This window comes from Callorhinus ursinus, unplaced genomic scaffold (assembly GCF_003265705.2).
Source record: "Callorhinus ursinus isolate GAN/ISIS: 27379988/994484 unplaced genomic scaffold, GSC_fseal_2.0 scaffold8, whole genome shotgun sequence".
Classification (NCBI taxonomy): domain Eukaryota; kingdom Metazoa; phylum Chordata; class Mammalia; order Carnivora; family Otariidae; genus Callorhinus; species Callorhinus ursinus.
This window is the reverse complement of record NW_027397070.1, coordinates 39062357-39134445: the sequence shown is the minus strand read 5'-3', so window position 1 is coordinate 39134445 and position 72089 is coordinate 39062357. Positions and strand designations below refer to the sequence as shown.

The 72089-nt window shown below is 45.6% G+C and overlaps 1 long non-coding RNA gene across 4 annotated transcripts; it reads right to left on the bottom strand.

The window, feature by feature from the left end:
- Positions 1-17995: 17995 nt before the first annotated feature.
- LOC112822743 (uncharacterized) lies at positions 17996-41970 on the bottom strand. Of its 4 annotated transcripts, none has more exons than XR_012378877.1 (5): positions 41757-41970; positions 40061-40187; positions 38517-38658; positions 33551-33663; positions 17996-19813 (listed from the first exon to the last, which is right to left on the bottom strand). It is a non-coding gene; the product is annotated as an uncharacterized lncRNA (long non-coding RNA). The 4 variants fall into 4 exon arrangements; XR_012378875.1 differs by lacking the exon at positions 41757-41970 and adding an exon at positions 41551-41756; XR_012378876.1 differs by lacking the exons at positions 17996-19813; positions 41757-41970 and adding exons at positions 26211-26315; positions 41551-41756.
- Between the last annotated feature and the right edge of the window lie 30119 nt (positions 41971-72089).

Here is a 72089-nt window from a genome sequence, read left to right as displayed (position 1 = left end):
CTCGGGGTGTCTTTGGGTCTAAAATGAGTCTCTTGCAGACAGCATATTGATGGGTCTTGTTTTTTAATCTAATCTGATAGCCTGTGTCTTTTGATTGGGGCATTGAGCCCATTTACATTCAGGGTAACTATTGAAAGGTATGAATTTAGTGCCATTGTATTACCTGTAAGGTGACTGTTAACTGTCTGTTGTCTGTGTTCGTTTCTGCTCTTTGCTGCTTTTGGGTTCTCTCTTTGCTTAGAGGACCCCTCTCAATATTTCTTGGAGGGCTGGTTTCGTGTTTGCAAATTCCTTTAGTTTTTGTTTGTTCTGGAAGATTTTTATTTCTCCTTCTATTTTCAGTGATAGCCTAGCTGGATATAGTATTCTTGGCTGCATATTTTTCTCGTTTAGTGCTCTGAAGATATCCTGCCAGTCCTTTCTGGCCTGCCAGGTCTCTGTGGATAGGTCTGTTGCCAATCTAATGTTTCTACCATTGTAGGTTACATATCTCTTCTCCCGAGCTGCTTTCAGCATTTTCTCTTTGTCTCTGAGACTCGTAAGTTTTACTATTAGATGTCGGGGTGTTGACCTATTATTATTGATTTTGAGAGGGGTTCTCTGTGCCTCCTGGATTTTAATGCCTGTTTCCTTCCTCACATTAGGGAAGTTCTCTGCTATAATTTGCTCCAATATACCTTCTGCCCCTCTCTCTCTCTCTTCTTCTTCTGGGATCCCAATTATTCTAATGTTGTTTCGTCTTATCGTATCACTTATCTCTCGAATTCTGCCCTCGTGATCCTGTAGTTGTTTCTCTCTCTTTTTCTCAGCCTCTTTATTTTCCATCATTTCGTCTTCTATATCGCTGATTCTCTCTTCTGCCTTATTTATCCTAGCATTTAGTGCCCCCATTTTTGATTGCACCTCATCAATAGCCTTTTTGATTTCGATTTGGTTAGATTTTAGTTCTTTTATTTCTCCAGAAAGGGTTTCTCTAATAACTTCCACGCTTTTTTCAAGCCCAGCTAGTATCTTTAAAGTCATGATTCTGAACTCTAGGTCCGACATCGTACTAATGTCCGTATTGAGTAGGTCCCTGGCTGACAGTACTACCTCTTGTTCTTTTTGCTGAGGTGATTTCTTTCGTCTTGTCATTTTGTCCAGAGGAGAATAGATGAATGAGAGAACAAAATGCTAACAGGTTTACAACGTCCCCAGCAAATATACTGTATACAAATCAGAAAAGACCTGAGACCAGGGGAAAAGAAAGGGAAAGAAAGAAAAAAGAATGAGAAAAAGAAAAAAAAAGAAAAAAACAAAAACAAACCAATACAAAAAAAGCAGAATATGATCAAATATGATCAGGCTAGTGCATAGATCAGTGCCACACACTAGTTTTTGGGCGTATTTTGGTCTGTTAGAAAAAAGTGCCTCCTAAAATTTTAAAGGAAGAAAGACATATATGTACAAAATAAGGGTTGATACAATGAAGGGATGGAAGATGACTGTAAAGATGAAAATCATAAAAGATTTTATAAAAGGACTTGGTAAGATAAGTTGTTTGAAAAAAGAAAGAAGATTTAAGAAAAAAAAGAAAAAAAAAAGGAAAAAGGGAGAGAATGTGATCAGGCAGGAGACTAGAACAAAGCCATACACTAGTGATTTAGGGTATATTTTGATCTGTTAGAAGAAACTGTACCTCAAAATTTTAAAGAGAGAACAACTTATATATATATGCCAAAAATAAGGGTAACTACTATGAAGGGATACAATATGACTCTAAAAATGAAAAATAGAAAAAAAAAATTTTTTTTTTTAAAAAAGGGATTGATAAGATGTTGGTTGAAAAAGGGAAAAAGAAAAATAAAAAAAAACAGTCAACAAAAATTAACTTTGATGAAATAATGAATCATGGTAAAAAAAAAAAAAAAAAAGCCATGAATCTATGTGCAGTATTCCCCTAGCGCTGGAGTTCTCCCATTCTCCTTGATCGATCAACTTGGTCTTGGCTTGCTGGCTGTTTGTGCTGATCTTCTGGGGGAGGGGCCTGTTGCTGTGGTTTCCAAATGTCTTTGCCGGAGGCGGAATTGCCCCGCCCTTGTCGGTCCGGGCTAAGAAAGCTGCTCCGGTTTGCTCTCAGGAGCTTTTGTTCCCTGCAAGCTCTCGGCACAGCTCTGGAGGACCAGGGCAGAAATGGTGGCCTCCCAATCTCCACCTGGAGGAGCTGAGAACTCGGGGCCCCACTCCTCAGTGTGCCCCCAGAGAAAAGCAGTCACTTCCGTGTCCCTGGTCTCTGGCCGCACTCCGTGCTCACCCGGCCTGTGACCGAGCGTTGCTATCTCTGGCACCCGACCCCGCACGGAGTCTCCAAACCCAGCAGATCCCTGCAGTGCGTTCCCGCACCGCTCCTCCCCGGGAAGGAAGGGGAGTCTCCCCGGATCTGCTGCTTGTTGGGTCCCTGCTGGGGGAGCCGTGCCCCGACTGGGCCGCAGATCACAGTTTATGGCAACCCCGAGCTGAGAGCCCGCACCTTGGCTCCGTCTCTGCAGCCGGCTTCCCCGCTCTGATACCTGGGAGCTCTGGCGCACTCAGGCACCCCCGGTCTCTCTGTGACCCCAAGGGTCCTGAGACCACACTGTCCTGCGAGGGTTCCACCCCCCGCTTAGCCACTGCAGCGACGTCCCTCCGCCGAGCCAACTTCTAAAAGGTCCGATTTTGTGCTCCGCGGCTCTAGCACTTGCCAGAAGCGGCCGACGGAGGCCCCTCCCCCGCCGTCTATCCTTCCGAATATCGCCTCGGATTCACTTCTCCGCATGTCCTACCTTCCAGTAAGTGGTCGCTTCTCTGTTCAGAGAGTTGTTGCTACTCTCCTGTTCGATCTCTTGTTGAGTTCGTAGGTGTTCAGAATGGTTTGATCCCTATTCAGCTGAATTCCTGAGACCAGACGAAATCTAGGTCTCCTACTCCTCCGCCATCTTGCTCCCAAGAAGTCTCCCCCCAAATTCTTTTAGAGATGATGGACATTAAACCAAAAGACAAAAAATAAATATATAATAACACTTATGATAAATGTGATAAAGGAGGAGAATAGGATACTAAGAGAATACTAAAGGGGAATGGCTTATATTGGAGGGCAAGGGAAGGTAATTCTTAGGAAATCATACGTAAATTGAGACCTGAAAGATAACTAAGAATTAATCATGGAAAGAGTGGAGGAAGAGACATCTAGGCTCAGGTAACAGAGTGTGCAAAGTTTCTGAGGCAGGATATGGGGGCTTTGGGCCTTCTTTGGGCACATATCATACCAGATGTGATTCCTGGAGGTGGGGAGAAATGGTACTCAGAAAAAATGGACTGGCCATTAACTTAGGAGGTGTTCCCTATTACTATAAAACAGTGGAGACCTAAGAGTTTTATTAGAATCTCTATTAATTATATAACTAACAACCTTACCTGGGACTTTTTGGAAGCTATTGACATAAGCAATACTGTGCAAGCAGAGAGAGACATTCTAGGGGCTACTGTTGGGGTCTCTGCTGTGGTAGAAGAAGATGGCAGGATCCTATAGATTCTAGGACCCAGCTCTGGACTTGTCATTGGCCCAGTGGGGCAGAGGGGAGTGGTTGCCAATCTGCCCCTCAGGTAAGTTAACAACAGTTTGGAGTTTTAGTCTCTTGCCTCTTTTGTCTTTATGAAGGTGGAGCAATTTCTTCCACATGCAAACTATTCCTTATGCTGGGGTGTGAGAGGAATGCTACTGGGTTAGGGGCAGGAAAATGAAGTGATCTAGTTCCTTTGCCTCCGTTCCTCCCTCACTCAGTTTAACTCTGCAGTTTTACAACAAGGTTCAAGAGTGAAGGAGATTGCTGGAAGAGCTATCCTGGGCGGCGGGGGAGGGGGGGTGCGGAGGGGGGCGTTGGCAAACAGTAGCCCAAGGGGAAAATCCAGCCTGTCACCTATTTTTTGAAATAAAGTTTTATTGGAACACAGTCATGCCCACCGGTTTACCTATTGTCAGTTGCTGTTTTTCACTTGACCAAATGGCCCACCAAGCCTAAAATATTTACTATCTGGCTCTTTAAAGAAGTTTGCTGACCTCTGGATATACCACAGATTGTCCGTAAATTATTCTGTTAATGATCATTTCACCCTAAAAAGCTAGGAACAAGAACCAAGCAAAAGCAATGCCAGTGAAATTATTTTCTAAGTTTGAGAAAATTGTTCTGTACTTTAAAAGAAAATGAGAGAGAGAGGGAGAGAGAGAGAGAAAGGAAGAAAGGAAGGATGAAAGGCAAAAGAAAAGAACTGCTTCCGTCTGATCTAATTCTCTTATTTTACTAATGAGAATGTGGAAGCTTGGAGGTAACACGTCCTGCCCAGTGTAATATAGCTAGTGACCCAACTGCCCGCATCATGAGTAGAGTACACCCCGTGCTCAGTAGGGACGACATCAAAGTGCTACAGTTTTTCACTCTAACCTCCATTTTGGGTGCTTATAAACATTACATATTTTCCTTACTTGGGAAGTACAGGCATTAATAGCATACAAACCTGCCCTTTGGATAGTCAGAGAGTTGCCTGGATCCCTGAGACATAGGCCCCTTTCACTCTTTTACGAATACAAAAAAGGAGGAGGGAGTCCATTCAAGAGACCATGAGCCTGGGGTCAGGGGTGGCAGTGTGTGGGCTAGGCAAGTGTGGGCCATGACAACATTTGATTTGCGGCTTCCTTGACTCTTCACACGTGTCTGCAAACATTCATCAGGCTTCCCAAACAGAGCTGATGGGTCTGAATAAATAATTTCAAGTACACCGAATGCCAGCCACCTGAGAGCAGTCGAGGGAGGACTACTGGGGCTTTGCATTCAGCATATGCTACTCAGCTCCTCTCATCTGCCTCTGTCAGCACATGTCAGCAGCTGGGGGTGCTTAATCCACATTCTTCAGTCTCTCCCATTTCCTCTCCACGCTGGCAAGGGTTTGACGACCTCCAAACTAGGTCTGGCCAGATGGCATGAGGCTAGACTTCTTGGCAGAGTATCTCTTCTCTATAGGACAAGTTGCAAGATGAAGTCTGGGGCTGGGTGAATTCCCTCCTGGTTGGAAGGCTAGTGACCTCAGCTGGGGGCAGCCTCACCCCAGGTGAGAACCCTAACTCCCTGCCATCATCTCTGTTCTGCTTCTCTGCTCTGGCTGCCCTCCGCCCTCCCTCCAGTGGGGCAACTACAGCTCTGGGTATGTGTCCGAGCCCCTAAACTTCCATAGCCCTTTTGAATTCCCAGCTGTTCACTTGACCCTCTCAGTTTATGGTCCTTTCTGTCAGGTAATTTTTTTTTCAGGTGATTTGGAAGGAAGCCCCCAGTGCTGGGGTAGAGGGCATTTGGGGCTGAGCAGCCATCCTAGCCCGCTCTAAGTCACCGGCCCAAAAGGGCCCGGCATATGCTCTCATTCCTTTCAGGGCTGCCCCTCTACGGCCCCCTCCCCACAACTTCTGAGACTGGAGCAGCCCACGTGGATGCTTGCAAGAGGGAGGTCGAGGGAGATGTGATCAACAAACAGGAGAATTCAACGTGACCGTGGAGGCACCAGAAGGTGCAAGAGGCAAGAAACAGGCCCCCCCCAGAGCCTCTATGGGGTACTGCCACGCCGACATCCTGTTCTGGTTTCCACCAGTGAAACTGAGGGTGGATTTCTGGCTCCTACAACTGTGAGAAAATGCATTTCTGTTGTTTTAAGCCACCAGGTGTGTGGTGATTTGTGATAGTGGTCACAGGAAACGAATACATCCACTACTTCTCAGACTAAGAGCCTATACTATTCAACGGGATCTAGCTCCTGTCAACTCCCTGACTGCCCTCCTACCCCTCTCCCCATCCTTCCTGGCTCTGGGCACATCTGTCCTTGTCCTTCAACAAACCATGACGCCACTCCCCAAGGTCTTTGCTCTGGTTGCTCCTTCGAGCTGATGCTCGGGGACCTTCCCCACTTCTTTCAAATTTGCTCAAATGAAGTCTCTCCAGACTACGCTGTTTAATACCTCAGCCTGTTCTGCCCGTCGCCGCCCACTCCTGATCCTCTTCATCCTGATCTGCTTTTTTCTATTTCGAAACACTCATCTCCTTTTTACCTGCCATGGAATTTGCTTATTTATTATTTACTTATTATTCTCTTCCCCTGCCAGGATACAAGATTCTCAAGGGCAGAGCTGATTACCTGTTCTATTCTCCACTGTATCCCAAGCTCCTAGAATAGGGCCTGACACGTGCAGGCATTCAATTACTATGTGTGGAAAGCATGAATAGATGTCCTCAGAGTTCCTGTGGCAATGACATGAATTAGAGATGCCCTCCTTTCTCCCCATCTCCTACCTCCCTCCCACCTTGGCCCTCACTATATTGGCAAAGCCAATAAACACAATAAGACACAGAATATTCAGTTCAAGATGCTGGAGAAGAGCTGGGTAAGTTAGTGAAGGCAAAAGTTTCAACCTCCTCCACCTCCTGGGAGCCTTTTACACACATTGATATGCAATACTCATGACCTAACAAAATTTTGATGGTTAGCCTAGAGACTTGTTTATATAGCAAGGAAAATCATTTCAGGCCACAAATCTCAGGTGTCCAAAACATCATTTTAAAATTTCTTTGCCTTGAGTCCCATTCCACATAGTAGCAGAAAACACAGTCTCACCAACTCGGGATAAATTTGGTCACTTCAGGGTTACTTCCTTAACCCACTTTCCCTGGCATGGGCTCTATGCCTAGGGGATTAACAGAATTTTGAAGCATTGGGAGTTGGCCACGGAGGTACCTACACAAACTGTCATTTCCCAAAATGCCCATACTTCGGGGGCCTCAGCAATTACGATTCATACTAGCCCCACCAAGGCCATCTTCTTGTCCCGGTTAAGAGGCCAGATCTAAGAGTCACACCTGTGTCGCTCAGCCACAAGAGAGAAGAGTGGACTGCCTCAGCTTGGCTGTTCAAGCAACCAGGTGATCTACAGATATTTCTGGAGCACACCCATAACCCAGGTCCTGGGGACAGCAGTGCACAGGTCTGAGAGTCCCTGCCCTCAGAGATTATATTGTAGAGGGAAGAGCCAGGTCATAGGCACCAAAAACAAAATAAAAAAGAAGGGGTGATGTGGGATGCTGTGAGGGGAGCCAGAGGTGGGAAGGTCTGTCGAACACATGACATTTGAGCTGAAACAGAATGATGCGAAGGAAGCAACCATGCAAAAATCTGGAGGAAGGGATTTTCAGGAGGAAGAAACAAAGGTGCAAAGTCTCCAAAATAAGGATGAGCTTGTCCTGTTTGATGGAGTAAAAGAGGATAGTGTAGCTCGAATGTAGAGAAGGAAGAGAGATTGGAGAAAATTGCAGGAGAGATGTGGCCACGATCACATCAGCTGTGAAAAACTTTGGAAATAAGCAAAATTGGTTTCTGGGTGTCCTAGCCTTAGCACCCTTGTGGTTCATCTTTCACTGTCCATGAACTATGTTGCAGCTCTATCAGGATGTGGAATCCTGAGAGCCATGCAACTGATTCTTGCCCATAGAAATGCAAACTGTGTCCAACAGAGAGGCAGGTGATTGGTGCCCTGTAGATACTGACTAGTTTGGGATCTGTATTTATTTGCAGCATTCTTGGTCGTCTGCGTATGTGTGTGGTTTTGAATCCTCCTTTGAACTAGTTGTAACGTCTTATTAGTTCCCTCATTAATAGTGACACATTCATTTCATATTCGTGTAAGAGTCGAGATTTCACCTTCGATAAAGAAGTACCTTTTGGAAACCTTAACCTCCTTTCTATTCTTCCTCCTCTGACCGCTTTCTCTTGTTCTCTTGTTCTGAACAATCACATGTCTTGGAGTAAGTCAGAAGCAGATGACACTCTCTTCTGTGTACAGAGGAAACAACTGAGGCTTGGAGAAGTGAATACTTACCCTTGATTTGCTCACTTCGGTTCTAGTTTGCTCACATAGGAGGGAGAGGAGTGCCACCCCTATGGGTTCTTTAGGAAATGCATTGAAGTAGTTTTGGGAATGGGAAGGGGTCTATTCCCAGAGATATAAATGTCCTGCAATGCACAAAATCGTCCCCCCAAAAGAAGATATCCTCCCCCAAATACCATGAGCACCCCGAGGGAACAACGTTGCACTTGGGTGACATTGATCTGCAGAATGTTGCTTTTGCATATGGGGACCTTAATGACTGCCCCCAAGAATCCTGTTGGGACCCAGACAAACATTCTATTCATTTACCAAATCACTAAATAGAAACGAGTTTTATGGTCATATTTCCCCTCTGGCATGCAGAAATGTTTATGGCCTTCAATAAAGACTGCTCTCTGTTGAGAACTGAACTGAGTATATATTGTTTTAAACTTCAGCATCCTCCAATAAGATTTATATTCTTGTTTTGCTTAAGATTCACATTTTAATGTGGCAATAAAAACTAGTGAGATTGTCTCATTGTAAAAGATCCTATTTAGTTAATTATCAGGCCCCATGCCACAAATCACTGTATTGGGTTTCTTGTACCCAGAGAAGGCTGTTATTTCTCCCTCTCCTCACATGAGTCACGTGAGCATGAGTTGTACTGATGAGCAGCGCTGAGACTAGAGGTGGCAGGGAGAGAAGAGTGGAAAGAGATAACTTCCCTGTACTGTGAACCGCCCCCTCCAAAAGCCCACCATGCATGCATTAATTCAGGAGGCAGTGTAGTGAATGGTCAGATCTTGAATCCCAGCTCTGCCACCCCCCAGCTCTGTAACCTCAGGCACATTATTTAATGTCTCTAAATCTCTAGTCCCATATAGGTTACAATGATGCTGTATCAGCCTCCTGCCTTTGTTTTGAAAATTAAATTAGGGGCGCCTGGGTGGCTCAGTCGTTAAGCATCTGCCTTTGGCTCAGGTCATGATCCCAGGGTCCTGGGATCGAGCCCTGCATCGTGCTCCCTGCTCAGCAGGAAGCCTGCTTCTCCCTCTCCCATTCTCCGTCTCCTACTCTCCCTGCTTGTGTTCCCTCTCTCGCTGTGTCTCTCTCTGTCAAATATATAAAATCTTAAAAAAAAAGAAAATTAAATTAAATTAGGTAGTGGATTTAAGGAGGCTGGCAAGAAAAGCAGGCAATAAGTGTTGGATCTTTCTTTAGTAGAGGCTGACTACTCAGAGAAGCATCCAGTGTAATGTGCCTGACGCTTGCCCGGGGTCATCAGAACTGCAGACAAGTATCCAGATGACTGGGAGTAGACAAGCAGACATCAGGAGTTTAGAGATTCAGTGAGGGCTTGAGCAGCAAGGAGCAAGGTCTCAGGCAAGAGTCAGGGCCAAATGAGGTCAGAAGCAACACATACCAAGAGGGTGATAGACACACAAGTAAAGAACAAGAATGGGGCTTATTGTTAAACCGGGTAACTTCTGGGGGATTTCTGGGCCAAGAGCAGAAAGCCCAGAGACTTCAGGTAGTTGACAAACGGGCTGCTTCCCTTGAGAAGGAAAGTGGGGAGGGCAGGGTCAAGGACTGCCAGGTGAAAACAAAACAGGTAAGTCCCCCTGCAGGTCCTTTGGCAGAAAGCATGGTCTTCCCTTGAATAGACTTTGGTTTCCCACCTCCCCACACACAGGGCAACGAGCCGGTGCTGAGGGCAGCCCTGAAAATCCAGGACGGAAACTGATGAATCAGTGATTCAAGCAGCAGCTCAGGGGCAGCCTCAGTGCCCCGAGGATGATCTGCAGAGCCTCGGGGATTTCAGATGGATTTTATCTCTGGTGTTACCTCTGAACAATTGGTTATGGCTGCCTGGAACATTGTCTTGAGAAATGTTCTAAAGGCCACATTTGGGAAGAATGCTGTGATTGATTAGTTATGTCTGCCAAGGGCTTAGAAATGATGAGCGAGGTATACTTGCTACCTTTTAGCTGGAAGCAATGCAGTCAGTTCCTCCTAGCTGATATGCAGCTGGAGCATGCCTGTAGGGTATTGGTGGAGGAACTTATTCATTCATGTATTCATTTATTCAGCATTCCCGGAATAGCCTCCTTGGGCAGCGTACTGCACTGGAGAGAGACAGGGCGTGCAGTAGGAAGAAGTTCCAGGGACTCTCAGAGCTATTTTACAGACCCAATCATGCTTTGGCACTTCATTTAGATTCAAATCAGCAAACAATCCCCAGGAAATAAAAATTATTATCATCCCAATTTTTCAGGCTAGAAAACTGAAGTTCGTCTCAGTTTTGGTAATACTTGGTTTAATAATCCCGGCTGTAATAACTGACGTGACCTCAAATGCAGTCTTCTGCATCTTTCACTGAAGGCCTAGAAAAGGATGAGATAATGTGAGTACAAAGCCATTTGCCTTCTTTGTCATTTAACAGTAGCCTTCCTGACACACCGGCCAGCCCTCCACTGGGCTCTGAGTGTTAACCTAAACTCAAGGAATGCGTCTTCGGTGAACTGGCCCATATTTTATCTCCCTACAAAATAGCTATTTAAATATCCCTTGAGTATGCACTTTCTGAATCATTAAGGTCTCAGGGTGCATCAATTACACTAATTTGGGAAAGTGATCACATTCATGCAGGGCTGTTATTTTTAAAGAAAAGACATTCCAGTGTATTGATGGGGAATTGGTGTCCGGAGTATATAGATTTCCAGTTATCCCCTGTCATGGCAGGAGTCCATCGGTTTCCTTTAAGAAATGAAGAACTCATTATGCCTGGTATTAAGAAAGATCAATTTCAGTAAAGGAAGACATCTAACACAAGAGAATTGAACTGAGCTGGGAATAAATGACGTAATGTTTGAAGCGATAAGGGATAAGTCATGCTGGGACTCCAACTTCTTGTATAAATGATGATTAAATGGAATTTGTGTCCCTGCCTTTTGCTAAAGGTGATATTTCTTTACTGTAAAGCATAATGTATCTATTTTGGCATTGTCAGTGAGGTATGCAGTTAATAATTGGGCTTCTTAAAGATTTCAGGATTCTTTGGTCTTAACGTGAAGGGAGGGCCTTATCTTTACTGCCAACTCATTTCTGCTCTTCAAGCCAAAGCGACAGTCTTTTATAAGAATTTGGCTTTGGGTGTTAATCTTTCAAGAAAATGGTATTCCAAACTTCAATACAGTGAACAGAGTCACACAGACACCATGAGGATAATATGGGAGATTTGGGAAATAGAGTAAAGATAAACTCTCTGCCGAGATGTGAGATGCAACAAAAGAAAAGGAAATGATGAGGTGAACAGGAACAATGCTGGTGCAGGATTTCTATCGGCGGCTCTAAAAAAAAAAAAAAATTACAACAACAACTAAACTAGACTTTTTCTTTCTCTTTTGGGGTCCATAAAAGCTATTTAATTATTTAGGTCGATTCATATAGATGTTTAAAGCTGAGAGAGACCTCAGATATTGCAAGAGATGAGAAAGCCCAGGGAGGAGTGTGACTTACAGAGGATCACAGTGTCCCTATCTCCTGGCTTGTAGGCATTTCTTGGTAGCTAAATTTTTGTTTTTAAGAGGAAATTTTCATTTTAAAAAAACAATGTTCCAATTCTTTCGATTTCGTTTTTGATGGTGGTACTGACTTTTGAACATGCACCAAAAACGAGCACCATTATTGGATGCCAGAAACGTTACCTTGGAACTCAAGTGAATGCTGAGATGCTGATTCCATGTTGCTTGTGGGCTGGCACTTGTGGCATCTCTAGCTCAGATACAGCGTCATGGAGGAGCCAAGATCTCACCAGGAGAAAAGAACCAAGAACCTCATTAAAACAAAACAAAACAAAACAAAAAAACCCATTTCATCATTTTTTCTAGGCTAACCACTAGGTGTGTACGTTTAACCCAGAATGAGGAAGTGGAATAGGAGTCAGGATTCTCAACCTCATAGAGAGATGCATCCCGGGGTTTTCCTGGACAGGAAAGGGGCTGCCATCCTGATACCTAGAATTCGAGATCTAAGTGAGGCTTCCCGAAGCTTTCCTTGGTGTGAGCTGCTGCTAGCACGATAGTTAGCAGGAAAGGTGGAGAGTGCTTATTAACGTGGAACACACAAAGATGGTAGCCCAGAGGCCTGGGCTCCAGTCACAGAACTGCTATTCACCAGCTCCATGTTCTCTGGCAAGATCTGTTTCCTGCCATTAGGCTAATTGACCTCAAGGTCTATAAGGACCAGTCATCTATCAGCCCAGTCTAGACCCCTCACTCCCTTTGTCCACCAACCACCATGGGCGCAACCTGAACCAAGCCACCTTCTCCCTCTCCCTTCATGCTGTCTGAAATTTGGGATTTTCAGTCTTAGCCATTTCCCTGTTTCTCTCACACATGTCACCAGTCTCAACCAAACACGCTCTTCCATTCTTCAAGACTTCCAGTTCTCTGACTCCGCTGGGCCTCCCAGTTCCTCGGGGCTTTCTGGCTATTCCTCCTTTCCTACGATTGTTTTTCATTGGTAGTCACTTCAGTAACACTCTTCCCAATACCCTCCTCTGCCTACTGAGTGTCATCCTTCCACTGATAATCAGCACCCTGATGACACCCACTCTGGAAATCCAGCCACCCACTTCCTCAAGTTCTGCTGCTTAATGGTGCCTGTGAAAACCTATCATGGGGTCATCCTCATGAATTATGGATACCAACCTCTTGGCACCTGAAACTTTTTGGTCTGGTTCCATAATGACTAATTTAATCCTTTACCGTTCCCCTCAATTGCTCTACCCTGTCCCTATTCCTAGTTTCCATCCCCTCATTTGCAACAGGTGGCTTGACTTTCTGTTCCCTGAGAAGGACAACAGAAGGGCAGTTCTTAAACTAACCTAAAGTTCAGTGGAATCTGAATGACCTGAACCGGGAGGCTAGAGGGCAGTTCAGACAAGTGTAGCCTGAGCCAGAGGGAAGACAGGTGGAGCCAGAGGGAAGACAGGCCAAAGCCATAGCAGAGAATGGAAAACCAAATGGATAGTCAAGGTAGGTTCCAGTGCAGGAGGTCCTGAAGCTGAGGCCGCAAGATTCATTCAGACTCCCTTCGCAAGGACTGTATCTGTGCCTCATTGGATTTCTAGTTCATTTCAAATCTCAACTAAAGACATTAGAGTCTTCTCGGCCTGAAAGTCTTAAACTGTCCAAATCACAAATAAATTTGCTCTGAAAGGCATTTTTAGATATAGAGTAAAAGATGCTGTGTAATAAAGTTGTATTCTTCATATTGAGTTAGGCTGAGGGAACTCGTCCCTGAAATTTTGCAACTCAGATAGAGCCCTGGCTCAATTATTTTCCCATTTGTTTTCATCATCTCACTTCCCAGCAGGTAGAGAATTTTAGCCTAGGGAAAGATTTTCGGTCAGGCATCCCACTCAAGGCATGGAGCTGTAAAGATACTGACAGATCAGGAGTATGCTGGGTTGAGTGGTCCTTCTACAGTTAGTTTCACTCCCTCACCCTTGCTTTGTTTTTACTCTGCTTGTTTGGGGTGATTTACAGAATCCCTAAGGGTGGTGGAAGAAACTAATGACCGAGAGCAAAGGGTATCTGCTCATTTGGCTTCTCTTGGTCATAAGATTTTGATGTCTTTTGGCTCTTCCCTGATGCAGAAAGATAATCAATAGCAAATTATTTCTTAGGTGCAGTTCTTGGGAATCAATTTCTCCTTGTGGAAAAAGCTCAGTGCACAGATGGGCCCCAGGGACCCTCTGGCCAATGTGAAGGGCTTTGTCCTGCATAAACTTTCCTGGACAAAATACAGTGGTTGAGCCTTTCCCTCGGCAGCAGCAGGGGCATATGTAGTGAGAGAGGGGCTGTGAAGTGGCTAAGAGAAAGCTTCTGTATAGGAGAACTGCAAGATTCTATCCAAGTCTTAGCTGAATCAGCAACCCTAAAATGCCAGTTGGACCACTGGACCTCCTTCCTTAAGAGCTAAAGTGGGGATTTGATAATGGGTTAGTGGGCAGATGGACCTACCAACAAAGAGTCAGTGGGAAAGCTGTGGGCCAGGGCTTCTTGTCACGTATATTTATCTAGTCATTGACATGTTTAAGTTTCCAAAACAAAGGCAAGTCAGAACACCCTTTAAGGGAGTGTATATTCCTTAATAAGCCAAAATGTTTGTTCTTTAAAGAGGCCTGGACAATTTATCCTGGAATAAAAGTTAACAAATTCTGTTATGTAAGTAAAAATGTTTGCCCATTAGGTTAATTGATTTATAATAGAAACCTTCACCTACTTCCAAAATAGGCTTAAGGGAAAACAACCAAGAGATTTATAGTGGCACTTTCACCTCCTACCCTCTTTTTTTGAGTTAGGGTTGAGTTCCTTGTTCAAAGTGACCCTGAGTGACCCTTCCTCCCTGGCTTTAGCTCTCACCGGGTTCTGGTCACAAACCTAGAGGTAGTAATGTCTTCCCATTCTTCATAGTTCCTGGGTGCTTCAGCATGCCTTGCTGTTTCTCTTAACCCTGCCCACACCTTAGTAAGAAGGCTTTTTGTTAGAGTGTCCTCATTGAATTCTGTTTCTTGCTGGGGCTCTCCAATATGTTGGAAAACCTATATGGTTGTAACACCATACTTAAAATAATCTCTGTTCTTGGACCAAGTATCATCAGTTTATAAAAGGAACTAGCCCTGGTGTGGTGCTTTGCGCTTGTTCAGTGTGATGTTTGTTCACGCTTCCATTCATGAAGCATGCCTGGGGAAGTAGTATAGGCATCATCAATCCCATCTTACAGGAAAGGAAATGGCGTTTAGGAATTTGTTCAAGCTCCATGACTAATTGGGGTTACAGTGGTCAAGATCTCAGCTCTCCAGCAGGCTCTTCTAGCCCAGATGGTTCTGACCCACCAGCAGCCAAAGGAAAATGGAGCCTTTGCTTTATTATTTACCCTTCATCAGTTTCTAAAGACTTGAGAGAAATGTTTCTGCTGAAAGGCCACCCTTAGCACAACTTCCCACTTCAAAACAACAGATCTCTTCAAGACCATGTGTGATCTTCTTCCCCTTTATTTCCACATAAGAGTCCTTGCTGCTTTTATAAATCATCAGCCTTTTACATTAGGCTCTGTTTCAAAGATCTTTCAGAGATCCTGACTGAGAATGGCTGAGCTGGGGTTAGCAAAGGAAAAGAAGCTCTCATTTAATCATTTCAAGTATGTTTCTCTCTTTCTCTGTCTTACTCTCTGCCTGTTTCCCTGTTTCTGTGTGTTCCTCTCTCTTTCCTCCTCTCTTCATGACTTTCTTTCATAAGAGGCCTCATGGGACAGGCTGACAGTCCTTTGTTATGCTGAGGCACCCAGACACTAACAGTGGGAAGTCTTTGCCACCCCTAGGCCTATGACCAGAGCCCATTAGAACTGTAATCATGGAGGCATGGTTGCTCAGCTCCTGCCAGAGCTGTGACACTGAAGCAGGGAGGAACAGGGAAGAAAGATCCCAGTCTTTCTTTCTCCTCTCACCTTCTGGTCTCCCACTGGTGCTTCCCAATGGCCAGGACCAACTGTGGGCCAGCTGGAAGGGAGCCTGGGCAAGGCCACCTGTAGAGGTAGCTTTTGGGGAAACAGCAAAATAGAGACAGGCAGACAGTGGCTGGAAGCAACAGAAGGGGGCAGCAGGTGGGGAACAAATAGAAGATCGCCAGCATAGAGATGATTCTACCTACCAACAACAGACAAGACTTGCTAGTGGGATGAGTGAAAGATATTCTAGTTCATTACTTCAGCCCCTCTTCCCCCTTCCAAAATAGTGTCAAATCATTTCTTGATGAGTGTGGAGAGTCCAGTGAGTGATTGTGTCACTCTCTGGACATTTCTGTTTTCTCCAACTCTCTCTGTTCCTGTGCCTTGTGCTCTGTTAGGTGGAGCCACTGAAGTCATGTTGGGAGTTGTGTCTTTTTCTTCCTCCTGCATTCTTCTCCTTTGCTGAGTGCTAAAGAGGAAGCCCAGTTTTCGTGGACAGACGCCCAAACGAGCCACGGCAGAGGTCTACCCAAATGGCCACAACAGATGCGGCAGGCTTGCTTCCGTCTGTCTGTCAACCACCTGATACGGGAGACACTCTTACCACGAAGCTAATGACGTTTAATTGCCGGCACCCCCGTACCACGCACACAGGCCCTTGCAAGGGCCCAGAAATTTCATATTCATAATGTTGTATTCTTTTTCTTAAAGAGGGCCCTCACGATTATACAAACCTCAGGGCCAAAAAACCCGGGCCTGTCCATTCCTCTGTATCTTTGTCCCCGAAGATACCTTTTCGACCCATGACGAGGCTGGCAGTGTTTGCAGAAGCCCAAGCAGAGCTAATTAATATACGCTAGATCTACTGGCAGAGACCCCTCAGACATATGGTCTGGTCAATGGGCCCAAACAAAGGAGCGATTGCAAGGTGTCACCACATTCTAATAAAGCCGTGGCAGCAAAATACGGTCGGTGACACGAATGACAAAAGCAGGCTGCTGAGGACCGGCCAGTCACAAATGAAGCTCTGATGCTCTGCAGGTTAATAAACCTTGTGCTTAACATCAGGGGGACAGCCACCTCATCGGCTGGCTTGCCCACTTGCACACCTGCTTTCTGGGGAGGTGTGGTGAGGAGAGCACAAGCAGGCTTGCTCTGCAAGCCGTTCCAGGACAGAACCTGGTCCAGGCTGCGGGGAAGCCAGCAGGGACTCTGCCCCGGGTGTGTGTGTGGATGCCAGCCCGGGGATACTGTGCCCTGGGTTAGGTCACAGAGATGGAGTTTTGGTTGACACTGCCAAGCCCGGGGTTCAGTCCTGGCCAGTCAGGCCACAAAGCACCTGTGATCCCTCATGCCGTTGGCTTCAAGAGTGACTGGGTTGAAGATGCAGATGCCTTAATAATGCTGACCCTTCCCTCCTCAGAAAAACCAGCCAGAGACACACTCCAGGTTGAGAACCTACCAGGCAGCAGCACTGGTGATGGGGGAAGAAAAAAAAAAGCAACAAACATTTTCTTTATATTGATTTATCATTTCAGTTCTTACTAGGGCCTAATATTTAGGGACAGAAGGGGAAGAAAGAGCCAGAGGAAGGAGGAAGGAAGGATGAAAGAATGTGACACTCACAAGAGGGATTAAGAACAAAGGCTCTGGAGGGTTTGATCCCAGCCACGTTATCAGCGCTAGGACCTTGCGCAAGAAACTTAACCTCTTGGGGGCCTTAGTTTTCCAATTTTGTAGAATAATAAAGATAGTGCCTACCCCTTACTCCCTGTGAGGATTAAATGAGTTAACACATGTAAAACCCTTCAAGTGTTCCTGGCACACAGGACAGAGCTCAGTAAATACTAATACAGTTCCTCCTGTACTCGGATAACATCTCAGGCTTGGAGCACCATCTCTGTTGGAGAAAGCTCTGTCTTTGCGTAGAGAGGATGAGGGCTCTGAGCTCCCCGGCCACAGGGTGCTGGCCTCTCCTCTTTCCCCTCAGCATCTTCCATCCGTAAAGTCAGACTACCAATAAACTCTGTCTCACCAAGTTGGTTCTAAGAAGCAAATGAGGGAGGAATTTTGCCTGAGCAAAATTTCTTCTCTGTGCAGGACAGCAGAATGTTTGTATTATCTGGAAATCATAAAATTACTCAGACACTCGAAGGTCGCCTGCCTTCCTGGCTCACGCATGAACCGCTGCCAGGACCCTTCCCCTACCCTGTTGCCGTCGAGGATGGTCAAGTTCCCCGAGAACAGCCAATCCTAGCTCCGCAGGCCGCTGGTGCAACAGCCAATCCTAGCTCCGCAGGCCGCTGGTGCGCTGAAGGACTCCATCCTGGAGTGAATTCACTGCAGAACCAGCACTCCTCCCCCGTGATGGTGTGCGAGGGCCAGTCCGGAGCTCTGGCATTGTGAGCAGCTTCAAGTGGCACGTGGAGTCCACGAGCTATCTAGGCAGCTGGGCCGTGAGGAGGGCAGGGAGCAGCGTCTGTGTGCTCAGCCTCAAGGACAAGGACAGAGCCACCCTGGCACATGCTCTGCCTGCCCCTTTCCAGATGGCAGCTCTGCTTAATGAACTGCGCTCAGAGCCACAAGGAAAGGGGCTTTCTGACGGGCAGAGTTATTAGTGCTCCGTTGTAATTATGCCTCCTGGTGTTTTCTCCACTGTGTCCCTCTCACTTGACCTGTTAGTGTCACCCAGCTACTGCCGGTGACAAGCACACTGAACTGCTGTAGGTGGGGGTGAGCATCAGGCCGACTGGAAAACAAAGGTCATGAGCCTTCTCTTTCTTGCATCAACTGAGTAGGCCTTTCTGGCCTTGCCTTGTGGGGAGCCCAGGAAGTGTGTCGTCTCGGAGACTCGCTGACGTTGGCGCAGGATCTGATTTCTAACATCTGGTGCAGACAGCCCAGTCAGGAAAGGAAAAGCACAACTTGTCAGGGACTCCTTCATGTCATGTCAGCAAGGTGGTAAGGGAAGGGAGAGAAGAAATGCACCCAGCCCTTCCAGGTAGCTCTGGCCACGTGAGGCCTGGACCTAGACAGGAAGTGTGAGGGGAACGGAAGGGAGGGGACCATCTTCCGTGGCAACCCTCCTGCCTGTCTCAGGACCAGCGCGGTGAGAACTGCGGAGGGCTCTCTCAAAAGTAAGAGGTTATCGAGGGAGGTTCTCCTGGTGGCGAACTCTCTTGACATTGGTCTGAAAAAGGTTTTCTTTTCCTGTATTCTCCAAAGACACGTATATAGGGTGTACCACTTTTGATTCTCAGCTTTTTGGAGCTGGGATCCCTCTACTTCTGGGCTTCTGTGCTGCTGTTGAGGAGGCTCATGGCTGTCAGTTGCTGTTCCTATGATCTAAGTTTCCTCTCTGCCTGATTTTAAGACCTGTTCTTTGCCTTTGGTATGAAGGCAATTTTACTACAGTGTGTCAGAGCGTGGACTTTTTTCTTTATTAGCCTGCTTGGGATTTACTATGATTCCAACTCTGGAAAGTCCTCAGCCTTTACTCTTCGAATATTGGCTCTTCCCACTTTCTATACCATCTGTCTCGGAATCCCTGCTTGGATCTGTGGTTGGCCTTCTCTCTCCTCCATGCCCCCATCTCTCAGGCCTTTATCTGTGGGGGAATTGCAGGAGACAGGGGCCGAAGTATGATCCTCCAGAAAAAATTTACATTTGCTTCTGCCATCTGCCAGGGACGCTTTCAACATTGGGCTGCTCTGAACTAATTTCCCGGTAATTAATTTCAGTCCTTTTTGGTATATGAAGATGGTGTGAATTCAAGCTCCAAACCTGCATGGAAATGGGGAAATTGGGATATTTATTTGGGAGAGATTGTTCTTCTTCCAAGGGCCAAAGTAACTTCAGACAAGTTTCCTTGTTTGTGTCCTTGTGAGCAGAAGTCACCCTCCTGCACCTCCCCTTTTATCCTTCTGCTGAGGGTGTAGTGTGTGGGGGATCCCTACCATTCCAAATCCCTGCCTCTCCCAGCATGGCGACAAAACCGAAGACACTGGAATAGGTGATGGAGGCCAAGAAACACTTGAGGGCAGTTGCTATCTTCTGTGGCCACTTTATTTTCACATCCTGAGTCTTTCTCCACTGCCCCAAGGGTTCTGAATTTTTTAAACATGTTATTCAGTATTTTAAATGGTTGTTGTTTGCTTGCCTATTTTGGAATGGAAAGGTTATCAGGATTTCTAGTCCATTATATTTCCAGAAATGGAAGTCCACATCGCCATGTATAATCCCCTCTGTGAAGAATTTGCCAGCCTCTCACTCTCTTGATCTTCCTTTTCTTCTTTGTAGGCTGGGGTGGGTGTAGCTGACGCTCTTCACTGTTGGCGGGGACCCACCCTCACCACAACAGGAGGCATGAACGGCAATCTCCTATCACGTGGAAAGAAAAGTATGGTGTTAGAAGCTCTGTATGTTTATCTCATACATTGCTTAGTTTCTATTTTTGGTATATATTTTATCATGTGCACATTATATTAGTATAGTAGTGCATGCTTGCAATCTATTAATAAATAAATATACATCTTTTAACTGACGGGGTGTATAGTCATGAGAGTTTCGATACTCCACTAACTTCTGAAGCCATTGAGAGCCATTCTCTATGTTCTTAGGATTTTCATGGCTGGAGAGAAAACATTCATTCAGAACTTTGCACGCACTGAACTCTACTTCTTCAGTCCAAAAACAGAAGGTCTGGCATGGGTTATGACAACAAACCATGTGTCAGTTTGGGGAGGGAATGTGCCTGCTAGGCCCAAGGCTGGGACACTGTGGTTGACCCTTGGATAGCCCCATTCTCTGAGACTCATTTCTGCTCCTCTGCTATATCCTATAATTTCCCTTCTTAACATTCCTCTCTACTATATATGCTTTTCCACAGCTTTTGCCTTATGCTATGGACGCCACAAAGATTTAATTTCTCTGTTTAAAGAAAAAAATAGAATTGACATGAGATATATAGATATATAGATATATATATATATATATATATATATATATATATATATATATATATAGGCACCTTCAAAAGCAATTGACAGCTCATGGCCCCACTCAGAGCTCACACTGGTTCTTCTCCTGGTACCTTGCCTGGGGCTCTTTGCTCTGAGCCTCCAACTGCTCTTTCAGCTCTCCTTGATGCATTTCCTTGGCCTGCCTGTCTTTATTCTCTGTCTGGGGTGTGTTTTCAGGCTTCTGAAGACAATTTCACCCTGCAAGGGGACACAAGCAATCAGAGTTCAAGGAAACCACCTAGCCAAATGACCACTGCCAAGGATGTCTACCAACAGGAGTTAGAGAGTCAAAACTTACTTCCCCATTTTGAAACTCAGCTTCAAGTCTTAAAGTACTTTCCTGATGGTGATTCCAGGACCCCCCATTCACAATATGACCCCAATTGTCATAGAGCAGGAAAATGCTCGGTCTGGAGCTATTTACTGCTTACAGTCTTAGAAGAGAGTAAACAGAAGGCTTAGACGACAGATATTATAAAATGTATGCATGTGTGTACGTGTATGAATTGGTATAATCCACAGATTTCATGAAGTCCTAAGAAAAGTTTTTAGATGCAGAATTGTGATAGTCTGGTTTATTAGTATGGAGAACCCATGGCACAAATGAACAAGAAATTTTGTGCTTCAAGGCTTCTGTGCACCGTCTCCATCGTCATAGACACATGGATTATGGGCATGTCATAGTTGGGTCATCCCCCAAGTCACAGCTGAATCTGGCATCATCTTGTTCTCAGAATCTTTGAGAAGTCTGGGTCCGTTAGTGTGGATGAAAACAGGTGCACATGGTGCTGCACTCCTGTGTGGTCAAGTGAAACAAGCTGGGTCTCCAAATAGGTCTGTGTTTTCTGAGCTGACAGCCCTCCCCTGTTGATATTTTCTCCTTAAGGAGCATATTTTTAAAAGCCTATTTCACAGAATCAATTTTAGTGGGCCCTTTAAAATGGGCAGTGAGCTGAAGGTAGTTCAGTTTGTTTTAACAATAACTTCGGCTTATTGAAGTGAGCATTAGTGTCTCATGCCCCCATATGGCAGCCATTAGAGACAGGGAAAGCTTGAGAGGCATCTTGCTCTGAGATAGCTAGTAAAATAATTGAAGGTATTTTTATAGGACCTAAAGATAGCACCAATAGAATAAGGACGAAACCCATTTGTAGATGGTAGGCGAGAAGAGGAAATCCTTGAGGAGTCAAAAGGTCTTCCAGCTCTGGTCTACAAGGTGTGGATGCTTTCAGGGGAGAGACTCATGGTTCATGTGTGTATTAATTTAATCGTTTATTTCCTCAGTCAAATCAGTCAACCAGCATGGATTGAGCACTTACTGTGTTCCCAGATGAGGTGGGTTCTGAGGATACAGGAATGAACAAGACACATTCCCTGCTTCAAGGACTTGCATATGGATGATAGACCAGGAAGGAGGTCACTGAGTGCAAGGGGAGGGGGTAGGTGGTAGAAAAGGCAGGGGGTGATATGCCAGTGCATGTGGGGGATGCAGGGATGCTTGACATTGGTCATGAGCCTTCTCTTTCTTGCATCAACTGAGTAGGCCTTTCTGGCCTTGCCTTGTGGGGAGCCCAGGAAGTGTGTTGTCTCGGAGACTCGCTGACGTTGGCGCAGGATCTGATTTCTAACATCTGGTGCAGACAGCCCAGTCAGGAAAGGAAAAGCACAACTTGTCAGATCCATTCTACAAAACTGCAAGAGGGAGAAAACAGGCTGTCCTTGAGCAACTGCTGGTAGCCCTCGGTGGCTTCCACTAGTTTGAGGAAGGGAATGTCAAGAGGTTACGCTGGAGAGGTAAGTAGGGATCCAGATCACAAAGAGCCTTCTGTGGTTCCCGGCAATGGGAAATCATTAAAAGCTTCAAAGCAGGGGAATGAGAGGACCAAATTTTCGTTTTGGAAGGATGGTGTCAGTAGCAATATGGGAATAGCTTCGGGCCGGGAAAGATGAGGACAAGAGGCAAGTTGGGAGCCTGCAAAAGTCATCAAGCCAGAGGATGAAAATGGCCTGCACTAAGGTGGCCGACATGGAAGAGAGAGCAGCGAACAGACTGAAGATATGTTAGGAAGGTAGAATTAACAGAACTTGAGAATGAGTTGAATGTGGGAAAAGGAAGGAGGAGAAAAGCTAAGGCTAATGCTTATGTTACTGGTGGGAGTGATGGTACTGGTTGCTGACGTGGTGAACACGGGGGAAAGAGTCTAGGGGGACAACGGTGCATTACATTTTAGAGATCTCGCATTTATCTCTGGGATATCCAACGGACCCTTAGACATATGTTTCTGGAGCGCAGTACAGGGAACTGGCAGGACTTATACATTTGGGAGTCACCAGCCTACTGTTGGTATCAGAGACAGTGAGAATGGGATGAGCTTATTCTAAGGAGAGGGTAAAGAGGAGAGGTCTGAGGAAAGAGCCTGCGGGAACCCAGCAGACTGGAATAAGGATGAGAAGCCCAGGAGGCAGCTGGAGGGGCAGCAGAGAAGTAGAAGACCTAGGAAAGCGTGAAGCCAGAGGGAGGGTGGGGGGCTGGGAGGAGGAGGGAAAGGAGGGGGAGGCGGGGGAGGAAAGAGGACGCACAGGAAGGGGTAGGAGGACAAGGACGGACAGCGGGGGGGGGGGGGGGGGGGGGGGAGGGGGGAGGAGGGCAGGGGTCCACGATTCAACAACTAGCAGACTGCTGGTGGCCTGGGTGCAAGCAGTTTCGGTGATATGACAGGAGAGAAACTGCAGAGGGAATGGGAAGTGGGACCTGGGAGCAGGGCTGACCTTCTCCTTCAAGACTGTAACTGTGGAGTGGTGTGTGCATGTGACTTGAAACAGGGCTCAGCCTTGTGACGTGCTTTGGCCACCGGGTTATTAGTAGACGTGACAAGTGGTGAGGTGGTGAGTGGAAGAGATTGATAAGACACAAGGAGCAAATGACAGGAGAGACTTGAGATGATTCTGATGCTGATGAGAAAGAGCCAATAAGGAAGAAGAGGTTCATGAAGTAGGAGTCGGGGGTGATGATTAGAGAGGGGCCCCTGATGAGGGGCCTTCCCTGGGTCCGGAGTGCAGAGGCAAGGGGTGGGGGGCAGGCTTTAGACAAGAGGATAGACCCAGTGCCAGTCAACCAGCAACTGTAGAAACCCAGGGGTATTCACCAGTAAGTGTCTATGTTTCCACTTGTGGAATCAACTTGGGGCCAGCTAAGCGGCTCCACTCACTGATCTTGGTGGGACTCCCCTGTCTGATTCTCGGCATTGTCAGCTCATCGGGATGAGTCTGTGGTAACTGGGGCGACTGGAGTGCCTGGGCTCTGCTCTACCTGACCCTCAACTCCATCCTGGGACCCTGGGCTAGCACAGCTTGTCTTTGCCCCGGTGATTGCAGAGGCGCAAGGGGGCAAGCGCCAATCCCCCCGCCCCCACTCCCCCCCCCATGGGCAGCCCGCTTGTCACGTCTACTAATATCCCTGTGGATATTAGTCACGTCACATGGCTGAGCCCCGTTTCAAGTCACACGCACACACCCCACCACACACTGCAAAGTGAAATGGCAGAGAGCACGGGTTCAGGGCCGGATGAAGAATTTCTTAACACAAATAAAGAGAAATACAGTTTTGACATTTTGTCAAACACAAGAAGAAAAAGAACTTTGCAAGTATCCAAGGGAAAAAGACAAATTAAAGGCTTAGCCATTCCCTCTTCCGTTCAGGCCAAGGTGCTGCTGTATTTATGTCTGGAAAGGTTAACACTCAGCTGTGGTTAATGAGTAAAGCCGTCTGGAGGAGAATCCTTTGTGATAGGGTCAGCACAACCTTATAAAACTTAATGACAGGAAAGTCGGCTTTATTGCTTTTGTAGAGAGGGGAAAAGCCCTCTACCACCTCAATGGAGTAGGTAGAATCGGCTTTTGGGTAAAAGAAAAAATATTCTCTCCAAATCTTACAAGAAAAGACTACTGAACTGTGAGAGAGGGTAAGAGTGTATGTGGGGAGACAGGAGTGTTTGCCAAAGGGAGAACAAGACAGCTGTGGGTTACGTCCACGTTATCCGTGGATAGGCAAGAAATGATCTGGATCCACAAAGTCGGACCCCCCAGGGCCAAACTGAAGGGGTAGCCCAGGGGGCAGGAAGGCAAGTCTGTGATGAGGCAGCCCTCCCCATCTGCTTCAGCCAACCCAAGTGACCATCACCTGCCTGTCTTCCTCCTTTCTATTTCCAGGCAGATCTATTCTACAAATACCTCCCCTCTACTTTAGAAGCAGGACTGAAGCGTGCTGCTGTGGGTTTTACAAACAATTAGTCAAGGCGTACATGGTTGTCCTCTGTGGATCTTGCACTGACATAAATCAGGGGTCTACCTGTGGCATCCCCTTTCCTTTGATTCAGCATAGTGTGAAATATACCCTGTTGGGGCATTGATGGAATATAGTATCTGATTTTAACTAAACTAACTCTCAGAAAATGAACACCTTGCTTTAAAAGTTCCCTGCAAAGAAATAACAGGTGAAAGATATGCACAGACAGACAATGCGGAAATGACCCAGCTGACCATTAGCCCCACACGTGAATGGGCTCCGGGTCGGCCGCCCTGCAAGGTGCAACAGTGGTGATCTGATCACTTCTGATGAGAAGGGAGCCAAATGAGAAACATGGAAACGATGAGTCTTTAAAATACATATTTACATCCACTCTCATGAATTATCATTAATTTGCCCCAAGCGCGTGTTGTACTTGAACGTACGCCACATGTGAGTAGGAAGGCACTATGAGTAGTAGAATGCCCAAAAGTTAAGCAGTCAGAATGCTTACACAAACTTCCCCAATAGCCTTGGCAATATTTTAGGTTGGGTGACACCCAAGCCAGTATTTTTTTAAATGTCCATGTACAACAGTAAAGAAACATGTTTAAGGATTTCTTAGAAGCAGAAAATCATACATCTTCTTTCTGTCTCTTTCCATCTGTGGTAAAAATGACTGAAACAGATGTGGAAGAGAATACAGCCACAAACTAGAATGGATTCCTTCCCCAGCAAATAATATTAACAGATGCATAGAAAACATGGTTGAAGGTTAGAAGAAATGTGTACAGAACAAATTATACTGAGTGGGAGGTTTGTTATGCTTTGGGGTGAAAGTACAGATGTCTGAGTTAATGGTATTACTAGGTTCTTTTTCAATAACTGTGTAAGAACTATTGTGTGTGTATGAGAGAGAGAGTCACTAACGGAAAGAGACGCGGAAGAAGATGTATTCTCCACAGAAAATGACTTCTTGAAAACTTAGTGTTACCACCAAAGGAACAGGTGGAAAAAAGAATTTTGATTTGGAGAGAAAAAAGATTCACCTGTCAGGCTACAGATTTGTGCCATGTGTGAAATTCTTTAATACATTTTTCCTAAAAAAGGTATTGCAGCAGAGGAGTGGAAGCCACAGTTTCATAGGGCAGGACTCTTAAAGCTGGATGTGTGTGTGAGTCACCTGAGGTCTTGTTAAAATGCAGATTTTGATTCAGTCACTCTGGACTGTCCTGAGATTCCCCATTTCTTTTCTTTCTTTCTTTTTTTTTTTAAGATTTTATCCCACGCAGGTACCTGAGATTCCCCATTTCTAACATGCTCTCAGGTGATGCTGATGCTGTTGGTCAATGAACCACACTTTGAGAAGTGAGACCATAAAGAAATAGAGAATGTTAGGGTTGGGATTAATTTTACAAAAATAAAATCATCTACAATATAGTAAAATCTTTATTTTGTAATGACATGTGGAGTGACGCAAACCATTTGTACCATGGAGAGTTTTGCTGGTTATCTTGTGGCAAAGTCCTTAAGAGTGGTCATTCAGGAGGATCGACAATTTTGTCAAATATCTGACCTTTTAAATAATGACAAATAACATTAGATTTCAACCTAGCAGGTAGACTACATACGTACATAATACACAGATACACCTAATCTGTTCCTCAAGGTAAAAGTGGCAATTTAACAATGACTGAGAAAGTAACTGCCCTTCAGGGGCACCTGGGTGGCTCAGTCGGTTAAGCGTCTGACGTCGGCTCAGGTCGTGATCTCAGGGTCCTGGGATTGAGCCCCGCATCCACTCCCTGCTCAGTGGGGAGCCTGCTTCTCCCTCTCCCTCTGCCCCTCCACCCCTGGCTTGTGCTTGCTCTCTGTCTCAAATAAATAAATAAAATCTTAAAAAAAAAAAAGGAAAGAAAGTAACTGCCCTTCATAAGTAGCTGGTTCTATGGAGGTAGCATTGTTTTCATCATTATGTGATGTTGTTGAACACAACATAGGGACCACCTATGAAATCCTTCATCCCTTCACATTAAGAAACTGATTTTCTAGCATTTAAAAATCAATCACACAATCTTCAACCTATTTTATAAAAATATAAAAACATAGCTATTATTCCCTCAGTGCCCCTTCTGATCATTTGTAGGAAAATCAGGTTGAGATCAGAGAACATAGAAAGGTATTAGCTGAGTTTCCACAAAAACATTTGTGTAATTGGCGAGCATGACTGAGTAATGAGTACCATGATTTGATAAGGGGCTGATGGTGCAAGCCTTCCATTTGGATCAACGAAGTACCTTTTCTCACTCTGACAGCAATTAAAACCAAGTAAGAAAACCAACCAAACTCAGAACTAGACCACTGAATGATTTTATCACAAAGTTCTAAACCAAGATTTTAAAACACAAAGCAGCATATTCAACTGCATTGTTCTCACAAAGAATATTAATAATATGTAAAAGATTTTAGTGAGAATAAAATTTTACCAATAATAAAATAATGACTTAAAAGCATTTTTTATCTTATCCTTTTTAAAGTTTATATTTTTGTATATATTTTTATGTACAGAAAACATTGGTACAGTAGTACATTTGAATAACTTATAAATACATAATATACGTTTTGAGGGTTGTTTACTTTTTAACTAATGGGGCGTGCAATACAAAAATATCAGAAGACGCTGATATAAATTAACACTATGAACTCTGGTCATTTTCCTTCATTCATTCAATGAACATTTGTTACACACAAATATTGTTTTATTTTTTTTTTTAAAGATTTTATTTATTTATTTGACATAGAAAGACACAGCGAGAGAGGGAACACAAGCAGGGAGAGTGGGAGGGGGAGAAGCAGGCTTCCCAGAGCAGGGAGCCTGATGTGGGGCTCGACCCCAGGACCCTGGGATCATGACCTGAGCTAAAGGCAGCCGCTTAACGACTGAGCCACCCAGGCGCCCCACAAATATTGTTTTAATGACTGTTGATTGCATATATATTCTAAAAGACATTTAGCCTCAGGGTGATCAGATTTTGTTAGCAAAAAAAGACAAGAGAAGAAAAAAGACAAAAGAAGAAAAAGACAAAAGAAGAAAAAATTCACCCTTTAGGTAGGATCAGGCAGTTTTGTTGTAGAATGCCCCAGGTCTGGATCATTCCTGTAGAACACTCAGCAAGCATTTATGGGATCCCCAGCAGGCCTGGTGAAGGAATGTAAGCTGAGGAGAGGATATGGTCCCAGAGATGTTAAGGTGACTCACAGCGGAGCCCTGCTGCTGATTCACAAGGTCCACCCTTTGGGACGTGCCTTCTTCAGAGGAGCTTAAATGCCCAATCAGGAGCTTTGTCTAAATGTTGCTTCATTTTTCTGTTTAAGAGCGCTGTTTCTATAGAAAAAGAGTTTCTGAGGAACTCTTATCACAAAAACACTTTGTATAAACTGCCTCTTGTGGAACCATTGCTCTGGCTTCGCTAAGATAAGTCCTATTGTACATGATCACTAGTTTAAAGAACTCCCAACGAGAAAACTGAATAGAGGGAGATATTTGACTCTTAGTTAAGGACAAGTAGAAATTACCTTCTTTGTATTAGAAAGAACCTGGGGCAGAATCATGTGTTCAGGATAAAGGAATAGGTGTTTTTCTCTCCCTTCCTAATTCTGATATAGGGAAGAGAAATAAAAGAGCTAGGATTGAGAAAAAGAGAGTTGAAACACATGGGGAACAAAGTCATTGGCGGGCTTTCGATGAGGTTAGAGCTAGGAGTGGAGAGAAGCTGTAAAGCTTTGCAATATAAATCTAGCCTGAAGGTCCAGCTCCGCACGTCAGCCCTGAGTCATAGTGACTCTAAGGTGGAATTTGTAAATAAAGTAAAAAGAACATAATAATCAGAACGTGGCTACGGGAGAAGAGTTATATTTAATGATAATTAATAACTAATAAAACAGAAAAAAGGTGCTTCTCTAAGAAAAGTGTTTGTTCTCTAAGGATAAACAGCTTTATTGTCTATTGTTTCAAGTCAGCAATTTTAAAAAAGTATACTAAAGGGCTCCTGTGTGGCCCAGTCGGTTAAGCATCTGCATGATTTGAGCTCAGGTGGTGATCTCAGGGTTATGGGATCGAGCACGGTGTCGGGCTCCGTGCTGGGCAGGGAGTCTGCTTGGGATTCTCTCTCTCTCTCCCTCTGCCCCTCCCCGTGCTTGCACGTGCTCGCTCTCTCTCTCTCTTTCCCAAATAATAAATAAATCTTTAAGATAAAATTAAAAAGTATACTAAATAATTAATAATTAAAAGGTAGAAAATAAGTTACTATAAATCTGTTAGTTTGGACATGGGCAAACATCATTTGAATCTAAAGAAAAATATTGCCCAATAAATTGCCCAAAATGATTAAGACATCTACTGCCACTTGGTGGCAATGTGTGCTAATTACGGGGAAAGAACCCACTTTTTTTTTTAATCTCAACTTTGAGAATGGAGATTCATTTTTTTCCCCCTCTTTTGTCCTGTCTTCTAAGCTGATACAGATCTTCAAAGCAGATTTTCACTGCATGGTTAATTTCTTCAACAAACATTAAGCACGTACATGCTATCAGGCACTGTTGTAGGCACTGGGGATACAGAGGTGAACTGGGGAATCAATGGCTATGCTCTCATGGTGTTTAAATTCTAGTGAGAAGATAGGGAATGAATAAATGAATGGTTTCTGATAGTGCTAAGGGCCACATGAGGATAAGACAGGGTAATGTGGTAGGAAGTAACTGGGAGAAATACTCAGAGGAGGCCTCCTTGAGGAACTGACATTCAGACTTAAAGACAAAATAGAATTCAGCCTCACAAAGATCTGAGAGAGGAGCATCCCAGGCAGAGGAAACAATACATATGAAAGCCCTAAAGGGAGAACTGTTTGCAGCGAGTCAAGGAGAGATTGGTAGTAGGTCAATTTAGAGAGAGAGGCAGGGCCTAGATTATGCAGGGCCATAAACAATAGAAAATTTGAACTTCATGCTAAGTACAGTAGGGAGCTATGGGAAATTGGAAAACAAGGGCACGATATTTTGCAGCTCCTCTCTGCAAGAGTTGGAGTGTATTTTCCCATCTCTGAAATCTCGGCTGGCCTTGTAACTTGCTTTGACCTCAGAACGTTGCAGAAATGATGTGGTAATTCCAAAGGCTCAGCGCCAAGAGGTCTCGTAGCTTCCAACTTCACCTTGTTGAAATGCTTCTGCCACCACATAAGAAATCCCAGGCTGGGCTGCTAAGGGGCAAGTGACCATACAGAGAACAAGGCCAGCCAATAACCAGCACCAAATCCCAGACGTGTGAATAAGGGGAATTTTACCTTCATGAGTCCTCACAGAGTTGCCAGATGACCACAGTGACATGTGTGAGCTCAGATAATTCCCACAAAAGAACTGCCCCACTGAGCGCAACCTAAGTTACTGATCCACAGAACTATGACAAATAAGAAATAGTTGTTTTGAGCCACTGTGTTTTGGGGTGATAACTGAAACAGAAGCTCTGGGGAAAACTCTGTAAGGAAGCCTAGGGCAGCCATGGAAATAGGGCAGCACCATGCTCCTGAACAGAGCTGGGTCTCAGTAAGAACAACTTCCAGCAAGAGGAAAGAACTTGGGAAAAGCCCATGTAGATCTCTGTGTCTGGCTGCTTTGTGAGCTAGTGGGCTCAGGGTGCTGAGCTCAGGGTGCTGAATTAGACTGAAACCTGACTGTGCCCTGGAGGCTTTGGGGCTCGTGGACACTGAGGGATGTTGAGTTGGGATTCTAGGGTCCAGAATGGAGTGGATTTTTAGATCTATCCACTTATAAAATTCAGAACCGAGTGGAGAGTGGGTATTCTGCACTCCCCACTGAAGCTTTTGAGGTCTGGGAATTAAGCAAGTTTACTGCCCTTTTACACCTTGAATTCCCTTATCTCTTAATTACTAGTGACAAGCTGCATAACCGCTTGTGGTAGAACATTTGTCTTTCCCCAGTTGGTATTCCAAGTCTATGAATTCTAGGCATTAATGAGCTAACCCAGCAGCACTGGATATTCGAGAAGAACCCACAAGCCAGGGTGTCTGGTAAAGCCCAGATTCTTCTTTTGTTGTTATTGTTGTTTTTAAAGTAGGCTCCATGCCCAGTATAGAGCCCAACATGGGGCTTGAACTCCTGACCCTGAGATCAAGACCTGAGCTGAGATCAAGAGTCAGACGCTTAGTCAACTGAGCCACCCAGGCGCCCCAAGCGCACGTTCTACGATGTTCTTTTGAAGACGGCCATGAGCTCACTGGGGAAACATCTCTGAGAACAGAAGGAGGGTCTCAGCAGCAGGCTGACACATACCCGTCTTTCCTGATAAGATTCCCCATTCCCTGTCACACAACATGGAGGCTGCATCTGAAGACAGCTGAACTGCAGGGCAATTTACTCTTCTGTGAGCCTTGTTCACGGAATGTCCTTTCTGAAGCTAGACAGGAAACTCCCATATCCTAGCTCCCTTGATATGGCAGGTACCGTGCCCTTCACATCACTCCCAGGATTGCACAAGATTATGGGGCTTGAGTCTTGTTTTAATTTGTCTCAAGCAACCCAAAGAATCACACCTGCTGAAAGCAGAGTCCTTACATCATTAAGAGTTACAGCCAGCTCCCCACCATTCATTAGCCCAACCCAACCCAGAAATACCTCCTTCTTGTCCCTGGCGTACATATTCTGTGCTTGGGCTGGAACAGGTTCACTGTGTGTTCCCTCACCATAAACATCTCCCTCACCCATTTCCAGGTGTGTCCTTTGGTGACCTCATAGTGGCCTTCTCTTCTCCTATGTGCACAATGTCAGGAGCAACCTTCATGCTCAGGCCTGGCCTTGGGACCTCTGGGCTTGACCCCTATGTCTCTTACTCCTCTCTCTAGGGTGCTGTCTCTGGCTATGATTCCACACAAGTGGCTTCCAGCCTCCTCCTCGACAGCATGGTTTATATTTAGGTTTGGCTGCAAATGAGCAGACAGATGATGCAGAACCCCTCTTCCCCGGGGATGGGCCCTGCTTTGTCTTCCTGACATGCTCTCTAGGAAGAGAATTGCTGTCTGGTGGCCAGGAAGCAAGAGAAGCATAGTGAGAGGTGAGAAGAATGTTTAGTAGCTAAAGGAAAGGGTGGGAGATATGAAAAGGGAAAGTAGGAAGTGAAGCATTAGGGACTGTCTCAGCACAAACTGTTGATCTCAAACAAAACAAAACAAAACAAAACAAAAGGAAAAAAATTCCTTATAGCTTTGGAACTTGGGGTGTGATATAGGCTCAACAAATCACTGAAGCTTAATCAAATACCCACTATGTATCTAGCATAGTCCATGCCCTCAAGAACTTATGACCAATAGAAGAAACACATTTAAATAAAAACTATGAGGCAGAAAAGAACAGAAGTGGAGTGACTGCTCTGGGAGCTCAGAACCAGCCTGGTACAGTGAAAGGGACTGACGCGAGAACCGGGGCTAGGACAGCATATAAAAAGCATCATGCGTCATATTAAGGGATTTAGACTTCATCTTGTAGGGAATGGGGATGGAGTCATAGTTTGTCAGCAAAAGAGTGACACAAATAGATGTGTTTTAGAAAGATAAGTCTGTGGCAGCGTGGCTTAGAGGGCAAGGACAGGGGACCACATGAGATATACGCGCGCCCCACGAGGAGCATACCTATTCTTTTTTCTCATGTTTTTTTTTTTTAAATACAGAATTTTTTTTTTTTAAGATTTTATTTATTTATTTGAGAGAGAGAGAATGAGAGATAGAGAGCATGAGAGGGAAGAGGGTCAGAGGGAGAAGCAGACTCCCTGATCAGCAGGGAGCCCGATGCGGGACTCGATCCCGGGACTCCAGGATCATGACCTGAGCCGAAGGCAGTCGCTTAACCAACTGAGCCACCCAGGCGCCCTAAATACAGAATTTTTTAAATTTAAATTCTATTAGCCAACATATAGTACATCATTCGTTTTTGATGTAGTGTTCAATAATTCATTAGTTGTGTATAACACCCAGTGCTCATCACCTCACGTGCCCTCCTTAATGCCCATCAGCCGGTTACCACCCCCCCACACACACACCTCCCTCTGTTCTGTAACCCTCAGTTTGTTTCCCGGAGTCTTGTGGTTTGTCACTGGCACTGAAATTTAGACGGAGCAAAAATACGAGACAGTGATGTTTAAAAGATTTTACCAGTTTCAAACCCCTCACCCCCAGCAGATGTGACATCCCCCCTCAACTTCTCCAGTGTGGGATCAGCTTACTTTTTGCCTGACTTGCCCCTTGCCACCACCACCAGCCAGTCGGATAGATGGCTGAAGTGGGAGGCTCCAAATGAGAAGGGGGCAGAACACTAGCTATGCTTCAGAGACATGTCGTCTTCCTCCCCTGCTTTCCTCACAACCAGTTAGCTCCGCTGATTGCAGGACAGATCCAGTGCTGCCTGCCCACCTCACTATTTATGACCCAGACTGTAGGGATTTTCAAAGGTGTCCTCTCCAAAATTGGCGCTGGGAGCTCCTTCCGGGTAACCGAGACAAAAAGCTGACTATGCTGGGGTGGGTGTTGCTTCTCTCCAGGTGTGGGCCTGACCCTAAGCTCAGCTTCCCACGGCACCAGGGGCTTCTCTGCCTCAGAAGGGGGGTCTGTGATAGCCCAGAAACCGCAAGTTTTCCAGTCCTGAGCAATCGGATGCAAAGAGAACATCTGTAAACAGCCGCGATCCAGCCCCAAGCTGCCTGGCACCACACCGCCCGTCTGCTTCCCAGTTAACACGGTCATTGCTCACCCTTGATCTGTGAAAAGGCAGATCCGCCTGGCACCAGCGCATCTCTGGTGGATTGATGACTGACAGAAGCCTGTTCTTTCTCTTCTGCTGTTTATCTGAAGCTCTTCCCTTTCCTACAAAACAAAAAACAAAACACAAAACAAAACAAAAAACTATCCCTTATCCCATGTCAAGTGATGTTGAGCAATTTGTCCCAAACCTGGCGCACGGCCAGTAGTGACCCAGATGGGACACAGTTGGCAGAATGCTGCACTGAAGAAATTAAGAAGTCATGAAATGTAGATGAAATAGCACGGGCTTTGAGTCTGGATTTGCATGCTAGCTCTGCTCTCCATTAGCTGTCTAATAGTGGGTAAATTTACCTTCCAGCCTCCATTTCCACATGTATAAAATGGGCAAAATTAATATCACATTCAATAAGATTGTGGTGAAAATCCCATGAGATAATGTTCCCAGTGCGCTTGGCTCCGCACTACTATTAAGAAGTTGACAATGGAGAAGCACGCTTCCATCCAGGCCTGATTCCTCCCTCTCCTGGGCTTCCTCTGCACTGATCAATTTCTATTATGTTCTTTGTTAGAAACATGTAACTGTCCTCCTGGTGATCCGTTTACCCCTCTGTGAATTGGCACACTTTAAGGAACTATTAGGAGTCACATACAGGTCACTTATCTGAGTGATTTCTCATCTGGTAGCCTTGTGCAACCAGACCCCAACCCAGACTTTGGAAGGCAGTGATAAGGGCCTCCGAGGAGCCAATGTAGGTGTTCCAAGGTCCACCCATTATAGCTCACACAGGTTGGGAGCAAAAGTTCCCTGGGTTTGGGATAAAAAGTTTCTGGCTTTGAAAACAGATTAATTCAAAACCCACTTCTACCATTTGTGTGACTGGGAAGTTGCTCACCCTTTTTGAGGCTCAGTTTCTTAAATTTAAATCAGGGTGACAGTATGCGGTAAGGATTAGAGATAATGTTCCTGCCCTGTAGCGGCTCCTTAATAACTGGGCTTCTATTATTATTTCTGTATGGTCAGGCTCCTCCAGCCCTTGTTGGGGCTAATAGTGGTCAGTAATGCAGTTGCATGGAGGCAAATACATTTGCTTCTCTGATCACTGAACCAGTAGGTTCAGGCAACTAGGAGAAAGTCTTCCAGACAGCAGTGGTTCTCAGCCCTGGCTGCACGTTAGAATCTAACCCTCCAGTGCCCTCACCACACCCTAGACCAATTACATCCAGGCACTGTGGCCGGGGCCCTGACATCAGTACCTATAATGCTCCCCAGGTGATACCGATATGCAGCCAAGGTTGAGAACCCCTGGGCTGCTTCCCCAGTGTCAGTGTGCATATGTAGCACTCGGGGAGGTTACTAAGACGCAGAGTCTGATTGAGAAGGCCTGGGGTGAGGCCCCAATTCTGAATTTCTAGTAAGTTCCCTGGTGATGCTGATGTTACTGAGCAACAAGGGCTAGAGGAAGATTTCTCTCTTTATCAAGGTATAACAGCTGAGAGCCCAGTGTCATAGGAAGAGACAGAAAAACTTTAATAAGATGGAGCCTTGAGCTCCAAAAGCAGAGTGGCCTGGGACTCTTTAAGCAGAGGCACGTAGCCCTATACTTCCTAGCAGTCCCAAGGAGTATCACTACATTGTAATAAAGTCCAAGTTGATGGTCATAATTACAACCCCAAATCTTTTGAGAAAAAAGCTACATTATGTGTAGGAGCATTGGTTTAAGAGGACTGGGAAACATCATATATTTTAGAGAATCTCATAACAAAATACATATCTTCAACTATAAGAGGTGAGCTTTAGACAAATCTTCCATGAAAAATAACCAATGTTGTATTGGTGCCAATCACTGAATTTACCAGAAGGTTGTCATTCAAAAGGCACCTGACACTCAACGCTACTCAAGAACTGAGACAGGAAGTATCACTGTTCCCAATTATTCATTCTCCTGTCCCTATAAAGGGATTATAGTTTCCCATGCCATTGACACAGGGATTGGCCATATGACTTTTTTGGCCAATAGAACGTGAGCACTTGAAACATGCTATGTGCCGCATCCAAGCAGAAGTTTCCAGAACCACTGCATGGTTCCTTTGTCCTTGCCACAAGACTCTATTAGGGGGTGCTCCTTCATTCTGGATCCTAGAATGAAGAAAACATAAGCAGGGCTTGCAGCTGACATGTCCAGGGGTGAAAAATAAGCATTGTGACAAACGACTAGTACATGAGCAATGCAGAGAGGATTGCAAAAAAACAGAAAAGATGCCATTCCTCCCCACATGCGCAGTGAGGGGGTTATGGTATGAAACAGAAAGTGAGAGTGGCCAGTAGTGAATATGGCTTCACATATGCAGATCCTGAAGGGATGTGTAAATGTGGGGAGAAGGAGAAAACAGATACCTCCTGGTAGATTTGGGGAGGTTTCTTGAAAAAACACTCTCTGAAATGAAGGGAGGGTCTGGAAGAAATTAATACAGTGAATTATCCTAAAAGGTGAGAGGGCTTGGGTTAGGTATTAGAGATGAAGCCAAACTTTAGAGTTAGATTGAAGGAGGAGGCAGAGAGGGACAAAGAGGGGTGAGGGCTTTGCTATAAAGAGTGATAGGGGCCCCTGGGTGGCTCCGTTGGTTAAGCATCCAACTCTTGATTTTGGCTCGGATCATGATCTCAGGGTTGTGAGATCGAGACCCACATCTGGCTCCACACTAGGCATGGAGCCTGCTTGAGATTCCCTCTCTCTCCCTCTCTGCCCTCCCCTACCTCTCTCCCTCTCTTAAAAAAAAAAAAAAAAAGTGACAAATTTTTGCCTATGAGAGACACCAAGCCTTCAAGATGCTTCTTTCCTGGTCTTCCTGATGAAGGCATCTGGGACTACTTTCAACATCTCTTCTTTACTCCCTGGAGGGGAACCATGGATCTGATTGACCAGACTCCTGGGCATTGATTTGACTTTTCCTTGCTCTTTCTCTGGTTCCATTTTCTCTGGTGCTGATGGATGTTTGTGATTAAACAACAAAGTCACTTAATTCTCTAGCCTAGGACAAATGAGGTACCCCAGGACTTAATCTAGTTCCCTCAAGTTGGCCCCAGGTCCTAGAGTAATAGCCCCAGCTGTCATGAAGTATCGCCTTGACCAACCATTGTCCCGTGCTTATATTTCCCTTGCACACCTCACCTGCAGGGAGAGATAATTAATGTGGGCAGGCTTCATGTATTCCTGTGTCCTCTGGCCAGAACTCCATCGTTAATACCATTTTAATGCCAAACCCCCCTCTGACTTCTAAGACTACCTATCTTGCTCATGCCTGCTATCCTTGTGGCTATCACCTGATGCCCAGAAAGATATTTTCAGCCAGAGTCAAGTTTTAAATAACTGTGTGCATGTGTTTGTCTTTTAAGAGCACCATGACATTTTGTAATTATGACAGTGGGGGGGGGCGTTATTTCCTAAACTTTCCTTACCAGTTTATCGGAATCCAAATAAGAACGTAAGACCTGAAAACAGGTGAACTCAGCTCAACAACTAAAGAGTACATGAAAAAACAAGTAAATCCCACAGAAGTAGAAATGGCCACAGGAAAATGACAAGTATGAAGAAAAGAGAAAGTCTTAAAATGAGAAAGTCAGCTAGGGACCAAATGACTTGAACGTCTCCCCTCACTTCTTTCCCCTCATCTCTCCTCCATTTGATGAAGCAGCCAATTTTAGCTCTTAAGATGCTTGGGCTGAGGTGGATGTTTCTTTGTGTTGCAAGTCAACGGAGGAGAGAGTCTTGCGAAATCATTTTCTTTCTCTTCTCTGCATGTAAAATCCATTAAAAGGCTGAGGCCATTTTTCTGCTCTAGAGAAAAGAAAAGTATTTACAAAGAAGGCAGAAGAATGTCTTCACACATGTACACAAAAGAGAAGGCCAATTAAAGCCTACAATAGGGGGGAGCTTTGCAAGCTTATTTCTGCTAGGAACAAAAACTCCTGGCCATCAACCAGCTTCCTTTAGACAAGCAACCAAAGCTGAGTCATAGGGATAAAAGACCTAAATAGTTGGTCAAAATTTGACATCCACTGGCTTGTACTCCCCCATCTTCCTGCAGGCCTCATCATGAAGGCACCAGATAGGATGGCCTAAGGGAAACAGAATTCTTCTGGTACAGCAGATATCTTTAATCACCCAGAGCCATTAGATCAAAAGGATGCAGTTTAATTCTGTCTCTGTTCATAGAGCCACTTACTTTCCCCTCTGCATCCCTCATTCCTTTTCTACTTTTCTATTTTCTGGGTTTCTTTTTTTAATCCTCAAAAAATAAAATCTTGCTTCCTTCTAATCACTACTATCTGTAATTAACAGGAAGGGCTTTCCTCCAATTAACTACTGTCCCCAGAGTAAGATGAGCATGTAGGAAGCCAAGCTGGTGAAGCATTAGGAGTGAAGGTAGGGCAAAACCCAGACTGGGGGGCAGAGAAAGATAAGGCCAGAGTTGAACCTGGGGAGAAGACCAGATCGGGGCAAGACTTGCTGGGGAGCACTGGGGCGCTGGGAAGGGAGCGTATCAAGTATGAGTCATACTTTATACCAGGCAGAAGCTGGGCTGCTATCTCATACCAATGGAGAGATCATTGTTATGGCAAAGGAATGAGGAGTCTGACCCCAGCTGTTGAATTCTGACTGCTGACAGCTTTTAAGCCTCACCGCTCCCTCTTCCTCTGGTGCCCACAGCAGCTGATAAGAAAGCCTGGGTGCTCCCTCCTTTGGTGGGGGCAAGGGATTCACACTCAGCAAGCCGGTGCCTATACAGGAACTCTCACTCCGGCTCTACTCCCTACCACAAAAAAAATCTCTGTGCTGGACGCTTTGTGTTCTTTCTCAGGCATCTCCCTTCCCTCACCCCACTGCTGCCTGAGTGGCCTGGCCTGCCCTGCCCTCCTCGAAGACCTCAGTTACATAACCCAAACCATTTCATACCCTCTTTGTGTGCGCAGGGGCCATTGTCAGTCTCCACATCTGAGTCTCCACATCTGAACCAAAGTTTGAGTAGGCATCTACCTGAGTCTGCGGGTAACGGAGAGTAGATCTAGGAGTATACTCTCATCATCCATGGTAATACCTGGTAATGACATATTCAAGCAAAACAACAACAAAACAACTTCAGCAAAGCTGGGTCAATTTGACAAAGAGAAGGTCAAGGCTAGAAGTGGATGCAGCTGATGGGGGATAGAGATGGAGATGGTGGGGAGTCAAGTCAGTATTTCTAATCTCAGCTTATTAGTCAGGGTCTGTCAGCTGGGCCACTTCCATGAATTTGAACCGCCTATAAAATCACATGCTACAAGCACTTAAAACGTGAGCTGGGAACATTGACCATGGTTCTAGGAAAACTCTAAACCTCCATTTATCTTACTTGTTCTGACCCTTTCTCTCTGAGTTTTCAGTCTTCATCTGGTTCTCTCACTGCCTCCAATTTTTATTTTGTGTGTTCACGATTTGATTATTTGCTTTGGATATAGTCTGACTTGAGCTGGTATCCCCCCCCTCAGATTTCATTCAAAATTTGATTTTTGCTACCATACATTAGGACTCTGGGTAAGCGATGCCTCTATATATACAACACACACACACACACACACACACACACACACGTTCATATACCACACACACACACGTTCATACACCACACACACCAGGAATGGAATGCTGACTAGTGAGAACAAAGAGCTAGTGAGATATATTCAGAATCCAAACTTCCCAGATATCTTAACTACCCCACCCCATGGTTTACATCAGGCTATACATTACAAGGAAATTACATGCATATGGAATTTAGTTGTATCATCTAAAAGACAAGGCCTCTAAGGCCTTTGCAGGAAGCATAAGAGAAAACTGAGAGTCAAGCCCTAGCTTGCTTATAAATATGTGACATATAACACTTCCACTCACAACCAAGTGACTAGTTAGCTCTGTCCAACTCAAAGGGGCGTGGCAATGTGGAAGAGCATATCTCTGCTGTGGTGGGTTTAAGACTCTAGGTCAAGGTCATAGGCTCCCATCGTATATGGCCCAGCTACTCTGACATAGAGATTTTCCAAAGGCAACAGACAATACCTCTAAGAAGGAGCTGCAATCTTCCAGAAATGGCTCAGAGCTCACAAATACCCTAGCATGTGAATGGCCCCAAAAAGCTTATCACCAACAGGACAAAATCACCTCTGACAGTGCAACAGGAAATGCTCATATAGTTTATTTGAGACATAATAGGCGGTGGGAAGAGGAGCCTATGTGTAGCTACCAGGCCATATAAGGACTGAAAATGGACCCTCATTTCATGATTCTCATATTCTACTTCACCTAGTACACTGGGCCAAAAGAGGACAAAAATAAGTTGCTTAAATTGCTCTTTCTGATGCAGCAAAACAGATGCTAGTTGCAAACTAAACACAGCTGAAGGGAGAGAAGGCATTTGCACCCAATAATCATGTGCCTACTACTGGTTTGCTGCCTGGTCAACTCACTCAAACTCAGCAGTCAAGTTGTATTCTCCATGCTCCCAATTAAGCTGAAGAATCTTGGTTTCTTCCACAGGTTCTGAGTGCTATTAAGCCTGGTGAATTTCTTGGGGTTCCTCCTTGCAAAATGAGTCTAGTTTGAAGGAGAAAGAAAAGAGGGTTGGAGCAGACCCACCTGCAGCCTACGGCTACCACAGCTTGGTCATAGATTATGCAGGAGTCCTCCTCCAAGCCTTGGAGTAAATCTTGCAGGTTACTGCCTTCATAATCTGAACAAATTTGGCTTTGCAAAGCATTAAAGGGCCCAGGAGATGTGGAGAGGAAAGGAAGAAAAATGGAATGGTTTCCAGGTAGCAGTTCAGTTTTTCTTTAGGCCGAGAGTTCAGCCATCTCTGTGTTTTCCACAGATACACTAGGGAACATTTTTCAGGGGGTAACCTCCACTTTGCCTTACTGATTGGCTATCTAGAAAAATAAATGTCTCAATAGGCAACACCCAACTCATCTAGATGATTCCATGTGTAGCTTCTCTTGGGGAAGCCACTTTTATAAAGCAGGGGGGAAATTCTCAAATGCTGGGCCGTTGAGTAGTATTTGTGGAAGCTAGAGACTCCTGTGCTCTCTTTCCCCACTTCCCCCTGCCCTATCCCTATCTCCAACATGTGGAAGATCCTCAATCTTTTGGAGGCCCAGCTGGGTCCAAAGCCTGAGGGTTAAGCTATGTCTAACTTATGGGGTGGGCTTATCAGATGTCTATTAAGAAGTATCACCCATTCTAGAGGAATACAGGAGCCACAAACAACGAGCCTAACCCTATAAGAAAATCTTAGTGGTCAGAGGAGGCTCTGAGCTCATCTTAGGGCTGACCATGCAATTTTATTTCCCATCCAGCCTTCCTGAACTCCTATCAGTTTGATAATATGAATAAGAATCATTTGTTGACCAAGTTATGTGTCAGTCACTGTACCAGGTGCATTATTATGTATGAATACGAGCTAGTTCTTAATAACACAACAAGCATGCAATTAAAGATTGTCAAGAAGACAAAGTTGGGTATTTATGAACTAAAATGAGCAGTTTATGGAGTTCCCTAGGGACTTTAGTCCAGTAGATCACCAAGAAATCTGGCTACCACCACCTACACTGGGGAAGGTGGGTGAGGCTCAGATGGTGTCTGTGATTTACAGAGAACCGGTGGATACGAAAAGTTCCTGAAACTCTGGAGAGGAGCGTGTGATCAATCTGGCCTCGTTGTTGTCTGGAGTGGGTCATAATTTTCAATTGCTAATCTTGAATTCATTAAGAGATCTTCAGACTCGTACTTGCTAATCATTTGTGTTTAACTCATGCGCTGGTACATTCTGGTTGTTATGTTCTCACAAGGCCTTACCTCCCAGTCCTCATGTCACCTAAAAGTGGGACCATGTCAGACAGATGCTCTTGTCCCCATTTCAGGGCCTGGGCTCCAGTGATAAAGGAACCCTAATGATACAAACCTGTGTAAACAACCAGGTGATCTGGTTAGACAAGAAGAGAAGTTGCTTGAACCAAAATGGGAACCAATTTTGGCCATTAGAATTGTGAGTAAAGAGGCTCTGATGTCAAGACCCACAGCCCCACCAGGCAGCACATGCTCACTGAATCATGGAATGAATGCTAGTGGTGTGAAAGCAAAACCTTTTGTGGAGCGCACAACCATTACCTGCAGAAAAGGAAAGATCACACATAGAATAGACCTGGACAAATGCCCCCTCGCGCCTCCATCTCACTTTCCACTTGTTGCCATGCTGTTCTCCTTCCCTCCACCCCCTTTACTCAGTGCCATCTGGTCTCCTTCCCCACTTTTTGGGCCAAATAGCGTCCTCACAAATCCTGCCAGCCACCTCCTACTGCCAAACACACTGGTCTCTCTCCGTCCTTGCTATGGGTTGAATTATGTCCTTGTAAAAGACATATTGAAGTCCTCACCTCCAGTATCTCAGAATGTGACCTGACATGCAGACATCATCAGTTAAGATGAGGTCATAATGGAGTAGGGTGGGCCTTTAATCCAATTTGACTGTGGCCATGTAAGGGAACATGTGAAGACACAGAGACACACAGGGAGAAGTCACTCATGTGAAGAGATTTGAGTTATGCTGTACCAGCCAAGGAATGCCTGGGGCCAGCAGAAGCTGGGAAGAGGCAGAGGAGAATCCACTCCTAGAGCTTCAGAGGGTGCATGACCTTGCCAACACCTTGATTTTGGACTTCTAGCTTCCAGACCTGTGAGAGAATGAATCTGTGTTTTAAGCCACCTACCTTGTGCTGCTTTATCCTGGCTGCTTGGAACCAGGCACAGCCCTCCTCGTGCATTTTCAACCTGTTCCACTTACCTCTTCTCTGTCTCAAAACTCTCCCTCACCCTGATTGCCTTAACCCAGCATTAACCTTACTTCTTCACTGCTCTGCTCTTTTCTCCTCTCTCCTTGGTGTCCCTAGATGTGCATGCAGGTTCTCGGTAGTTTTCCCTTTGCATTTTGCTCGTTCTGTGATAAGACTCTCTTTAGGTTTTGGCTCGCACACTCATGGAGATCACTCTCCAGTTGGGATCATTCACTTATTGAGCACCTACTCTGTGTTAAGCATAGAGTTAGACGCTACAGATATGGGAGAAAGCAGCACAGCTATGGCACTAGTGAACTACTGGGTCTTAATTTCCTGTCCTCCAGCTCCATTTACCTACCTCTCTATCCGGCACCTCAACCCTAATTCATCAGCCTCCCCAGACTGTTCCTCCACTTGGTTTACTATTTTGGTTAATCACTCCATCAGTCTTCTATTTCCCCAGGCTGGTGACCTCGGCTTCTCTTTGATTGTTCCTTTTCCCCTAAGGATCAATCCATTATCATGTCCTTTGGATGCTTCCATTATCTTGTTCCTTCACAACCACACTTGTTTAAACCCACATTAATTCTCATCTGAAATAGTCTGGCAACCTCCTCTCCAGTCTCTCTACCTCTCGCCTCTCTCCCTTCTGAGTCATCTTATGAGAATAATTCCTTTTTCTCAAGCACAGCTGTGATTAAACATTTTTTTAACCAAACTCTCAATGTCTCCCCACTGACTGACAAATTAAGTATAAATTACTCACCCCTACATCAAAGGTCTTTTATGACAAAGCCCTGATCTACCTTATCTTCCAACTCCTCCCCATTGCACCTTACACATCAATCAAATTGAGTTGACTTCTGGTACTTCTCCATCTTCAGACTTCTGCATATGTTATTCTCTCTACCTAATAAGTCTGGATTGCTTTCTTTCCCACTCTTCCAACCCCACCTGATAAAATCTTACCCATCATTCTCGAAGGGCTATCTTGAACATTACCCCCTTCACATGGCCCTTCCACCAGGTGGGGGATCCTTTCTCTCTTTGGTCTCCCATTACATGGTTTGTACCTCTCTTGATCGTATTTGTACCATTTGTATCTTTGTCTTGTCCCCCAGCTGGACTATGTCCTACCTATTATGGCAGATTAAATCCCCGGATATATGAAGAATGCACCAGAAATGGATGGTGTGGGTTTCATTCCAACTTTATTGACTTGGTAATGTGCTAGGAGTGACAACTCCCTGGCATACAATGATATTTCTAAAAGCTCTTCATTAAAACACAGAAAAAGAACTTGACATGGATTAGAGATGCCACAGTGACCAGTTCTTTGAGATTTAGTGGGATCTGAAAGGAAAGGAAAATGAAATTAAAAACAAAATGTGTGTCCAATAAGAGACTGACATCTTCACAGCATAAAATTATAAAAACAGCAATCAATATTCATATATCATTTACTATGTGCCAGACATTGTTCTAAATGTTCCATATCTGTTAATTCATTTAGTCCTCACAAAACCCCTTTTTCTGATGGGGAAACAGCACAAAACAGTTAAGCATCTTGCCCAAGATCACAGTTACATAGTAATGGAACTGAATCCAAGCAGATTGGCTTCCCAATGCCTGCTCCCAACCACAGTGCTATCTAGCCTGCCTCTCACTGTGCTATAGTGAGCAGAGCCCCCAGGACACACCCATCTTTTGACATGCATGATTCCGTCTAATAAGCCACCCCTACACGTAAACCAGTGTCCCTGGAGTCTCAAAGGAGCCATGTTTCACAGCAAGAGCCTTGAAAGTTCACCCCTCAAGCATGGGGCTGCTGCATAAGCCTCTCTAAACATAGAAATGGTGCCACAATCCCTGACCAGAGAATGGATGACAGCAGGAATGGCCACTCAGGAAGTAGTGAAGGGTGCGGGGCTTAGATGCTCTGATGAAACGAGCCTCACTGTGTGTTGAGGTTAAAGTGGCTGTCTTGGCTGCTCTCTTTCCCCCAGATGCCATCTGGCCTTCCCCATTCCAGTCACTGCCCAGGGGTGTGAGGATAGCTATGTGGCATTGTGTTGAAGGCATACCCCCAGTTCTCCACATCCACTCCAGTTTCCCATTCATTGTCTCTTCTACTTAAAAAGTGCCATGCTAAATGATGAACTGTGGTAGGGCAGAGTGTACAGATGCCATGGCTGGGAGGGCAGGTGGGCAGTAGGAAACCCATCTGCTCTACTCGACCTTGGGGGTCCTATAGGCTAGCATGGGTTGAGCTCCTATTTTGTGCCAGGCATGGTTCTATGCACTATTTATATATTAACTCATTAATCTTCATAAAAACTGCTCGCCGATGGTCTTCTTTTTTTAATTTTCATTTTACATATGAGAAACCTGAGGCACAGAAAAGTATGGTAATTTTATCAGGTCATACAGCTAGTTAGTGAAAAAGCCAGGATTTGAATTCATCCATATCCCTTGCTTTTAACCACTAACCTTCACTGAATGCCCCCCTCCAAAAGGATGCTGTCGCGGATATGTGAAGTAACCTTTTAGAGTACGTTAGAATCAGTGTTCAAGCTTTCCAAAGTACCAGAAGCTGAGCACCACCTCCAGAACTTCCGATTTCCTTGTTCCAGAGTGGAACCTGTAAGTGTCTATAGATAAAGTAGCTCCCCCCATGGATTCTAATGCTTTAGATTTAGGGTGGTTTGGGCATCCACATAAAATGCATTCATTCTGTCTTGGCCATCCAGTCGTCAAACACCGTATGTGCCAACATATAAGAAAAGGCCCAAATACACAGCTGAAAGGAATCCCACTGAGTTTTGACCAACTTGGATATATGAGCTTTTAGAAATATAAATAATATAATCAAAACAACTACTCATATTTAATTCTTTAGTCACACATATACATTTAAAATCATGCATTATGCAGAGTAGCAAATTAGTTTAGAAACATTGCTTTTTCCATTCTCATCTTCCACAAGACTTCTCAGTTTGACTTCTCACACGCATCCAGCACATTCTTGTCTTCACATCCCCGAAGCCTCATTCGGGGCCATTTGCACAGGTCCCTGGCCCATATCACCTGCACGGCTCTTCACTGATCTAAATACACTGGTTTTTCAATGCTGGTATCATGTGGTTGCTGGAAATTTTATCCCATGCCACAAAAAATACATTTGCATAACATCAAGGCAGTTGGTCGTCTTTGTGTGTTGTGGGCAGGGCCGGCCGTCTGCTGGTAGGCGAGGCTTCCCCTTTGCTTCATTCTGATTGATCTACACTTTGTTCTGAGCAGTTTTTAGATATTGCAAATATTATTCCTGCCTGTGAGCATATTCTTGTTATTTATAACCTACCAGCCCCTTGCCACATTGTCCCTTAAAGTGAGGTTCAAAAAAAGCTTATTTACAATGATGACCACACTTGGAATTTTAAGGTTACCCACTCAGCAATAATAAATGGAGCTAGGACTAATAAATAACAGCTAAATAATAATGGAGCTGAAATTGTGAGATTATCCACTCAGCAATTTAATGGAGCTTAAGCTCCATTACATTTCTTTTTTTTTATTTTTTTAAAGATTTTTTTATTTATTCATTCGAGACACAGAGATACAGAGAGAGAGAATATGAGCAGAGGGAGAGCAGAGGAAAGGGGGGAAGCAGGCTCCCCGCTGAGCAGGGAGCCCCATTCGGGGCTCAATCCCAGGACCCTGGGATCATGACCTGAGCCGAAGGCAGATGCTTAACCATCTGAGCCACCCGGGCACCCCTCCGTTACATTTCTTTGTCTCCTGTTTCTCCACTGAGTCCACCAGAGGTGACTCACTGATATTGGTTGGGGTGGTTTCTTCCGTGTTTGGGGTTCCAAATATGGTATCCGAAGGACGTATCCTCTAATGTGAGGCACTTTGTAAGGGTTCCATTAGAAGGTAATGAAGTCTTTTCCGTAAGACAATTCAGAGCGGAGAGGATCTCACTTTCATCCAGGCATAGACAGTTTTTCACCAAACACCAAACACCAAACAATAAGGTCCTGCTGCTTCTATCTCTACGCTCACTGGCCCATCATGCCTGGGGCCGCGGGACTTTCTGTCCCCTCTTTCATTATCCTCAGACTCTGAAGCGACAGAGGCAGGAGAGTTCTCCCCCTCCTCCCACATGGCCCCATCATGCCCTCTCCCAAGCAGGTGTCCGCCTCCCCCAACCCCCAGCCCTGGGGCCCCGGGGCCTCTGTGAGGCAGCTCTGCAGCTTTTGGAAGTCACTGGTGTTTGCACAGGGATGACAGAGTCCTCCATGAGCTGCTTATTCTAAGTTGGGGATTGTTCCTCCTCGTCAATTGATACTGGAAATAATTACTTCTTAGAATCTTTGAAAACCAAATGTGTAAAGAGAAATTAAAATCTAATTAAACGGATGTAGGCAGTTCTGTCTGAACTGACAATTCTTAAGCCACTGCAGTTTGTGAAAGGTTACGTTATCTGTCCCTGGGTGCTTCTGTCTCCACTCGGCTCTGAGTGCAGAGCTCTGCTCCACCCCCTCCAACACCCTCCCGTCAGCCCTGTCCTGGGCCCAGGATCCCTAGTGCTCTTGGGCAGAGATGCTGGCGAACAGGCCGTCTGTCGGGGGGCGGGGGGGTTGCCGCGGCACCTCTGACAGAGGATGGCATTCGTCCTGATCTGGAAGCACAAACCAATGTTTGTCAACGGGGATGCTTCTGGCATTAGGGCAGGACAATCCCTTTTTGCGCACCTCTGGCAGGGGCAGGGGGCAACACCACCCCCAGTGAGAGCCACTCTTGGCGCCAACTCTATTCGGCCACCAGCTGTAGCTGGCAGCCCGTAACGAGAAGCCTTAGACCCCTCGGCTCTACTGCGACAATCTCTCAGACCAGGATTACCTGGTTCTGCGCATGTGTGACCAGCGGTGCAAGGTCCCTGAGTGAAGGCGCTAGTTTTTACAGCAATCTGACATTGCCACCACATTGTCACTGCATTTTATGAATTGGAAAATCAGTTTGTAATGGATTGGAAAGGGGGAAAAAGTGGGCAATCAGCACACATTGTTTGGAATGTTTTGTCCTGGGCGCCCCTTGCCTCTTCTGGACCCTGCTCTGGTCAACTTCAGCTTCTCCAGCTCATGACCAGGGGCGACATCTTGTTGTCTGAATGTGGTTTTTTATGGCTTTATTTGAAAGGTGGCTCTTTCCTCCCTAGGCCACTTTCTTCCACGGAAGCATTTTTGGTTGCCAGAGACAGAGGTTCGTTCATATCATCTGGAGCAAAGGGGAGGTGGACGTGGTCACTGCACAGTTTCACCTGGAAAGACGCTGGATGTGTACCTGTGAGAAGTGATGGGATCCAAGGCAGGTGAGATGTGGGGAGCAGCGGCTCTCTCCTCTCCCCCCACGGCTGCCCAACTCTTCCCAGCGTCTCTCTGCTCCGTTGTTTGGTTTTGTTTTTTTCCTCTCTCTAGCTGCCCCCTCTGTGAGCGCGTGGTTTCTGCTCCTTCTCCCCTCTGCCCTGCGTTGGCCCATCATGGCCTTTTCCAACCTCATGACCTTGGCTCCATCCGCCTACAGCCCAGGCTCTGACATCTTTTCGTTTGAGGTAACATGAGGAGGGAATCTGATGGGCTCTGGGCCTTTTTACCTGCTGGGCCTCAGTCTGAGCAGGCTGGGTAGAGGCTGCGCTTAGGTCGGTGGCCTCTTCTGGGCCTGCTGATTTCTTCCTAAGAGGAAGGGAACAGAGCCACTTGGTAGAAGGCAGACTCCTAAGCAGCAGGGGCCATGGAAGGTGCAGTTTCCCAGGAAGGTGTCCTGGGCTCCGTCCGTCCAAAGTCCTCTTCCTTCATCGCCTCTTACCCAGACTGGGTGACACCAGACAGTCTGGCTGACTCCTCCCCCACCCTGGTCCTTGGGAGGGGGTCTCTGATGGGTACCAGATGACGACAGGGGCCTCACCTATCAGATTGTGTGGCCCCGTGACATGCACGTTCATGAGCATTTCTCACATTCATGAGCATATCCCACACCGAGCCTCGTCAGTAGACAGCTCTGCAGGGGTTAATTGGGCTTGGGCTGATGAAATCACAGCAGTTATCCACTGTCGAAGCTCTTTGATAGCATAACCGTTATGACTCCCTGGACACTTCCCCGTTCCCTTCTGAGCCATTTTCATTCTCAGTCTTGTCGGAAATGAGCTTTTGCATCAACCTGTCAGTGCCCCCTGTAATAATGACACAATGCTATTGTTTTCACACTGCCGTTAAGAGTGGGTGCCGCTGAGGCTGCCACGCACGTGCACCAGTTTGCCCGCTGAGCCCCGCTGAAGCCCAGAGCCATCGCTTAGCAGGATGCCCGGTGGAGAGGCCCTTCTGCCCCCCAGTGGCCCTCTCCAGGGACCAGGGACCAGCGGGGGACCTCCTGATCAGTGTGGGTGCTCCTGTCCCCAGGACCAAGCACCAGGGACAAAATGCCAATGGTGGGCAGAACCCTGGTGAACACCCCAGTCTCCTCCACAGGCTTAAGGCTCATTCTGGCCCCTAGGAGGAGCTCAAGGGCTCCCTCACTCCATTTCCAGTGGAGAAGGGCACTGTTGCTTCTAGCCTCTAGGGATAAAATTTTGAGGATTGAGATCTGACTTTGAGCCTAGAGACAAAAGTGAGAAACAAGACCCTTGTACTGTGTTTGGCCTGGGCTACAGGGACCTGCAAGAGCTTTGGTGACCAGTGAGGTGTTCATTAGTGTGACACAAAGGTCTAGTCTTAAAGACCTCAAGGCTGGTGTGATTCCTCTTCCTGTCTCTCTCTTTTTACCTCAGAGATAGTAACTTCTTCTTCCCTCCTTCTTTCCCCCTTTGTCCCTTCTTCTCTTCTCCTGGCTTGGACCAAAGTTGAAACCTAGGTTACTTTTGCCATCTCTTGGACCAGTATCTTCCATTCTGGTTCTTTCCTTTGAAGGAAGTTAGTCCTGGAACAATCTTTTAGAGACTACCATTTCCCCAAATCACCCCTAATGCAATTCAGTGCCTAACCTTCAAATAAGGACCTACACTTTCCTGATTATCTTTACACAGTAGTAAAATGTGAACCAAAAGATGGTTGAGGAGAATGCATTTGCTATAAATTGTCCACCTAAAATGAAGCCATCTAGGTAGATTCTCTACCACTGTGAGGCAGAGGGAAGGAGGCCTGAGGATTTAGGGTGTGTTATTATTACAAGACACTGAGTCTTAGTGTCAAGTAGTTGCTTTCTGCCTTGGTGCATGGGAGGCCTCACACACCTCAGCTGGATGCTAACCAAAGCAGCCAGGGTCAAGAGCTAGGGGCTGAAAGTACACCGGGGCTCTGTAGTACTGTGTCCTGGCATAGACATCTGTTATTTCTCATCAGGCTAATAGAGATGGGAAGGGCATAGTGCTCTGCAGGAGAGCCATCCCCAAGGACAGAAGCTAGTCAGCGACACCAGGCCAGGTAATCTGTTACCTCTGGGCAAGATAAAACAGTGACTAATCACCCCTTGGGTTATGGATACGTTTATACATCTGATATTAACACCCAGTACATTATTTATGAGCCCAAATATGAATAATTCAGTGTGTCCACATTTAGCAGGTTTCTGCCTGAAAACCAGCTTTGCACTGGGGCTTGGCTCCGGATGTTGAAACAGAAGAAGTGGGAAAGGAACTGCTCAGCTCATGGGCCATGCCTAGGGAGGCTGGACTGCTCCCCAGGGGCATTCATTTAGCACCTCTGCTATCCTCTCTTGGTTTACTCATCTGTGTAACTAAGATAGTTATTGGGCTTGATGATCTCCAATGTTCATTCCAGTCTTAATATTCTGAGAAGGAGAAAAAGAGCTAATGAAAGAGGTAGGAATAGATGCATCATTCATGGTCCAGAATGGTTGCACTTGGCTGGGAGCTGTGCCCAGGTGGTTGGTTTCAGGCTATGACTTGCCAGTAGTCCCAGGCACAGAGTCAGGTCTGTTTGAGGGCCTAGGTGTCTACATGTTTGTATCACATGACCCTATGACCCTCCTGTTTGTGAGCTACCTGAAACCAGAGATCTGGTTAATATCTTTGTCTATCGCACCTCTGAGGATAGCGTTCATCACGTAGTGGGTCCTTATAGGCAAAATGTTAAATGGAAGGATCGATGGGCAAGGAGAAACTTGCCATGGGGCTTTTCCAGAAGTGCAGATCTCTGTCCCTCATCCCAGTAGTACCAGTCTACCCCTTTCACTCTTTTAAGCTCAGGGGATGGAAAAAAAGAATAACCTCGCATCTTGCAAAACTCATCCATCTTTTGCCTGTGGCTGGAACTGAGCTGAGCGCTGCTCTTCCTAAGAGTGGATCTTCCCTCCCATGTCTACGGTGACAGAGGAGATAGAGGATCTTGGGCAGTGGCAGGAGTCGGCCAGCACGTGGCCTCGCGCAGGTCAATTCTCCAAGCCCATGTGTTTATCTGCAAAATAAAAGGGTCATTTATAAGGCCATTTTCAACCCCAAATTCTTTACATAAACCAGGTGGGGAGAGAGGCTGTGGACCTGCCTTGGGTAACCCTGAGTTCAATGGCACCCGGAATGTGAAAAGTTGAAATTGCCCATGACCCCTTCGACAGTGAAAGACTAAAGCCGTGAGCTCCAGACGCCATGAGCCCATTGTCTCTCGGCCGGATCTGGCAGTCACAAGCCTCAGGTTTGGGCCGGTATCTGTGAACCCAGCAAGTGCTGCTAAATCACACCCGCTCCTGTGCGAGTAAGTCCACGAGCCTTCCTGCGGTGGGGCAATAGGGGGAGTCCAAAAGCGCCCCATTGCCTGATGTAGAACTCTAGGCAAGAGACAGCATTCAGGAAGGTGGGAGTCAGAGTCGGAAGGCTCCCAGTTTCACCAAATGTCCCTGAGTGCACCTGTTCTTAGATCATGTAGGAGAAACGGAATCGTTCTGTTTCTAAAGATATGAGCCAATGGACTCAATTACCTCTTTTGAAAGCCTGTTCTGGCTTGTGATCATGGGCACAGTTTTATTCTAATTGAAATCTCTCTTGATGAGGCCTATTTCTTCTTTTTCTTTAATCTTCTGAGTTGATGGTGAAGCACAGACCATGGTTAGAAATCAGCCTTCCTAATTGGGTCTCGTCTTTCTCCAGCACAAACTACCCTTGGAATCCTAGGGTGAGAAGCCAGTCCCCTATTTTCCATGTCTCTTTTCAGTACCATTTTCAATTGTTGTACCCTCTTTTCAAATATAGTGATGAAATGTAGTAACCCCCTCCAATAGACAGAGGCATGTTTTCTGTGACCCTGTCCCCAAATTGCAGGTTGGCTTCTAAAAAACACCAACTTCTGGGGCACCTGGGTGGCTCAGTTGGTTGACCTTCTGACTCCTGATTTCGGCTCGGGTTTTGATCTCAGGGTTGTGGGATCGAGCCCCGCATTGGGCTCCATGCTCAGAAGGGGGGCGTCTGCTTGGGATTCTCTCTCTCTCTCTCTCTCCTTTTGCCCCTCCCCCCTGCTCGCTTGCTCTCTCCCTCTCTCTCAAATAAATCTTTTTTTTTTTAAACACAGCAGCGAGAGAGGGAACACAAGCAGGGGGAGGGGGAGAGGGAGAAGCAGGCTTCCCGCGGAGCAGGGAGCCTGATGCGGGGCTTGATCCCAGGACCCTGGCATCATGACCCAAGCCAAAGGCAGAAGCTTAATGACTGAGCCACCCGGTGCCCCAATAAGTAAGTCTTTTAAAAAAAATTAAAAACACCAACTTCAAACTTAAGTCAGTGGCTGTTTCACTGTGATTCTCAGATGGTTTTCTCCCCCCCCAGAAATGCCTATTTTAATTGTATGATACTCAGTTGTTATAAATATAATGGCATATAATGACACTGAGAAAGAGTGGCCCGTGATGGTAACTGATAATCCTAATGAAAGGAGAAAGAAATGATGGTGAGCTAGCGATGGTGACAGGGAGTGGGATTCCTGGAATGCACTGATGCCTGCAGAGCATCCCTTCTGCTGGGGGGAGGTGGAGGGGGGTACTCCAGGCATGGGAAACAAAAGTTGGTCCCAGGCAATTGCCAGCACTCAGCATTGTTCTAGGACAATTTGTTTGGTCACAGTTATCTCCAGCCTCCTGGGGCATTAATGCTTATTGCTAGGCATTAACACATCCTGATCTTACTCAAACACTTAGAACTTTCTCACTGGTTTCCGGCAGGCAGAGAGAAAAGCCAGAGAGGACAAAGGTGGAAGGAAACCTCACTGAGGGCGCTGCTGTCTGTGGCGGGGAGCCCCCCCCCCCGACCCCGGAAGGGAATCCGGACCTAGTGGCTGCCTAAGAGGGGGTGGGGGGCAAGTGCGTTACTGAGATCATCCCTGACTCAGAGGTTCCCCCTCTATGGCTGGTTGGAGGTGTGGGCAGCTGGTGGTTTTGTTAGAGATATTTTTGATGCATTCTGGAGTCTTTTTCCATTTAATTCAGTAAATGTTTATTGAACACCTGCCGGCCAGGCACTTTGCTGGGCACCAGGAGGGAACACAAAGATTTTGTCCCAAGGTACTGACAAGCAGTGGGGAAGGAGGAGATGCAAGGGCACTGAGAAACAAATGTGGAGATGCCTTGCTGTGCTTCCAGAACAAAGAGTCTGGGAATGAACGGAGAGGAGAAAGATTACCGTTGGTTTGTGAGGCATTTGAAGTGCCCCTTCAAGAATTTCCTTTTTATTATAGATGTTTTCAAACATACAAAAGTAGAGAGAATAGTATAATAGACCACCCTGTGCATGTCACCCCGCCTCAAACCTCCACACACGGTCTCACAGAAAACCCTACCCATTTCCCACTATAACCCCCATGGGATCACTTCCACTCAAACCCCAGAAAGCATAACATTTTATAGGAATGCACTCCAATAAATAAAGACTCTAGTTTAATATAAGCACAATACAATTATACTTAAAACAATTTCCTTCATGTCATCAAGTATGCAATCAGTCCTCCATTGTCTCAAAGTTTTTTATGGCTGTTTTGTTCAAACCAGGACACAAACAAGGTTGACAGGTCCTGTAAGTACTCTCCTCCTCTCTTTTTTTCCTTGTACTTTGGTGTTGAAGAAACTACACCATTTGTCCTCCAGAGTTTCCCTAAGTCGGGATTTTGCTGACTGTCTCTCTAGAACATTTCTTGTTCCTCTGCCCCCTGTATTTTGTATAAATTGACAATTCAATATAGAGCTTGCTCACATTTGGGTTCCGTGTTTAGGGGGAGACTCCTTTTTCGGTGTGGTTGGGCACTTCCATCCGGAGGGTCATAAAGTCTGATGATCTCTTTCTGTGATGTCAGCAGCTGTTAATAGTTGTCTCCTAGACACAATGTTCTATTGCTTCATGGCACAGATTGACATGGATGGTTGCTTTGTAATTATTTTATAACCTGGGCATGTATGTCTCAGGAAATTTCTAGCATGTGTTATATGGCATTCTAAAAAAAAAAAAAAAAAAAAGGATATGGGCATTTTAATGAGCAGCAGGGAGCCACTGAAGGCTTTTTGCAGGGCAGTGACCTGTCCGATCCATGGGATAAAGCAGAGAGTGTCTAACAGATTAAAGGTGGGCCTTCACAGCTAAAATTTTAGTTTCTGAAACCCAGGGGCCAGGTAATCGGTGCTTGGATTGAGGCCCACGCCCAGGAGCTTACCCTCTGGGGCAATTGCTACTGTGGAGGAGGTCATGCTTCTGCCCCCCCACCAGGCTCATTTAGAGGGTGCCCAAGCAGCCCAGCCAGGAGATGCATGAAAGAGTCCTTATCTGCCTATGTTTGAATAAATGAGACTATTTCTGACGGTGGGTGTTTCCAGCAGTTAATTAAGTAAAAATGAACCTCAGCCAGGGAAGTTTGCACATTTTGACCAATTAAATATGTGGCCCTGGGGCGACTCCCAAATATGCAAGAGGGAGGGGTTTCTTGGAGTCAACTACTTACATTCAAACCCCAGAGCCACCTCTTATAAGCTAGGACACTTCTAGACAAATTATTTAATCTTTTCAAGGCTCTGTTTTCTCAATTGTGAAAGGAGGGTAATAATAGTACCTAATTCCGAGTGTTTTTTTTTTCACGATTGAGTGGGTAGAAGGCTTGCAAATCAGCAGGCGCAGAGCAAGGAACCAATAACTGTTGACTGTTACTATCAGGCAGCACGTGATTCCTCCAACGTCCGCTTCCACAGCCTTGGGGTGGCAAGTCTTGAAGTCGTGTCTTAAGAAAAATTAATTGATCAGGCTAGTATTTAAAAAATGGCTGCTTTCTTCGATCACTCAAGGGACTTGGTTATAACGCCAACGTGGGTCAAGGGTTTTCTTTTTTCTTTTTCTTTTCTCTTATTTTTTTCTGGCAAGGAGACTTCATATATTTGGGGAACTGGTGAACTGTTTGAGAGTCCAAGCAGGAAATGAAGTATGGTGATCACACTGATTGCCAGCCTGTTCCTTGGACCCCTTGCCAGAACCCTGCCAAATGCCCTCATGGGAACTGTGAAGTCATTAGAAACAAAGATATAATTAACATCCAAAACAGGCAGGGAGACGAGTTGTCAAACTTTGTGATGTACAAATGGCCATGAGGCTAAAATTACTGAAGAGAAAATTAAAACAGCAAAAGCCAAATTTGCCTGACTTGTCCTTTGCTTTTTGGTTTAATGAGAGCCTAGCTTAAAGCTTGCTGATGAAAATGGGGGCATGATGGGCTTTGAGCATCTGTAAATTTAGGTCTCTCTTTCAGTTTAGTTGTGATTTCCAAAAGGGACATTTTCCAGGACTCTCTTCACAATCCTATATAGTCAGGGATCTACCAACAAATAGGTACTGAACATCTTTGGTATGAATCGTAGGATCTCAGGAGCCAGTAATAAACAAGAAAGACCAGTGCTTGACATGACAGAGACAAATAAATGAGCAATTATAATAGGAGGAGAGGTAATTAACTTAAAGAGAGCCCAGTCTAATTTATAAAGTCCAAAAGGCAGCCCGTGGGTTACTAGTCAAGGATGTAATACAAACCAAGAATGAATACCATCTCTACCCGGCTACCATTACTTGAGCCTAGCTTCTCACCACTGTGACGGACTAGACTCTTAGGAGAGTTTCCCAACTACGCACCAATAGTCTTCCCAGAAGACCACTTTTATCATGTCAGATCCTTGCTCAAAGACTTTCTGGGACTTTCCACACCGACAGGGTTAAGTTTGAATTCTTTAGCCCAGATTTGGCAAATAGATAAGGAAGTTTGGGGTGGGAGAGTGGATTCATCGCATGAGTTTGTTGCAGGGAGTGAGTGGGGAAGAAACAATACCAAATGGAAACAGATGGGCTCAAGGACCTTTCTTGTTCTGTCTTCTCTGGGTGCGCTCTTGGCATCTTCTGAGCTTGTGCACCTGCCCTTGAGAGCCTAGAGGAACCTGAGCTGTATTAGATATTCCTGCACAGAGGCTGGGTGGATTCTCCTTCATGTCAGCACACACAGATCAGATGAATATCAAAATTACACAGATCTTACATATTAGTTATGAGCGATAACGGTGGCCCCAGTTAATGAATATCATCCAGGGCTTGAAATGATCGCTAATCCCAAGGAACCAAAGGAAAGAAATTTTAACCAGAGTAGTTTGAATTTGTCCCAAACCAGAAGTACAACTCCTCAATTCCAATGGCTTTTCCATGTTTTATGTCAACTCCCCAAACTTAAATAGCGACTGTTGGAGTACTTATCACATTGCACTTAATGACCTGTCTCCGCACTATCTCTTTGGTCCACCAGACTGTGGAGTCTTCTTCAGGAACCATTTTTTTAATTCATATTTTAAACAAAACACCTGGCATAAACTCTGGTACACAATAGGCACTCAATAAATGGTAAGTGAATTCCCACTGCCTTACAAAGCCCTTTCTGATAACCTTCGGTCATGGTAATTTATCTTTTCTCTGAAGTTTCAGGGTGGCCATCCATCCTAGTCATGTATTTTTTTCATTCTTACAACTTTTAAATGAGTTCTGAAAGTTCACTGGAATATTCTCTGTTCATAGGGAAAAAGTTATTAATGCTGTCATTGCCTAAGCTAGCCTACAAATCCTATTTTTAAACCATCATATTCAACTCAGCAAGCACTTACTGAGCACTTGCTATGGGCTGGGCTCTGGAATAAGCACTGGAAATAAGACAATGGCCAGGCCCTCTCTTCAAGAAGCTTACCCTGCCAAGAAGGCAGTTTGATGATGATAGCACAGTATGGCAAGTAGCGGGTGCAGAGGAGAGAGTTCTCCCTCTGGTGGTGGGCATGAAGGCTTCACGGGGAGAGTGATTTAGCACTCACCCTGGGGGTAAGATCAGAAGGGGAGGAGTTCCAGCAGCAGCGGGCGGGCGCGTGAGAGAGAGCGAGGTCCGCTCTGCTGCCTGCACAGTCTGAATGACGGGGAAGGGAGGTGCCGAAGAGACTGGGAGAGCTGAGATGAGCTGCCGTGGGTGAGGGACAATCACAGAGAGCCTTCAAGGCACACTATGGGCCTCGGACTTTATTCTGTAGATGGTGGGGGCCTCTGGGCAGAGAAAGACTGAGATGACTCCAGTCCAGGTGCAGCCAGGGACATGGGTGGAGGATGGGGCAGCAGCCCCAGGGCTGAGACATAGCCCAGGTGAGAAATAGTGAAGGTTGCCCAGTCCCAGCTTCCCTAAGCTTTTTCCATGTGTCTCAACTAACTTTTCTTCCACTTCCTGCTCCCATATTCTCCAAAAGTATGCCCAGTGGGCTGTAGGGTCCAGTGATGCTGAGGGTCGGTGTTGGTGTGCAGACATGGACATTTGCAGGTCTGGTGTTTGTTCGTGGAGACCACTTCTTATCTCCCACTGGTACTCTGGGCCACCTGCGGGCGAACCCTGCCTGCTACACTTCTCTTTCCTGCTCTCCCACTCGGCCTCTAGCACAATGCCCTATGTCTAAACCAATGAAGATGTATGAATTCAGATGGACTGATTAATCCATATATTTTGCTTATAATATATACTTTGGTGGGGGAGGATCCGGGTCAAGTGAACATTTTGTTCACTGCTGACATGTTGTACAAACACAAACATTAATTAAAACTACACAGTAGTAGCAATTCTAGCCTTAACAGATCCGTGACAGGAAAGCTTGGCCCAGAGTATAGACTGGACTGGGTCCTCAGCCTCCCCTTGGCCCTGATTCAATCTCGCTGCCCAGTGTGGGGCTTGTGAATTTCTTCAAGATTCAGATGAGGCCTCTGGCTCCCCTCTACCCAAGTAACAGCTCCTGTGAAACTTCCAAGTAAGAAACAGGCAACGGTCAAGTTCAATTATCAAACATAACTCATGATCACAGGGTGCTTTTTCCTCTTTTTAATTCAGTTAGAAGAGAATTCCCCAGTTACTACACAGGATCCATAATCTCTAGAGATTTCGAAGATGGCAAGTTGAATTGAAAATCGTGGACTCTTTCCTTGAGGATTTACCAAGCTTTGGGATCCTGCTGTACCCCAGAGTCCCCATTAAGAGCCCAGGCAAACCTGCCCCACCTACAGAATCTTGCTGCTCAAATCTCTGTGAATGGGGATGTTTATAGGGTGCTGCACAGAACTGCCAAAGAATGGGAAAATCTTGCGGTTACTCATTTCACCAACGTTTAGTAAGAATAATGTGTTTTAAGCACGAAGTCTCAAGCCAAAGAAATAAAGGCAAGAGTCAAACAGCGCTGGGTTGAGTCTGGGTCCCCCCTGTCACCAGGGGAAATTTCTTCGGCTTTATGAGCCTCACTTATCTGGAAATGGGGACAATAAAAGCCCCTCTGCGGGTTGTGATCAGTATTTTTTTTTTTTAAAGGTTTTATTTATTCATCTGACAGAAACAGAGACAGCGAGAGCAGGAACACAAGCAGGAGTGGGAGAGGGAGAAGCAGGCTTCCCCCCGAGGAGGGAGCCCGATGTGGGACTCGATCCCAGGACCCTGGAATCATGACCTGAGCTGAAGGCAGACGCTTAACGACTGAGCCACCCAGGCGCCCGGGTTGTGATCAGTATTAACAAAGGGCGGCAGCCAGCTCATAGGTGTTCCTAAAATGAGTTCTCTTCCCCTTCCTTGTAAGGATCTTAAAATCCACAAGTGAATACAAACATCAAATAACTAGAGTATCACCTAAAAGCGGAGTATAATGTTGTTTTAATTTATAGCAAACCACTCAGCATCAAACAGGGGAGCCCGCAGCTGTCTGGAAAGGAATGGCTCAGATTCTCAAGGTAATTTTTAAAAAAATACACTCCAAATGAGCATTGACATAAACTCTTCTTTAGCTGAGTTTTAGCTTTGTGGCACTTAAAAAAAAAAATCCGTAATATTAAAAGTAAATTAAATACTGCATATGACTAGGCATTGGAGGTGTTTAGGGAGCAATTTCACAGTTGACGACTCAAGCCTTCCTGTCTGATGAAAATTCACATTTCCCCAGGGGTGGAGGAACAGAGTCCCAGGGATCGGGAGGAGATGAGGACGCAGGCAACGTGACCTGATTCAGAAAGCTGAGACCTTGGGTGAGGGGCTCAGGCAGACACCCACCACTGTGTGAGGATGGATGTCATTTTCTGAGCCTTTAATTGGCCATGTGAACAGATACTCTTGGTTACAGAATCTGGGTCAGGAAATGTGGGTTACCCTCCCACATTTGCAGTCCTGCAGGTTACTCATATCTGGAGGTGTGGGCAGTCATGCGGCTCTGCAGGACCTGGGGAGCCTCCCACTTACACCCCACCTCCCGCCATGTTGCGATCCCCTTCCCCACCACCACCTGTTCTTCCGGAGTCTTTTGGGATCACTCTTAGCAAGGGGACCAACATGGAGCTCCCTCTCCAGCAATAGGGAGGAGTTCAGGTTGAGCCTTCCATGTGTTCTGGTCTGTCCAAACTTTGGGATGGGACTTGGCAGAAACAGAACCCAGGGCCCTTCTGGGTTATCAGTGGGGGACTGAGCGTTGGACTTGGTCCTCATCCAAGGAGCAGAACTGAATTAGGGCTGTGTCATCCATTCTGAGGAGAGAGCCAGAAACCTGAAATCAGGGGCAAGGTGGATCAGAAACCAGAAGGGCCCAGCTTAGAGTCAGGGGAGGACAGAACCAAACCTTGTGGGTAAAGCCAAGCTGGTGATGAAAAGGGGTCAAATCACACAGGAAACTTCAGAACGGAGCAGTTTTGACAAATCTCAATTTGCTGTTGACCCTGCTACAGAAGCTTTCCCTCTAGAGGCATCTTGAAGGCACTGAACGTGCAGGAGGCAGGCCAGGCCGAGAAAGGCAGTCTGTGTCTGTGGCTTGGAGCCATCCCACCTGGCCATTAAGAACAAGCTGAACAGTCTTCTGGGGCTTAGGGCTTTAGGATCCACAAAGCATATCGCATACACTGTAATATCTTGGCCTTATGAGAACCCATTATTCGTCCGCATTTTATATCTGGGGAATAATGAAGATGAGAGATGGCCCCAATGTCACTCGGCTTTTCATTTGTGGAGCCTGGTCTTGGACCTACTCCTTCCTCCATATCCCATCTTGAGTCTGTGACCTTGGCTGTTATTCACACCATGTTCCATCAAATCTAGGTGGGAAGCTGGACAATTCACTACTCTTGGCTCACAGGATGAATGACAGTCTTGTTGGGTGGTGGCCTAATAGTTGGTCAGTACCCTATTTCTGATCTCACCTGTTCCACCCAGACCTCAGAGCCCACAGTATCCATGAAGACAAGATACAACCCATTTTGGCCACTCTCCATTCACCAGTGCTGTGACTTAGCTCCAGGTAGTGACTTCACCAGGCCTCCCCATATAGCCAAACCCCATTTTCTTTACTCCATTTTACTGTTCTTTAGCATAGCTGTTCATTTCCTGTGTAATATCATCTAGCTCTTAGAGAAATCATGGCACAAGTTTTAACCGCGCTCCGATTATTCAATAATCACCTGTGTGAAATCTCAACAAATACAGGTAGCAATCAATCTGCAGTTAATTAATATAAAGCAACCAGTCCCATTAAATTCAAATGTTGCAGTGGACATGGTTGGTTGGCTAAATATCAGTGCCATTTATAAGTACATTCTTCTTGGGATTTTCCTGGATGTGAAAATATTTTTTATTAACTAGCTGGTATTAAACAGAAATTAATTGTTTACTATGCATCATCAATTTCATCCCTGAGAAGTAAGACCTAGAGCTGCCTTGGAACAGCTGTATGCATGGAGAAGTTTTCTGGGTAGTTCTCTGAGACACACCACACTCTCTTCCCTTACTCTTTGATTCTCATCTCACTTCTACCTGCCCTTACCTAGCATTTTAATGAGGTTTCTAATCTGGCTGTAATTTTGCAAGCTGTTCCTTAATTTTTGTCTTTGGAGTTGGCTCGTATTCTGAAATATTTTATTATTTGCTAATACCCAAGTGGATATGGATACTAACATAATAAGAGAACTGGAATCCTGAGCTAAGTGGACAAGTAAAAGGTCTAGAATAACTCAATGAGGCAGTTTCTCTTGAAGTGTCAGGACCTTCATTTATGGAATGATAAAAACATTTGCCACTAACCTACTCCATTTGTATTTGTCAGGATTCCTTTAATTGAAGTGACAGAATCCAATCAAAAAAATAACTGAAGCAGATAAATGACATTTACAGCCTCAGATCAGTGAGTCCAGGGGAATTCAGGCATGGCTGGATCCAGGGATTCAAACAATATCATCAGGACTCTTTTTCTCTCTATATTGCTGTATTTCTTTCCTGTGGAGGCTCTAATAAAGCTCCACAAACGTGGTGGCTTAAAACAACAGACATTTTGTACAACATTGTGAATATTCACACTGTCACTTAAGAACAGAATGGCAAGTTTTGCATTATGTATATTTTACCACAATCAAAAACACACAAAACCCCGGAAATGTTTTCTCTCACAGTTTTAGAGGCTAGCAGTCTAAAATCAAGGTGCCAGCAGAACCATGCTCTCTCTGAAGGCTTTAGAGGAGGATGCTTCCTTGTCTCTTCCAGCTGCTGGTTCCTGCCAGGAGTCCTTGGCCTCACAGATGCATCACTCCAACCCTGCTTCTAATGGCACATGGCACACTCCCTGTGTGTTTGTCTCTGCATCTTTTTTTTTCTTTTAGAAAGGACACCAGTCACTGAGGCCCACTCTAATCCAGTGTGACCTCATCTTAATGAACTACATCTGCAATGACTCTATTTCCAAATAAGGTTCTTCCAGGTGGACATGCATTTTTGGGTATCACCATTCAATCGGTACAATCCCTTGGCCGTATTTGCTTGTTTTCTTCATCTTCATGCAGGCTCCCAAGTGGCAGCAATATAACTGGAGGAAACCTCAGGAATCCCAGAGAAAGGGAGAACTCCACCTACTCCCAGCACCCAAAACTGGGCTCTGATAGACTCTGCTTGGATCAGGTGCTCAGCCCTGGACCAATCACTGTCTGAAGCGGTGGGAGATTCAGGGCACTCCTGAGGCAGAGCAGGCAGGCCCGTGTGATTGATGCAAAGGCTTTCTAGAATGTTATGGAGAGACAGGACAGATGCAAAGAACAGATGTCCCCTTCATTATTTCTCTTTTTATGTAATTTTCCACAAACAAAGCAATGTTTCTGTTATTAGCGAAGAGAACCTATATAATTTTAAAGTACAGTTTTCACCTACAGAAACTTGATCAACCAAACATGATGGCTTTGATCTAGGAGGCATTAAATTAGAAGTACCTTAAAGGTAGGAATGCATGTGTGTGTGTGTGTGTGTGTGTGTGTGTGTGTGTGTGTGTATTCAGCCAGGATTTATAGCAAGACTATAATTTATGAAAACCTCCAACTCCTTTTCATTCACATAGTCAGAAATTTAGGGGAAGGGACTCTTAGATGGCAGGACAAGCTGACCGGTGGCATTCAGGTACTTTTAGAACTATGCGGGTATTCTGAACATGAGTAATTTGTTAAATGAAGCCGTAAAGTAGATTTCAAAACCCACCCCAACCCGGCTGAATTCCATTTTGCAGCTTTACCAGTCTCATTAAGGGGTGATAGCAGATTCATCAACAGAAGTACCACTTTCAACCCAGGCTGGCCAGAACAAACCCACAGTGGCAGCCAGATCTGCCCAACATCTTCTTGACACACCTCCCTCTCTCTTATTTCTAATGTGTAAGAAGGGGAAAGCCATTATTCCCCAACCCTTCGGCAAGGTCAAAGGCTTTACTGGAAGAGATTCTGTCATCTGGGATGGGGAAGGTAAAACAGATCTCATCCCCTCCAGGGTATGGCATCTGTGGCACAGGCTAGTAATGTTCTCTGGCAACTGGCACCTTGAATGTCTTTCCTAAATACTTGCTTATCTTAATGAGAAGATTTATCTGGACAGACGTGTGCTGCCATTTCATTCGTGTGCTTAGTCAGCAGATGGGTAGCCCTGGCCCATCAGTTACATCTGCGAACTCGAGCATCCTCTGTGGGGATTCCATTTGCCTGGCCCCGCTCATGCCTCAGTTAACAATCTGCTTTACCAGAACCCTGACACTGTGAGCGGTGGTTTGGACTTAAGTGTTGCACACTTAGAGACTCCATTCCCTGCTCCTGCCTCACCTCATACAACAGCCTTTTCTTGCCTCATCTGAGCTGGCAGGGGTTTTGACAGTTCCCAAACTACTGTAGGGGCAAGGTCCTCAGCCACAAGGAAGCCCCTGGCAGGCGCATTTCATTCACCATCAGCCATCCTGGACAGTGTCAAACCGTGGTGCCTGAGACGCCTGGAAAGATCAGGCAGGCCCGGGAAGTAGAGACAAAGGTCTGAATGCGAGCGAAGGAAAAAGGAGACCGAAGGGTTGGGGAACAAAGATCAGTAATATTGCTGAGAGAGAAGGAAAGATAAACTGTCCCTGGCCGTGCAGGTAACAGGGTGACCAACTTGGCCTGGTTTGCCTGGGACTTCCCCAGTTTTAAAACTAAAGATCTCACATTCTGGGAACACCATCATTTCCTGGGCCAACCGGGATGGTCAGTCACCCTCCGTAGACAGAATAGGGCCTTTAATTATGTAGAGTAGGTGGAGAAGATCCTGACACATACTCTAATATCACTTTGAGGTGAGTACATTTAAAATTTAAAAATTGCCACTTTACCTGCACCCCGATGTTTATAGCAGCAATGTCCACAACAGCCAGACTATGGAAAGAGCTCAGATGTCCATTGACAGATGAATGGATAAAGAAGATGTGGTGTATGCCTACAATGGAATATTATGCAGCCATCAAAAAACGAAATCTTGCCATTTGCAACGACATGGATGGAACTAAAGGATATTATGCTAAGTGAAATAAGTCAATCAGAGAAAGACAATTATCATATGATTTCACTCATATGTGGACTTGAAGACACAAAACAGTGGATCATAGGGGAAGGGAGGGAAAAATAAAGTAAGAAGAAACCAGAGAGGGAGACAAACTATAGGAGTCTCTTAACCATAGGAAGGAAACTGCGGGTGGCTGGAGGGGGGGTGGGGGGGGGGATGGGGTACCTGGGTGATGGGCATTAAGGAGGGCACATGATGTAATGAGCACTGGGTGTTATATGCAACTGATGAACCACTGAACTCTATCTCTGAAACTAATAATACACTATATGTTAATTAGTTGAATTTAAATAAAATAAAATTAAAAAAAATAATAAAAAAATAAAAATTGCCACTTGGCCTCTGTGGCCCTGGTCACTGGAAGCATTTCCCACAGCAAGCCACAGATGTGACCCAAACCGCTCAACTCTCAAAGGGCAGCACCTGTGGTCTGTGTCCCCTTCCTACTTCTCTGAAGCCCCCTTAAAAAGCTATCAGCATTTTGTTCTCAACACCTCAAGTTTCCAGCACACTCCAAGTATATATTGAGTGGCCAATATAGATCACTGACTGGCTAGACCAGTATTCTTTTTAATGGCATATCTAACTAGTTTTTTCATCCTTTTCTTAGATTTTTATTAAAAAATCTAGCTAACAAGAGGGGTGCCCCTAAGTGAGAGAGACCATTAGGTTAAAGCTTAAAGCAAGTCCCAGAGTAACAGTAAGAGTCAGAATCAGAACACTACCTCTGGAGTCAGACACGGACAAGCCTGCAAGGGAGAGCTTGACCTTCAAATGTTTCTCAGGCCCAGACCACATCCCCAGGAAGTGGCTCCACACTTCCCACATCCCCGCTCTGACTTCCATACCTTCTTGTTCGTCACTCTGCTCTGTTTTGGACCTCAGACTGCCCGGTGGGGTCAGCATGGCCTTCGTGGGCTAGGCATCTCATGCTACCACCGTGCCTTCCAATCTCTCTGCTGCTGCAGATGCAGGCTCACTACCCAGTCCACTCTTCCCCACCCACTGGTCCTTAACCTTGGCCTCCTGGCCAGGCGTTGACAGCTTACCTTGATCCCGGCAACACTCAGCCCAGAGTACACAAAGGGTGTCTATTTTGTCAACAAGGAAGCTCTCCTGTGGTCCCCTATGCTCCTAGCGGCACATCTTGCAAAACTGGAACAGACCACACATCAAGATACTCTCTCAGGAGCAAAAGGCAACGTATAGGTCTTCACTTTCCCACAGTGCCCATTTCTCAATGCCACAGAGATTCCCATGCTCATTAACTTATTTTTAAAATATTTATTGAGAAATCTACACATACCAGGCATTAACGTAGGCACTTGCAATACATGAGAACAAGACAGGCAAGGCCTTCGCTTGTGAAGCTGACGTCCTGGAAAGGGAGAGAAATCTAATAATGAATATGTAAACAAATGAGCAGTAACATTTCAGAAAGTAATAAGCACTGTGAAGACAATAACAGGGAGTGTAACCTTCCTTCCTGGGGAGGGAGTTTGGCTCACTTTACCTTTAGGCCCTTCCCAGCCAAAGGGTGTAGTCTACCTCCTCAAAGAGCTGTGCACTGCCCCCTGCTGGTCCATGCCAGACTCTCCTGGGGTCCCTTGGGTTTCCCAAGTCCCTTTCCGTTTTCCCGCCCCAGACACCTCCCTCTGCCACTTGTATGAGCGACAGTCTTAGTACTGTCCGAGGGGTGGCAGCTCTCAGGACAGAGCTTCTCTTGGTGAAGTCCCTTCTTGAGATGTTGTCTGTCAGAATAGTTCCCAGGGGGCCCTGTAGCCTGCAGCTTGGAGTATGGGCTTTGGTGTCAGCCAGCCTGGGTTCCCTTCCTTCGTCCCCAGCTGTCTGGCTAACTGGCCCTGGTCCTTCAAAACCTGACTCAAGCATCTCCCCTGGAAAGCCTTTCCTGGGCCCCCTACAACATGAATCCCCAGCAACACGAACCTATGAATGCCATGTGACCATCCATGGTCAAGTCTTACTAATTTGATAGCCAGTGGAATGTCCACAGCATACATGGGATTCAATAAACATTTGTTGAATGTATGCATGAATAAATGAATAAATCTGGGGCTCTGTAGGCAAGGCTGGAACTGATAAACGTGGTCCCCCAGCTCATTGCATAACCCAGAAGTTCATGATGAAAGGCAAAGTAAACTATTTTTCCCACAAATCATATCACGCATGATCAAAAAGTTGGAAAAGCATCTCTTGGGTGGTTCAGATTGGCTCTCCCAGAGGCGAGAAGCACAACTGTTTTGTCAAAGACACACAAACACCCCCCTCAGTGGAATGCTTTGAAGCATCTATTGATCTCTGAGAAAAGTATAATTTAACAAAAGTGCTGCTTCCAGCTCCTTGTCTTGTTGCCTGAATTTCCTCCATGTCTTTCCAGCTGTAATGTGAAATTCAACTGTGTGTGTCAGACCCAATCATGGTAAAATCCCTAGTTCACTACTGGGTTGTTGGGAGAAAACTGTCTTCACAGCTATCTCTGGACAAGATGTTAATCTCTGACAGATTGGAATTAAAAGTCCTCCAAGCAGCTCAGACTCCCCCCACCCCCACCCCGCGAAGGCATCCGTGAAGGTTAACCCCTCAGGCCCAGAATCAAGGCCACATCTTTGTGGCATCTCCTATGGCCTGCTGCTTACAGAGCAGAAAAGGAAGTGTTTGAGAAATAATAGAAATATCAGAGAGTCAACTCTTGCTAAATAGACTTTGTTGTGAATAATAATAAAAAAATTTTGTCACAAATCTCCGCTATTGAAGGATTAGAATACATTTTCAGAAACCACTTCTCCCTTATCTAGGCCTAGGAGCATTAAGAAAAGGTCGTCCCCAAGGTTCCAGTTTGCTGAAATGGAACCTCTCTGTTCTTTTCATGGTTAAGGAAATTGATTTTCTGCCTAACCCCCATTAAAAAAAAAAAGAACGAGATGTCTCTAATATGATGAGACCAGCCCTTGACTGGCTGGACAGGCTGGGGCAAGTCACGGACATTAAGAGTTTCCATTTTCAATGGGACCCAAAGCGTGGCTGTGAGGTTCAGCTATGAAGCCATGTGTGAACATGCTTTATAAACTGTAAAGCACTATACAAGTATGAGAAATTATTGTGGGCCACCCAAAATTACTAATTTTGAAGAAAACGATGCTGAATATAATTTAGTATCTCTTTAATGTCTCATAAAGCATTTTAGAACCTCCCAGTGGTTCAGTGGTATGATTTTGAACTGTGCTTGTTGTCATAGGCAGAGCTGCTAGGCTCATGAACCTGTGGATGACCACAGTGTTGAGGGAGTTTGGGCAGCTTGGAAATGGTAATAGTAGATCTCGCCACACGATGGCAGTATTGATGACATTTCTGTGCCTTGATTGTTTAAAACAAGACTTGACATTTGAGGAGCCCAGATCAAGGGCACAAAGGGAGGTCTGCGTGCCACATGTTTAATTGTTTAAAAGTTAAATCAATGTAATACACAAAGTAAATAAAATATGCTACCTATCTTGAAAAACATATCTTCCTAATGAAACGGAAGGCCAGGTGCAAATTTAGAATTCTGAGATCCTCAGAGTTCTGGGCAGGAATAGTGAGTTTCGGGGAAGGTCAGCATCCAGCCTCCCTCCGTGGAGGGTCGGCTCCATCCTGCACACTCCATCCACACCCTGTGTCCCTCACCCTCGGAGGCCAGACCTCTGTTTGCTCTGGAAGTAGGCTCCGGCGTGTTGGGTAGGCACTTGCGCGGTACTAGGTACCCAAAGCATGGTCTAGAACAGAGGTCAATTTACTTTTCTTTAAAGGGTTAAAGAGTAAACATTTTAGCCATTTATGAGCAATATGGTCTCTGTCAAAACTATTCCGTTTTGCCACTCTATATCGAAAGCAGTCATAGACAATTCACAAATGAATGGGGTAGTTGTACTCCAACAAAACTTAATTTACAAAAATTGGCAGCAAGTTGGATTTGGTCCACAGGCCATAGTTTATGGACACTTAGTCTAGAAGCTAGGGCAAGGGTTGCCAGTAAAATACAGGACATCTAGCCAAACTTGAATTCCAGATAAACAGTGATTTTTTTTTTTTTTTTTTTAGTGTAAGTATGTCTCAAATATTGCAAGGGACATACTTACACTAAAAAAAAAAATAATAAGTGGTTGTTTATTTGAAATTCAAATTTAACTGTGCATCATGTATTTTTATTTGTTAAATCTGGCCATGCTGGCTGAGGCAGGAGCTCTGCCTGGGACTGTCCCATTGACCCTGTGGACTCCTTACCCCCCAGGAAGGGCCACAGCTGGAGGGAGGCCAGAGCAGAGCCCCTAAAGCACAGGCCCTATGTACTGCTATCCCAGGTCTAAGGGCAGTCCTGGTTTCTTCAATGACAATCTTTACGCGCTCAAAGAACAGATATAATGTGTATGTTTTGCACTTCAAATAGCTGATTTTGTGTAGTTTGGACATTAATTAAACAAATGTTTGTTTATCGAGTTCCTGCTACAGGCATAAAAAGTGGGGGGCGTGCTCCCTGTCTTCGTGGGGCTTATAGAGGGGGCAGACATTATAGCAATTCACATATAATAAATTAATAATTATAAATTGGTAAGATAAGAATAACAAGGGAAATGAAGAAATGGGGAGGCAAAGTAAAGCACGTTGGGGAAGTGACATTTGGTCTGAGATAGGAAGGAAGCAGATTCCAGGCTGAGGGAAGTGCCTGAGTAAGGACCCTGTGTGGGCACCTGAGAGAGGCCAGAGGGGCTGAGGTGGAGTGAGGGCGCATGGAAAGAGGAGAGTGGCGGGGGGGGGGGGGGGGGGGCCAGGCTTTGCTTTGTGAGGCCTGTGAGCAGCTTACGTTCATTTAGAGCGCCTTGGGGAGGCCCACAGGCTTTCAGACGGGGAGGGAGCATGGGCTAATTCTCCTGTTTAAAAGCTCCCACTGGCCGTTTCTTCCTGCGGAGTGGTGGGGCAGGAGGCAGAGAGGGGAGGCTCCGTGAGGAGGCCCCATCAGGGCTCTGGAAAGAGAGTGAGACCTGCAGGGCTTGGAGACGGGCGGGCAAGGGGTGGAGGTGGGGGGGGCAAGCGGGGGGGGAGCGCCAAGACGGCCTCCTGGGTTTCCCGTTTTGCCCAGGTGAGGAAATGTGGAGGAGATGCAGGCATGGAATGAAAGTAGACATCTCCACCGTTGGCAAAGTGGGAGACGCTTTGATTCTTCCAAGTGGACATATCAAGTGTGTGGGTGGATACACTCGCCTGCAGCTCAGAAGAGAGGTCCGGGCTGGCCATGGAAGGGGTGGCCCATAGGAGGCATTTGTAGCTTCGGGAATAGCTGAGACCTTCTTGGTGAAAAGAGGAAGGGGCCTGGGACGGATCCAAGAGGCACGCCAATGCTCAGAAGAAGAGGAGACAGAAAAGGAGGAAAACAAGGTGCCACAGAAGCTGGAAGAAGGGAGATTTCAAAAAGTCCTATTTCTGACAATTACCAAAAGCATCTTTTTCCCTTTAGATCTGTGATTCCCTCCCTTATCATGGCCTCCTCTACCCCAGCTCTTTGTTATATTTATGGTGATAGAAAGAGGAAGCAGATGGGAAGATAAAACATAAACCACTACATACATTCTCTCCCATTAGTATTTGCACAGCAGGAGCTCACCGTCGAAGGAGTACGAAGACACATGGGTGACTTTCAAATGAATGAATACATATCTTCATTCCCCTCCCTTATTGGTTAGGAAATAGATTTTGAACCTTTCAGAATTTCCTTGAACAAAATGGCAACCAGTAGGAAGAGGCTCCTTGAACAAACCTAACATGTGTTGGCATTTCCCAGCCTGGGATGGTTGTCCTCCCGAAAGACCTCAGTCAAACCCACTGCACTCAGGAGCCCAGGGAGGTCAGGACCCATGCTATGCTCACCAGGATGATGGGTGCTATGTGTTGTTCTGAATACCTGGAGGGAAATCATGGGGCTCCCATAATTAATATTAGTGACATTTCTCTTTCCTAGTAAATAACCTTGTGTTTTGACCTGTAACAATGTGAAATGCTAACAAAGCCATGAGGAAATTAAAATCCCTTGATGTGGCTTGGAGCCGGCCTGCATGGATCCTATCCTGTTCAGGTGACAAAAGGTCTGCTAGACCCTGGAAAGAAACAAAGGAAGGAAAAGTTCGCGGAGGAAGTAGCCATGTGGTGAAATGGCAAAGTACAAGAGTTTATCTAGACCAAAGAGGTACCCTTTACATAGAAGAACTCCAAACCAAGGGTGACTCACAGGTCTGAGGACCAGCTAAAACAAGCAAAACGGAAATTGGTGATTAGAAAAAGACCTGAGACATGGATTGCTCTGTGGGAACACAATCTGGTGTGTGGTAGGTAGTACTTAACCTTTATACAGAACTTAAAATTTTTCAAAATGCTTTCTCATATATATCACCTTATGTTAATTTTCCAGAAACCTGGCAAGGTAGGCATGGCAGAGAATAGGATCCCCATTTGGCAGATGAACAGAGGGAGAAAAAGTCTCAGAGATATCAAGCAACTTGCCTAAGGTCACACAGCAACTAGGTCAGGTGCTGGTCAGAACCCAGGCCTGCTGAACACAGCACATCATCGTCCAGAACGGTATCAGGTCACAAAACGAGATCAACACAAGGCCTGAGTGAATCCATAAAGTATTAAAGACTTTCTGCCCAGCAGTTAGAGATGCCTATGGCTGTTACATATCTGTGTTTTCTAGGAGTCTATAGAAATGGAAGCCATGGGTTAAGACATGGCAATGGAGTTCTGAAGCAGGTGTCATGCGGAAAGGTCACATTTTTCAAACCAAACGAAGTACTGGCAATTACTGGAAGGCACGAAGTAAGGCAGCATCAATATCAATGTGTTGCCCCTGACTATTCTGTCCACTCCTCGCACGGGGGGCCACAGCCAGACCCCTCTGCAGTGTGGCTCCTAGCAGATCTGCGAAGTCGGGTGCAGTCATTAATCCCTCATCTGCCTCAAATTACTTGATCCTCTCCTCCTGTTTCTTTTATGGAAATGTGCAGAAAAGTTAACTACTCAACTTCAGAAATTCAGCCTAACTCCCACCCAACCAGGCCAAGCTTCGGTGTGGATGGGGCAGTCAAGGGGGGTGAGAGGAAGAAGCCAAGGCCTCAAACTTGAGGACAAAGAGTGAGCTTTGGACATCACTCCTCTTTGATCCCATGCACCTAATTCAGTCACGCCAACTGCACGCAATTAAGGCTCGCTAAACTAAATTACTCCAAATGGATTTAAGAGGGAGAAGGTGGTGAATATGTGATTACTTAAAAAGACACAGTTTCTTTAAATCCATAAGAAACAGACAGACAACTCATGGAAAAACAGGCAGAATGCCTGAACAGTCGCTTCACAAAACAGAATATCTAAATGACCAAAAAGCATATGAATAGGCACTCAACATCAGTAGTTTCAAGGAAATGCTGGCTAAAACCACTTGAGATGCCACCCACCTATTAGAATGGCTAAAATGAAGGTGACTGACCACACCAGGCGATGTGGAGCTCCCAGAAGTCTCACGCTCTATTAACCGGTTCAAATCATACACACTGGAAAACCACTTGATAGCTCCTGCCAAAGTTGGGCATATCCAATTCCCATGGCCCAGCATCATCACTTGGGGGTATATACCCACCATAAATGCATTCCTGTGTTCACCAAAAGACATGAACTAGAATTCTCATAACAGCATTTTATAATAGCCCCAAACTGGAAATGACCCAAATGCCCATCAAAAGTAGACTAGATAAAGAAGTATATTTGCTGGGTCGCCTGGGTGGCTCAGTCGGTTGGTTAAGTGTCCGACTCTTGGTTACAGCTCAGGTCATTATTTCAGGGTCCTGGGATCAAGCCCCACATTGGGCTCCCCACTCAACAAGGAGTCTGCTTGAGGATTTCTCTCTCTCTCTCTCTCTCTTTCTCTCTCTCTCTCTGCTTCTCCCCTGCTTGTGTTCTCTCTCTAAAATAAATAAATCTTGAAAAAAAAGTATATTCGCATAATTGAATGTTATACAGCATGAGAATGAATAAATATCAGGACATGGTTAAGTTTTATCAGCCTAATGTTTAGCAGAAGAAGCTGAACACAAAATGTAGGTTTACATTAAAGTTCAAAAATGGGCAAAACTACTGTCGGGAGACAGAAGCCAATATGGTGACCCTTGCAAGTGTGCTGACTATGAGGAACA